Source organism: Bos grunniens, chromosome 1 (assembly GCF_055505025.1).
Source record: "Bos grunniens cultivar Pamir isolate PY7600 chromosome 1, Bosgru_T2T1.0, whole genome shotgun sequence".
Classification (NCBI taxonomy): Eukaryota; Metazoa; Chordata; class Mammalia; order Artiodactyla; family Bovidae; genus Bos; species Bos grunniens.
This window is the reverse complement of record NC_141165.1, coordinates 14,291,567-14,361,391: the sequence shown is the minus strand read 5'-3', so window position 1 is coordinate 14,361,391 and position 69,825 is coordinate 14,291,567. Positions and strand designations below refer to the sequence as shown.

The 69,825-nt window shown below is 50.7% G+C and overlaps 2 protein-coding genes and 2 long non-coding RNA genes across 8 annotated transcripts; 1 reads left to right on the top strand and 3 right to left on the bottom strand.

Annotated features, from left to right (window-relative positions):
• Positions 1-191: 191 nt before the first annotated feature.
• Positions 192-3,808, bottom strand: LOC147379022 (uncharacterized). Its single transcript, XR_015140795.1, has 2 exons — positions 2,437-3,808; positions 192-1,096 (listed from the first exon to the last, which is right to left on the bottom strand). It is a non-coding gene; the product is annotated as an uncharacterized LOC147379022 (long non-coding RNA).
• A 5,367-nt stretch (positions 3,809-9,175) lies between these two features.
• Positions 9,176-31,387, bottom strand: CBS (cystathionine beta-synthase). Of its 4 annotated transcripts, none has more exons than XM_086335839.1 (17): positions 31,273-31,387; positions 27,670-27,892; positions 23,872-23,978; positions 21,540-21,674; positions 20,979-21,058; positions 20,749-20,883; positions 20,162-20,231; positions 18,955-19,046; positions 18,086-18,211; positions 17,369-17,453; positions 16,958-17,063; positions 15,137-15,214; positions 14,835-14,969; positions 13,915-14,023; positions 11,873-11,957; positions 11,429-11,470; positions 9,176-10,015 (listed from the first exon to the last, which is right to left on the bottom strand). In XM_086335839.1, the coding sequence occupies exons 2-17, from the start codon at positions 27,882-27,884 to the stop codon at positions 9,858-9,860; spliced, it is 1,758 nt and encodes a 585-aa protein (XP_086191965.1). In that variant the 5' UTR covers positions 27,885-27,892; positions 31,273-31,387; the 3' UTR covers positions 9,176-9,857. The 4 variants fall into 4 exon arrangements, with proteins under 4 accessions (XP_086191965.1, XP_086192048.1, XP_086192132.1 ...); XM_086335922.1 differs by lacking the exon at positions 31,273-31,387 and adding an exon at positions 30,106-30,367; XM_086336006.1 differs by lacking the exon at positions 11,429-11,470.
• A 124-nt stretch (positions 31,388-31,511) lies between these two features.
• Positions 31,512-50,113, top strand: LOC147379020 (uncharacterized). Its single transcript, XR_015140433.1, has 3 exons — positions 31,512-31,869; positions 33,057-33,231; positions 49,877-50,113. It is a non-coding gene; the product is annotated as an uncharacterized LOC147379020 (long non-coding RNA).
• An 830-nt stretch (positions 50,114-50,943) lies between these two features.
• On the bottom strand, positions 50,944-63,921 carry U2AF1 (U2 small nuclear RNA auxiliary factor 1). Of its 2 annotated transcripts, none has more exons than XM_086335653.1 (8): positions 63,816-63,921; positions 59,980-60,067; positions 57,590-57,656; positions 53,435-53,484; positions 53,188-53,286; positions 52,557-52,690; positions 52,383-52,475; positions 50,944-51,221 (listed from the first exon to the last, which is right to left on the bottom strand). In XM_086335653.1, the coding sequence occupies exons 1-8, from the start codon at positions 63,857-63,859 to the stop codon at positions 51,083-51,085; spliced, it is 714 nt and encodes a 237-aa protein (XP_086191779.1). In that variant the 5' UTR covers positions 63,860-63,921; the 3' UTR covers positions 50,944-51,082. The 2 variants fall into 2 exon arrangements, with proteins under 2 accessions (XP_086191779.1, XP_086191722.1); XM_086335596.1 differs by lacking the exon at positions 57,590-57,656 and adding an exon at positions 56,705-56,771.
• Positions 63,922-69,825: the final 5,904 nt, after the last annotated feature.

Here is a 69,825-nt window from a genome sequence, read left to right as displayed (position 1 = left end):
GGAGAGCTTCTCCCACCCCAGGGCCTTTGCACCGGCTGTGCCTTCGGCCTGCTGTGCTCTTCCCTTGCCACCTGCTGGGCAGTCCCGCCTGTCTGTTGGGATATGTGGCCATTCTGCCCCTGGGGCTCTTCAACCCTTTCCTTGATTTTCCTTTCTTTGTGAAATTGTGGTAAAGTACACATATCATAACATTTACCATGAGTGCACAGTTTATTTCATTTCCCATCACCCCGACTCTGCCCCTGGCCCCCACCATTCTCACTTCCTGTCTCTGGGAAGCTGACTCCTCCAGGGGCCTCTGTGAGTGGGACCATTCAATGTTTATCCTTCTATGACCAGCTTACTTCCCTCGGCATCACGTCCTGTAGGTTCATCCACGTGTCAGGATGTTCAAGTCTGAATTCTCATCCGTGGGTACACACTGTACTTTTTATCTGTCCTCTGTTGGTCTCTAGCCCTCTCCAGGTGTTTATTTCCTATATGACTCCTCCCCCGAGCAAGGAAGCCCCAGTACCTGATCCCTGGTGGGAGCTCAGTGCTACCTGGTGAGGGAGGGAGGGAGGGAACATTTTAAGGCCCTTGCTGTCAGGCCACCTTCCCCAGGATTGTCCAAGTTTGGTTTCCCCCGGTCTGGAGCTGGCAGAGGCCCACTTCCCGGGAAGGGGGCAAGGATGCCCAGCACCCCTCACTGCTTCTTCTTCTCTTGATGCTGACCAATTTGGAGGATAAACCATGTTAGCCTGCATGCCTCTGCGTCCATGTGGAGGCGTGTGCCACACCAGTATTCTAATGAATGAAGTACGCAGACAGTTGTTCAGTTGCTCAGTCATGTCCGACTCCTTGCGACGCCATGGACAGCAGCACACCAGGCTTCCCTGTCCATCACTATGTCCCAGAGTTTGCTCAAACTCATGTCCACTGAATTGATGATGGCATCCAACCATCTCATCCTCTGTCATCCCCTTTTCTTCCTGCCTTCAATCTTTCCCATCAGGGTCTCTTCCAATGGGTTGGCTCTTTGCATCAGGTGGCCCAAGTACTGGCACTTCAGCTTCAGCATCAGTCCTTCCGATGAATATTTGCGAAGGTATTTCTGCTGAAGATAATATTTCTGTGTTAATAGGGGCAGGAGTCCTCCCAGCCCCTCCCAGACTGACATGGAGGACAGCTGCTTCCTTCTCCGACTGGCTTGGCTCCAGGAAGTGTGCGTTCTCCTGGAACTCACCCTGCACTCAGCTGTGACGCAGAACGTGGGCAGGATGGAAACCCAGCCATCCTTGGTAGTGGTGGTGGAGGGGACGCGCCACCTCAGGGCTCCTGCCGTGACCCACACAGCCCGGGCCTTGTTCAGAAGGGGGACCACCTGGGGGCCTGACTGACAGACAGGAAGCTGGAGGCAGGCTCAGACTGGCCCCCCACCCACAGCTGGTCACACCAGGGATGGGGAGGCAGCCATGCTGCTGCCACCAGCGGGTGGGGCAGCACTGCCCTCTGCCTGCCAGCCAGACCCTGTGGAGAAGCTCCACATCCCCCTCCCTCCTGGTGGCCCAGGCCCTGGTCCTGGTCTCTTCCTCCAAGTGTCTTGGGGCCTGCATCCCAGCTGCCTGGGTTGATGGGGGAGTGACTGCTGCTCTGGTCTAGAGGTTGGGAGGTGGGCTTGGATTCCCCCCAGGATGTGAGTCATGAGATGAGGCAACCACAGCCCAGGAAGACCCCTTCCTGCTGGGTACTGCCAAGCATAACCCATGTCCACCGCCCCAGCAGGGAAGGTTCATCAGCTGTGTGGAACAACCATGGATTTGGACCCAAGGTACTCCACCAGCTTGCCCTTTGGGATCCCAGTGTCCTGAGCCAGCTGTCTGTCATTTGGGGTTTCATTTTAAAGGGTTCCTTGGGTGAGGGTGTGGCAGAGACTCAAACCAGCACCCTACTTTTTTCTTCCTTAGGACTTCTTTGGAACAACACCCCTATTTTAAGCTGAGCCTGTGGCCACTGAATAAAGATTGCACTTCCCAGCCTCCCTTGCAGCTAAGATTGGCTGTGTTCCCATATTCAGGTCAGGGGGCAGGGCAGCCTCCCGTGCTGACTAATGCCAGCTGTGCCCAGTGTGAGAGTTTGGAGCAGAGATGGTGGGCCTAGAGAACATACCCTCTGCTTAACCTAGAAGGTCTCCAGCACCAGGCTGTGTCCCAGGTCTGCCTCGAGAAAGGATAGTGATGGGCTAATTCACCATTTTTCCAGTTTGCACAAAGGCAGTGTGGCCTTGTCAAGCTGTGTGTCCTTCTGTGTCTGGTAGAGGAATTGCCTTTTTCAAATTCCCCCAAAGTTGCACTGTTGTGTTGGCAGATGGATCAACCAATAGGCCCCAAGTGGAAGTGTGACAAAGGGAAGAGGGCACCCTTCTTTATCCCCTTCTCCCTGCTCACTGGAACCTACACATAATGGCTGGTGCATCAGCAGCCCTCTGGGATCACGAGGTAGAAGCCTGTGTTGAGAAGGCAAGAGCGACAAGTTAGAAAGGTGTTAGGTTTCGGCTGATGATGGAACTGCTGGCCTCTGCACTGTGATTCAGTGAGAAAGAAATAAACTCCTCTAACTTGAATGGAGCCATTGTCATCTGGGGTTTCCATCACTTGCAGGAGAACTGAATTATAGCTGATACAGAGTCTTGAACCAGCTTCCTTGTGGCTCAGACAGTAAAGAATCTGCCTACAATGTGGGAGACCTGGGTTTGATCCCTGGGTCGGGAAGATCCCCTGGAGAGGGGAATGCAACCCACTCCAGTATTCTTGCCTGGAGAATCCCATGGATTGTAGCCTGCCAGGCTCCTCTGTCCATGGATAGAGTTGGACATAAACGAGCAACTAACTTTTTCACTTTCACAGAGAGTCTTGATGCTCATTAGCATACTAAAGGCTCTGAGAAGTCCTGCAGAAAGAAACTTAACTATTTCCCCAGTGCTAGCAAACAGTCAGCCACAGAGCTCTCTCATCAGCCAGCTCTTCACCCCTGAGGAGTCCCTTCACTCAGAGGAACAGTGGTAGGAGGTGACACTCCACACAAATGATTGCTCTTAGTAATCATGTCAAAGCATGCTTTCTAAAGAACTTAATCCATGCTGATTGGTTGGAGACCTTCTGGGTTCCTGGGGTCCCATTTGTCAATAATGGGTGGAAGAGGGAAATAGATAGTCTCAGGAATAGATACAGGGAGGATCAGGCTCTCAACTGAGTTTTAAAAATCTGTTCTCAAATAACTAGGTTTTGGAACTGCTCCCAGAAGAGTCTGGATTCAGCCCCATTGCACACCAACGGGTTGATGTAAGTCTCAAGAGTGTGCAAGTCCTGGGAAATGAGTGCATGTGAGCACGGAGCCGTGTCCCATGAGGCAGAGCCCAGAGGAGGGGGAGACAGGGAAGAGGGTCAAGAGAGAGGGGTGGTGCTAATACCATGCTGAGACTTACCAGACAGTGGGGGGGCCTGATCGCATTTGACTTGATTCCATACCTGGAGTGTTGATCTCATCTCCTTCTTGTAGACTGGAAATCAGGGCAACCTGCCCAAGGACCCTGCAGTCAGAATTCCAACCCAGCCTGAATTGGGTCCTGACTCTGCTTTCTGTAGGACGCAGTGCTCGTCAGGGTGGAGCTGTCCCAACACTGGGAGGCTGTGTCAGGGGCTGACTGATTCCCCTCCAAATCCACACTGAAGTCCTAACCCAGCACCTCAGAATGTAACCTTATCTGGAATAAGGTTGTTCTGCTGCTGCTGCTAAGTCGCTTCAGTCGTGTCCAACTCTGTGTGACCCCGTAGACAGCAGCCCACCAGGCTCTGCCGTCCCTGGGATTCTCCAGGCAAGAACACTGGAGTGGGTTGCCATTTCCTTCTCCAATGCATGAAAGTGAAAAGTGAAAGTGAAGTCAATCAGTCGTGTCCGACCCTTAGCGACTCCATGGACTGCAGCCTACCAGGCTCCTCTGTCCATGGGATTTTCCAGGCAAGAGTACTGGAGTGGGGTGCCATTGCCTTCTCCGAAGGCTGTTCTAGATGCAGTTAATTAAGATGAGGTCATTAGATTAGCCCTAACACAATGACCTGGCTCCTTATAAAATACGGTGACATGGAAAGAGACACATATGGAGAGAGGACACTGTGAAGATGGAGGCAGAGGTCAAAGTGATGTTTCTACACCCCAAGAAACCTCAAGAATTGCCAGCAGACCTCCAGAAGCTAGGACAGCCTGGGACAGACCCTCCCCTCAGCCTCCAGAAGGTACCTGCTGCCCAACCCCAGCCTTGGCCCCCTTCCTCCGGAGCTGCCCCCTCCTCCTGCCTAAGTACCCCTGTGAGCAGCCCACACCCAGAGTACCAGCGGCTCACATAACAGAGGGGTGAGTTTCTTTCTAGTCACGAGACCTAAACTGAATGAATACAGATGAAATGCCGAGAACAGTGGCCAGTTCACAACAGTGATCTGTAAGGATCAGCCTCTGTGTTCAGAAATGTTCGTGTCTGGGCTTCCCTGGAGGCTCAGGTGGTAAAGAATCCGCCTGCCAACGTGGGAGACACGAATTTGATCCCGATCCGGGAAGATCCCACATGCCATGGAGCAACTCAGTCCACATGTTGCGACTACTGAGCCTGAGCCCTAGAGCCCGGGAGCCGCAACTGCTGAAGCCCGTGATCTAGAGGCCTAGAGGCTGTGCTCTGCACCAGGAGGAGCCGGCACAGTGAGAGGCCTGCACACCACAACTAGAGAGGAACCCTGACAGCAGCGAAGACCCAGCACAGCCAAAAATAAATACAATTGTTTTTTTTAAAAGTTTGTGGCAGCACCAATGGTCACAACAAAGTACTGGAGACAAAAGTCCATCAGTGCGGGCGTGCAAAGCCGCCTGATGGAAAACGACAGGGATGCGGATGAGCCGGTGCAGCCCCTGTCCACACAGCCGATCTCGGAAGTGCAGAGCTGAGCGGGGAAGGATGGCTGTATCAAGATACACGTGACGCTCTAGGGACATACACGTGTGCCATGAGAGGACACAGGCAGGCTCCAACTCCCTCTGTGAGGGTTTCTCTCTTCAGTGGGGTAGGTATTCTTTCCACCTTTTTGTATGTCTGATATATTTTATTAAAATCAGCAGAATATTGGGGACCTTCCTGGTGGTCCAGTGGCTAAGACTCCCCGCTCCCAATGCAGGGTGCCCGGGTTCAATCCCTGGTCAGGAAACTAGATCTCACATGCTGTGACTAAGGCCTGGTACAGCTAAAAAAAAATTTTTTTAACTATTTTTTAAAAAACTCAACATTCAGAAAAGGAAGATCATGGCATCTGGTCCCATCACTTCATGGCAAATAGATAGGGAAACAATGAAACAGTGAGAGACTTTATTTTGGGAGGCTCCAAAATCACTGCAGATGTGACTATAGCCATGAAATTAAAAGACGCTTACTCCTTGGAGGAAAAGTTATGACCAACCTAGACAGCATATTAAAAAGCAGAGATATTACTTTGCCAACAAAGGTCCATCTAGTTAAGGTTATGGTTTTTCCAGTAGTCATGTATGGATGTGAGAGTTGGACTATAAAGAAAGCTGAGCACCAAAGAATTGATGCTTTTGAACTGTGGTGCTGGAGAAGACTCTTGAGAGTCCCTTGGACTGCAAGAATATCAAACCAGTCAGTCCTAAAGGAAATCAGTCCTGAATATACATTGGAAGGACTGATGCTGAAGCTGAAGCTGAAGCTCCAATACTTTGGCCACCTGATGTGAAGAACTGACTTCTTGGAAAAGACCCTGATGCTGGGAAAGACTGAAGGCGGGAGGAGAAGGGGACGACAGAGGATGAGATGGATGGCATCACTGACTCGATGGACATGAGTTTGAATAAACTCTGTGAGTTGGTGACGGACAGGGAGGCCTGGCATGCTGCAGTCCATGGGGCTGCAAAGAGTCAGATACGACTGAATGACTGAACTGAACTGATTTGTTAAAAAAGGGACTTTCTTGAGGGTCCAGTGGTTAAGAACATGCCTTGCAATGAAGGGGACACAGGTTTGATCCCTGGTGGGAGAGCTAACAAGCTCTCATGCTGAGAAGCAACTAAGTCTGGGCTACTAAGTCCACAACTTAGTGGCAACTAAGCAGCTAGGTCCACAGCTGCTGAGCCTGCACGCCGCAAGTAGAAAGTCTGAGTGCGGCAATGAATAATCCTGCATGATGGAACCTAGATCCTACATGCCGTAACAAAGACTTAACGCAGCCAAATACATAAATAAATCTTAAAAATCAGCAGAATATTGTGCTGAGAGAAAGAAGTGAAACACAAGAGCATCATCTGATGATTCCACTGACAGGAACCTGCACTCGTCTTGGGACTGCTGAAACGAAGGATCACTGATGGGGACATAAAGCAACAGACTGTCATCCCCCCGAAGCCAGGAAGCCAGCAGTCAGGGTATCACAGGGCTGTGCTCCCTGGAAAGACACTGGGCGTGGGGCCTCCTGCCTCTCCCAGCTTCCCAGGTCCCTGGCGGTGTTCCTTGGCGTGTGGCCGCGTCCTCCTCCTGTCCATGTCTCAGACCTCCCCTTGCTTCTCCCGTAGCTGGACCCTTGTTTCTCCATATGTGAGGGCGTTTAGGCCTGTCTGGGTGATCTGGGATTGTCACGCACCTCGAGCCTCAATCACTTCGCATCTGCAAACACTTCCACCCGGGAACATCCTCGGGTTCCAGGATTGGGACCTTGCATCTCTGGGGCACATTATTTGTCCTACCCGTTCTGTTGAAAAACACTTTTTAAAAATATTTTGCTGTTCTCAGTCAAATCATCCATGAGCCACCCCCAAGGTTGGAATTCATTTCCAGCCAGCTCTGTGTGGTCCCAGGGCCTGGTTGGGAAAACCTCCACCTGCCGGCTTGTCTCTGGGCCCGAACAGCCTTGGGGAGAATGGTGGTGTGACCTTCTTGTGGCTCCAGGGGACCCCAGGCTGCAGGACACCTGGTCCTCTAGTCTTGGAGACGAGTAGTTGACGACCAAGGGACCAGCCATTCCCACAAGGCACACCCCGCTGTACCCGGGATCCTCCCTGAGGAGCAAAGCCATGTCCACAACAGGAAGCCTTTCCCAGAAAACATGCTGCTCCAAGAGGCAGCCCCCCAGGGATGCGGGGAGGAAGGAAGGCAGCTGGCGTGGGGCGGGGAGCGGGGCACCTGTGAGCCCCCACCACAAAATTCCTGAGGGACAATGGCATCACCCACCAGGCTGTGCCCTCAGTAAGGAAGAGTGTTTCTTCACCAAAAGAAAAGCCACACAAAAGAAGGAAGCTGGATCCCAGACTCCCTCAAGGTACAACAATTAATTCAAGGTGGACCAACGAACTAAAGGTACAAGCTACAATGGTCAACTCTTAGAAGAAAATACGACCTCAGATTTGGCAGCGGGTTCTCAGATATAATACGAAAGCCAAAAAGATAAATTGGACTTCATCACAAAACACTGTTGGAACTTCCCTGGGAGTCCAGTGGTTAAGACTCCAGGCTTCCAATGCAGGGGTCATGGGTTCAATCCCTGGTCAGGGAACTGAAATCCCTCATGCCGCAGGGGGAGGCCAAATAAACCAAAAACAAACAGAACAAGAAAATCCTGTTGTGCACCAAAGGTCACTATCAAGAAAGGGGAAAAGACACATCGTAGAATGGGAGGCAGTGTTTGCAAATCACAGGTCTGAGAAGGGCCTGGTATACAGAACAGGTGAAGAACTTCTACAACCGAACAGAAGACAACCCAACTTGGAAGTGGACAAGGGACTTGAACAGACACTCCTCCAAAGACGATACACAAATGACCAAAAAAGCATGTGAAAAGATGCTCAACATCTGTTAGTCATTGCTATGCTATTCTATGCTAAGTCACTTCAGTTGTGTCCGACTCTGCACAACCCCATAGACGGCAGCCCACCAGGCTCCCCCGTCCCTGGGGTTCTCCAGACAAGAACACTGGAGTGGGTTGCCATTTCCTTCTCCAATGCATGAAAGTAAAAAGTGAAAGTGAAGCCACTCAGTCGTGTCCGACTCTTAGCGATCGCATGGACTGCAGCCCACCAGGCTCCTCTGTCCATGGGATTTTCCAGGCAAGAGTACTGGAGTGGGTGCCATTGCCTTCTCCGCTGTTAGTCATTAAGGAAATGCAAATCAAAACCAGGGTGAGTTACCACGAGCAGGGAATGGCAACCCACTCCAGGATTCTTGCCTGGAGAATTCCACAGACCAAGGAGCCTGTAGAGTCCTCTGTAGACTATGGCTACAGTCCATAGGGTCGCAAAGAGTCGGACACGACTGGGCGACTAACATACACATCACACCCACTACCATGGCTGTAAAAACCAAAAGCCAGGGACTTCCCTGGTAATCCCGTGGCTGGAATTCCATGTTCCCCATACAGGGGGCATGGGTTTGATCCCTGGTTGGGGAACTGGATCCCACAGGCTGGAGATCGTGCATGCCACAATGAAAAGATCCCGCATGCTGCAACTGAGACCTGGTGCAGCCAAATAGATAGATATATATATAAGCCAGAAAATAAAAGTGTTGGCAAAGACATGGAGCACCTGGAGTCTTTTTGCGCTGCTGGTGGGATGTAAAACGGTGTGGCTGCGGAACACAATCTGGTGGTCCCTCAAAAAAAAAAAGCTGAAACATACAATGGTCACATGCCCAGCAATTCCAGTCCTGGGCATACAACCAAAAGAACTGAAAGGAGGTGTTCAAATAACCTATCCACGAACGTTCACCGCACTGCTAGTCACAATAGCCCGAGATTGGAAACAACTCAAATACCTACCAACTGGTCTACCCATGTAAGGAATACCACTCAGCCACACAAAAGAAATTTTCCCTGGTGGCTCAGATGGTAAAGAGTCTGCCTGCAATGCAGGAGACCCAGGTTCAATGCCAAGGTCAGGAAGATCCTCTGGAGAAGGAAATGGCAACCCACCCCAGTATTCTTGCCTGCAGAATCCCATGGACAGAGGAGGCTGGCGGGTTACAGCCCCTGGGGTCACAAAGAGTCGGATAGGACTGACCAACGCACAAAAAGGAATGAAGTACTGATTCCCGCTACAGTGTGAATGAACCCCCAAAACATAATGTAAAATAAAATAAGCCAGACATGAGAGGTCACAGTATGATTCTCTTTATATGAAATATCCAGAGCAGGTAAATCCATGGACAGAAAGCAGAGTGGTAACTGCCAGGCGAAGTGGGGAGACAGGAGTGACAGTTTGAGAGGCGGATGAAAGGTTTTGGAATTTGACAGAGGTGGTGGCTGGACAACCTCTGGTAAACACTACTGAATTACACATCTAAAAATCAATCATTTTAGGTTACGGGAATTTCACCTCAATTAAAAAACCCCAAGCACTCCAGCCACTCCAACTGGCCCAGCTCCAAGTGGACTGTTGCCCCGACCCACACTTCCTGGGACCCATTCTGCTGCTCCCCGCTCTGGACTCCTTGGCGAGGCCCTCTCGCCTCCGCCTTCAGTCTCCCTACCCTGGTCATTCAGGGGTCTATCTGCCTGGCTGGGTTCTCTTTTGATAGATTTGCTTGCTGAAACATTTTAAAAGAAAGTTAAAGAAAAACACATCTAATGGAATAAACCATAAATAGATTCATTTAGGGAGACAAGTGTTATAGACGAGGAAACGACAAGATCTCTGCCGGCCCCGGGCTAAGCTATAAGCAGTCTTGCTACTGGTCTGGACAGAGTGACACCCAGCACCAGGAGGCTAAAAATCACCCGTTTGCTTGGTATTTACAAAAGCAAAAGAGAACAACCAAGCAGGCTCGCAGTGAGAAGTCAGAGCTGGGCCTCAGCCCCCGCGCCTCCGAGCTTCAAAGCACTTTCTGGTTTCGTCCTCTGGTTCCGCTCCCGGGTGGCCACGAAGTTCAGCAAGTCGATGGCAGTGACGACCCCGAACACCATCTGCCTCTTACTGGACTCCCCGTGGCAGCGGTCTGAGGAGGGACAAGGCCAAAGGTTCAGAGGGGCCTCTGCCCATCGCAGAGCTGAGGCCACTGAGCTCATCCCCAGGCACGGGCAGGTGGGCCAGCCCTGAGGCTGCCCCATGTCCACGGGCACCTGTGTGTCTGACCACAAGTGCCCTCTTCTCCCAAGAGTATCCACACAGGTGAGGCTGCAGAGAGCAGGGCCTGACCCCTCTGAGTCACACCCATGGGGAGATGCCCGAGGGTCAAAGTCATTGGAGCAGCTGGTGCCCAAGGTCTGAGTCTTGGCCTGAAATCCCAGTCCCACTCACACCCACCACCACCAGCTCGCATCTCTGGCTTACAATTCTGTGCTCAAACCCATGCCTTTCTCTTAGGTTTAGAATGAACTCGGGCCCCCTGCCCTGCAGCCCAAGGGTAGAAAGGGTGGCTGAGATGGTTAATTCGACATTTCAACCCAACTGGGCCATGGAGTGCCCCTACGCTGGGTCAAACGTCATTCCGGGTGTCTTTGGATGTGAACAACTCTTGACTGGATGGACCTAGTAAAACAGATCGCCCTGCCCAGTGTGGGTGGGCCTTGTCCAACCAGTTGAAGGCCCCAAATAGAACAGAAGAGCTGACCCTCCACGAGCAAGAGGAAAGAGTCCTGCCTTTGGATTTGGGAACATTGGATATGGGGTCTCAGGCCTGCCCGCTCGCCCTGCAGGTCTTCTTGGGGCATGCCAGCCTGTAAGCCGATTATACCTTACAGGGAATCTCTATATGCACATGTCCTGCTAGTTCTTTCTCGGGAGAATGCTGACTGACAGCTGTGGAGAAGCCCACGGAGGGTGGGGCAGAGCTGAGCAGTGGGTGGGAAATGACCAGGGTGCATCCCATTCCACCAGCTCCCACCTCCGTCTGTCCCTGACAACCTTGAGGGCAGAGGTCGACAGGGTGGGGGTGGGGAGGCATGGAGGTGCCAGCTTGGAGCATCTCAGAAAAAAGCACAGGGACCCAGAAGAGACTGGGGGCTTTAGGCAAAGGGGCAGCTTTGGAGGAGCACTGAGCCCTCAGGGGAGGGCAGTCGGGGTGGCCTCAGGCCCCCTGGGGACACCGTCCAACACCAGGTCTTTCAAGTTCCTGTAAAGGGCTGTTGGGTGTCTGTTGCGGCCACTCAGCTCTGCCAACACAGCACAAAAGCATCTATGGCAGTGCTTCCAGGTAGGGCTGCGTCCACGGAAACTACTCACAGACCCTGAAGCTGGATCCCTGGTCAGGGTGTGCAGGTGTTCAAACATGAGAATATGGTCAACACAGAGGAGGGCCCTCCCAGCCGGGCTCAGGGTCCAGGGCTGGACGCCCTCCCCTGCACTCGGAGGCTGCGGTACTGACCGCAGCGCCACTTCCGAGGTCCAGGGGTGGGCAGGGCGTACATACCTGCCGGCCCCCCCACCTCTCCCGACAAGGCCAGGTCCCGCGCTGTGGAGCCAAGGACGGGAGAGGGGTTAGAGTTGGCGCCCAGGCTCCTGGACCAACCCTCAGCGGGAAAGTGGTTGGGGGCCTTGGAGCCCACCACCAATTCTTGGGATTTCTACAACCTTGTTGTAGCCTAGAACCTGAAGGACACCACTGGCCTCTGGAGACGCAGCAAGGAGGCCTGGATTATAAAGCGCCCTAGCTCACTGGTAGCCAGCACCCAGGCCTGGCCCACAGCGGGGTCCCTCTGGGATCTGCATCCAAGGCCGGGGGTCAGTACCTCTGGCTCCCAGATGCCCTGGAGCTCAAAGCAGGAAAGCTCAGGGGTCGGGGGCTGGGCAGCCAGCATCCCACAGAGCTCCTGCTCCGGCACCCCCCCCCCAGGCCCCAGGGGACCCAGCTTACACTGGATCTGCTCGTGGACCACCAGGGCGAAGTGGTCCATCTCCAGGATGTGCGAGAGCTTGCCCAGCGGGTCCGTCAGATAGATCTGGAAGAGAAGCTGTGGTCAGTGCTCGCTGGCCGGAGCCCAAGGAAAGGAGCGGCAGAGAGGCTGGCATCCCCAAGGGGCTTTTCTGGAGCCTCCTGCTGACCCAAGAGACTGAACGGGACTCGACACTCATAAAAGAACACCTGGGAGAACTGGAAGAATTGATGCTTTCGAACTGTGGTGCTGGAGGATACCCTTGAGAGTCCCTTGGACAACAAGGAGATCAAACCCACCAATCCAGATCAAACCAGTCAATCCTAGAGAAAATCAAGCCTGAATATTCATTGGAAGCACTGATGCTGAAACTGAAGCTCTAATACTTTGGCCACCTGATGCGAAGAACTGACTCATCAGAAAAGACCCCTGGGAAAGACTGAAGGCAGGAGGCGAAGGGGACGACAGGATGAGACAGCTGAATGGCATCAATGGTCATGAGTTTGAGCAAGCTCCGGGAGCTGGTGATGGACGGGAAGCCTGGCGTGCTGCAGTCCATGGCGTCGCAGAGTCGGACATGACTGAGCAACTGAACAACATAACTGCAGAACTCAACGACTGGACCCTCGGTGAACTAGGGCCTTCAGTTATGAACAACGCAGTATTCACGTCCATTGGAACGAATCCCACGTGAGGACAAGACATAGTACTGCAGGGCACAGGGAGGGCAAGGGAGCATGGGGCCCTCCGTTCCATCTGCTCGACAGACACATGGTGAGAGCTTCCAAGAGAAAGAAGGAGGCACACTTAGGGTCCATTTCTCAACCCCTAGGGTGATCTCCAAAGCAGTGAGCCCCGGGGAAACCCCACTGGGTATGCTTAAACTCCAGTAACGGAGGCAGGCTCCCTGGGAGAAGATGCGAGCTCCAGGGCGGGAGGAAATACATCAGCGGGCCTTCAGCTGTGTGAGGAGGGTCGGGCCCACCTGCCCGTGGGTGCGCGTGCATGCTGAGGGGTACCCAACACAGCCGTGCTGGGCTGCAGGAGCAACTTCCCCAGTGCTTGTCTTCATGAGGTCAGATGCTGGACGTAGTCAGACCATGGGAGTCAGGATTCCTCCTCCCCTCTGGGAGAGCCAGAGCTCCACGGGGACCTCTTCATGCTGCTCAGTGACAGCAGCCAGCCCGCTGAGGTGGTGGCGGTGAGAAGGGGCAGCCCTGGGCAGGGAAGGTGTGCCCAGGAGATGGAACCCGCCTGGGTTTCCACAGTGCTGCATTCTTCTTGGGACATTCTCTGGACAGGGATGGGGATGCGTGGGGCCACACTGAAGGACCTCCTGAGTCTGCCTGCACCCCCCCAGCACCTCAGTGGCAAGGCATTGAGACCCCCGAGGATCTCGGTGGCACTCAAGCCCAAGGGACCGGGACTCAGCTACCCCCTGGAGGAAGGGTGTGGCTGCAGGCCAGCCTGGGACCCTAAGGGAGGGGGACTTAGAGGCTCGGCTCTTCCCTGAGGGATGGGAGGGCCATACACACACCGAAGAATCCACAGGAAACGCCAGAGACACAACAGAACTGGACTCAGGCACGGAAGGGTGGACAGTGTGCACGCACACTTCCGAGGGACCCTGAAACACTACTGTGTCAAAGCAGCCAGACAAGGGCACACACACTGGGGCTGCGTGTGCACACGAGCCTGGGGAGGGCACACACGGTGGGGCTGTGTGCACACACGAGCCTGGGGAGCGTGCACCATCTGCGGGACAGGGTGCACACCAGCGGGCCGGGAGGGGAGGGGTGAGGAAGCCTTCGGGTGTCGGTGAAACGTGGGTGAGACCTCGCCGATGCTGGCCTCTCCCCACCCGGGGCTTCTCACTTTGTGAAGCCAGGGCAAAGCCTCCGATTTATGGATCTGATGAGCTGAGCATTAGGGACCCGGCACCCTAGAGAGAGGGACTCCCCCCCCGCCTTCCAGAACAGAGCTGGTCTCGGCACTGCCTGCTTGGGTCATGTGGGGCACGTACCTGTTTGAACTGCTTGTAGATGACTTTGCAAACCTGGTCCGATGGCTGAACCTTCCCTGCGAGCAGGGACGACAGCATGTTCCCCAGGGTCACCATCCCTAGGATCACCCTGGGGAAGTGGACACAGGGCAGTGGTCAGCGCTGGCGCCTCTCCTACCATATGGCAGAATTCAGCACAGCCGCCCTTACGGCCAAACCCAAACTCCTCTTGGAATCAACCACTATCTGGTCTGGTGGCTCAGAGGATAAAGAATCCGCCTGCAATGTGAGAGACCCAGGTTCGATCCTTGGGTCAGGAAGATCCCCTGGAGAAGGAAATGACAACCCACTCCAGTGTTCTTGCCTGGAGAATCCCATGGACAGAGAAGCCTGGCGGGCTGCAGTCCATGGGGATGCAAAGAGCTGGACACGACTGAGCGTCTAACACACTAACACTGTCTGCCCGGGGTCTCTGTGTGGCACAGCAGTGACCCGATGCCCCACCCTGGGAGCTGACTGTCCGGTGCGGGCAGAGAGCAAACCAGTGGGTGAGTCCTTTGGGCATTTCCATTCTGACAAGTGTCAAGGGTCACCAACTGGCCAGGGTCCTGGGATGTGGGCCTTTTGGTGTTAGACCTGGAATAGTCCTGATGGAGGCCCGTCACCACAGCACGTCTGCCATGGTCTTCCAGGGAGGCACATGCTCCTGTGCACACACTGGGTGCGGGGGGTGGGAAGGGTTAATACGACCAGGCCCCACCCCGGCCAGGGCTCAGGGACCAGCCGTCCAACGCTCTGAGCATCTGGATGAAAAGTGACCGAGGTCAGCCGGCCAGCTGTGGGGTCGGCTGGGCCACCCTGCCCAGCAGTGCAGGCACGGAGCAGAGGGGCACACAGGCAGGGCCGGTAGGGCAGAGCACTGGACGGAGGCTGAGACTGACCCCGACTCGTCCACCACGGGCGCCTGGTCGAAGCCCTTCTCCCGGAGGATCTCGATGGTGTGCTCACAGGTGACGGTGGGCAGCACGGTCAGTGGGGCCGAGAGGCTCAGCTCCTGAACCTGGAGGTGCCACCACCTGAGGGAAGAGGGCAGGCCAGGGAGTCCGTGAACCGAGAGACGAGTGAGAACAGGGAGCCCTCGTGGGGCGTCCAGCCAGGTGAGGGACTGCACATGTGCCGCTGGGGACCTGGCACGCGAGTCCTGAGCCCCGCACATGTGGTCTCTGCCCAGAGGTGTCCTCACCATGGCCTCTTCACCGAGATCTCCTCCTCCTTCATGAAGCCCTTTTGCAGCATCCACTTGTCGCTCAGGAACTTGGACCTACAGCATCAGAAGCCACAGGGCTGGGCGGAGGGTCTCAACACCACCCCTGCCCCCAAAGAGGGCAGAGGGCCTCAGAGTAAGCCCAGACCCCACAGTCCAGCAGAGACCCCAAGGGGCTGGCTGGAGGCTCCACGAAGAGATCTGAGGGCTGGATGCCAGAAAGACCTCCTAGGGGATGGTGGTCAGTATGGGTATCTGGCCAACCAGAACTGAATATGCCCAGAGCACAGCAGAAGGTTCTGTGATGGGCTGGGACCCTGGGACTCGGGACCCTTCGCTGCAATGCCTGCACCTGGACAAACATCTCCTCCAGCAACAGATACCAGGAAACGAGAAGGGACTAGAAGTAACCACATGCGGATGCGACAAACTGTGGACAAGATGCTAAAGGACCCAAACCCGACCACCGCTTCCGAGGTGTCAGGAGCAGAGGCAGGGTCTTGCTCATGCCCCCTGCACACACCACCACCCAGCGGTGGGCAGGCCACCCTCTGGCCCGACCCCTGGACCCACCGCATGTCAGGACCCAGCTCACCACCCCCCACACTCAGGGAACAAGCCAGGGAACCCGTTATTAATATTTGTTTTTGCTCCCATTGCTGCAGCACAAGTCCCGGTAAAGCCCTGCCTGAACTTCCCGTCTGGCCTCGGATCCATTTCTACTGATCAAAGGGTCCAAGACCCCGGTCAGTAACAGTTCTGTCCCGAATCTCGTGTAGTCACAGCCCCTCAGGGCTTCTGGCAGGGGGAGCCTGTCCCACCAGGGGTCAGAGGACACCAGGCCAGGCTTCAGGGGCTGCCAGGGACCTGCCCCAAAAGGCAGATGAGGGCCAAAAAAGTGGGGGCCGAGGCCCCCCAGCCCCTAGCCCAGACGTCCATGCTGAGGACACGATCACTCACTCACTCCACCCTCTCTCACGCACACATAGGCACACGTGCGTGCCCACACAGCAGGCCAGCCAAGCACATGGGGAGATGGCCATTCTCATGCACTGTGTAGTGTGGGTGGGTAGCCAGGCTCAGGGCAACTTGGCAGTGGACGCCCAGAGGTGACTCACCCCCAGCTGGAGTCCCGGTTACGGAATGGCCCCCCTGGGGGAAGCTGAGCTCACTCGAGGTGTGTAACTCTTGGGTCACTCTTGGGTCAGGGAGGACACCAGAGGGTACACGCATCCATGGAGGAGGGCATTAGCCCCCTGTGACCTCCGGCCCACACTCCAACCTTGGCTCTTTCGGCCAGTGACCCCAGGCAGGGCCATGAGCCCAGAGGAGCCAGAGAGCTCCAGGTGCACAGACACTCAGAACCACTGGACTCGAAGGGGCCTCGGGGGCCACTGACCCCAGCCTGGGTCCCCCCAGTTCAGGGCCAGACTGTGAGTGAGCAAAGGATCCAGTGGGCGGGGGTGGGGAGCTGCTCTCAGGGTGGCCACGTCCTTGTCCTCACCCTCCATGGCTGAACAGGAGGCCCTGAGAGCTCGAAGGAGTGAGGGGACACACGGGGTCCCTTCCCTGGGGAGTCCCGCCAGGCCCCCAAGTGCTGCCACGATGAACGTGCACAGACTTCCAAAGGCATCTGGGAGACCCAAGCTGGGGACAAGCCGGCCGAGAACGCGTGAACTCCAGGGACACGGAGCGGGGCCGCAGACCCCAGGCTCCCTGGGCCCTGCCGTAGGATCTGGGGGAATGGCCGGGAGCAGAGACAGCGCAGGCACTGGAGGCCGGGGAGGACGGAGGCCTCACATGTAGTTCCGCACCGAGTCCGGCAGGATCACCACACAGCGCTGGCCTTCCTGCAGCTCCTGGGCAGCCTTCACGGCCACGGACATGGCACTGCCAGAGCTGCCACCTGCCGAGAGGGCAGGAGGGGTCAGACACGCCAGGGGGGCGGGGGGCTGCATGTGCACCCAAGTGTGGGCACGCCCACACCTGCTCTGGAGAGATCCTTGGTGGATGAGCTGGGTGTGGGGTGCTGGGGGACCCCACTTTTCACTATCCGTCCACACCCTGCTCCGTCTCCCATCTGCTCAGCACTGCACCACCAAAGCCTCCCGCGGAACTCAGAGCCCCGGGCAGGTGGCCGGGCGGCCAGAGCGAGGGTGTCCCTCACACGCTGGACGGAAGCTGGCAGGGCAGAGTGCGGCATCCACTCACCACACAACAGCCCCTCCTGAGCGATCAGCATGCGGGCGAAGGCAAAGGCCTCCTCATCGTTGCTCTTGAACCACTTGTCCACCACCTGCGGGAAGCCAAGGACAACGGTCAGCCCGGGCAGCGCCCAGCACTCAGCAATCAGGTGGGGGGGTGGGGGTGGGCGTGGGGCCCACGGCCCAGTTTGCAATCTCGCAGACGACGGTGGTCCAGGTGGCCATGACCTCCAGGGATGCAGCCCAGCCTCTGCTGGGATCCAACACTCACTCTGCAGACCTAGATCGTCCCCCCTCCCCCTGCCCAAGGGTCCACAGTGTGCCCATGGCACCTAAACTGCCTGCCAGCCCTGCAGCGTGGCCACACTGTAGCCTAGGTCTCTCTGCCTGAAGCTTCCTTTATGGTCCTTAAAAGCAGCCTTCTCTGTGCTCCTCACATCTCCCTCCTTGGCCTGCTCACCTGCCCCAGCCGCCCAGCTCCCTCGCTCTGCAGGAAGGTTTGTACACAGACAGGACGTGCCACACCCCTACCCATGGCCTCTGTGTCCGTGGCAGGAGCTCACTGACCACAGTACCGTGAGTCACCACGTGAGACCTCTGGGACAGCACCTCGTCTACCACCATCTACACAGCTCGGAACTCATTTCTCTGCTCCTGCTGGGCCGGTCACCCGTGCCCCGCTGGACAAGGCTGAGGCTGGCCCCGCCACTGCTGCCCCGCCTACCGTGCGGTCCAGCACCGTGGGGATGAAGTCATAGCCGATCCCTTCCACCTCATAGGCCGTCTGCTCCGTCTGGTTCAGCTCCTCAGGCTCTGCGAGGATGGAGCCTTCGGGATCCACGCCAACAATCTGTGGAGTGGGCGTCCTTAGGGCTCCAGTCTCACCTGGACATGCCCGGCTGGCATCAGGGTGCAGCCCCGCTCCCAGGTCTCAAGACTCAAAACCCAGAAGCCCAGGCCCAGGTGCTGGAAGATCACATGTTAAATGTCCAGCTCGGGGCACTCGGGGTGGGGCAGTGGGAGGCTGGGGGAAGTGGATTTCCGGCAAACTCCTCCCGTGCAGGGCACCTAGGACAACCCTGGAGAGATGCCAATGGACAGTGGGAGCCTGGGGCGAGGGGCAGAGCTTGGATGACCTCTCCTGGACATCAGAGAAACAGGCAGCAAGAGAGGATATGCGGGTACCACCAGTGGGGTCTTTCTGAGCCCCTCCCCAGGCCCAAGTGCCCCCCCCAGATCTCAGAGCCCAGGGCCTGAGCGCTTACAGCTCTGGGACAATCCTGGGAGGCCCCCCAGCTGGACTCTCCCACCCCAGTCCATCTAGGCACCCGGGTCATGCACTGCTGTCCTTTATCACCTGGCAGGGCAGGTCCACACACCCTACAAGATGTAAGGCTGTCGGGGCAGAAGTGTCGGGAGCTAGAACTTTCAGCTCTAAAGCACAGGCCGCCCTGGGCGCCCAAGGCCAAGCAGACTGATGGCTAAGCCTCTGGCTGCAGTTCAGGCCACAGGTGGGAAACATACCTGCGTTCAGGCCCCCATCTCCAGGCAGGGCAGGGCGGGGTGGTGCCCATGCCCCTCGCAGTCCCTCACCTTGCACCCAGGGCACTTCTCCTTCAGCTTCCTGGCCACGCCTGTGATGGTCCCACCCGTGCCCGCCGACGCCACCAGCATGTCCAGCCTCCCTAGGGATGGAGAAGTGTGTCAGGGAGGACATCCCCAGGAAGGAGCGGCCATGCCCCACCAACTCTTCATAGGAATCAAGAATGCTCTCATACACGACAAAGGCAGGTCATCCAAAGGGCAAAAGCAGAACTGTTCTCATGCTGAAACCTTTCATCACATCCTCCACCTTGAAGAAGCATTCACCGTAATGGGGACCCAGGAAGCCCCATTTAATCTAAATGGCAGCCAGTCATAAACCCCATGAGAGTTGTGAATCTGTGAACAGGGGACCTTCCTGCAGGGGGTGGGGCACAGGGGGCTGTCTGATTTCAGATGACGTGGGTAAGTGAACTGAACTACCAAAGGAACTAGAATTAACCACTCAGCTCAGCTCTGACATTGTCTGGGCTCTCTCGGCACCTGGTGGCCAGCTCAGGCACCCAGGAGGCAAGTCAGCGCAGGCACCCATGCTGAGGCAGATGCACTGTTTTTGCCAAATGAGAGGATTCTCACATGTAAAACCTGGGTGAGCAAATGCCTGGACCATGCTGCCTGGCTCCTGGGCACAGAATGAGGGCACTTAAGCCAACACCAGGCTCCAAACAGGAAGCCAAAGGTGCCAAGCCCCTGGCAGCCACTCCCAGGACTCTCTCAGGAAACAGCCCTTAGAGAACATCGCAACCCCCGTGTGGTTTGGCACCAAATGTGCAGAGAGCTTCCAAGAAGCCAAGCTGCAAGCCACCACCCCAGGTCTGCACATGAGAAAACCCGAACGCTGAATTCAGTGCCCACACTGGCGTTTGGGGTCAGTGCCGTTCAGCAATGTGAAGCCCCCACTGTGAGCCTAGAACCAGCCTGGGACATGCTTGTTCCCTGCACTTAGGAGCGCCTACAAGTTTGGAGGAAAAGACTACTAGGTAAACAGATATGATAAGTTGGGTGTTGCAGGCGAGGCATGGGCAGAGTCCAAGAGGGCAGAACGGAGGGCGGAAAATGCTCCTGGGAAATATTCAGGGTAGCATTTCACAGAGAAGGGATATTTGAACTGGGTTTTGAAGCATGAATAGGAGTTTATCAAGGAGTGGGTAAGTGTACACTCCCAGTCAAGATGGACAGCAGAGTTAGAGGTACCCACCGTCACACTGCTGCAGGATCTCCTCGGCTGTGATGTCATAGTGAGCGAGGGGGTTGCTGGCGTTGCGGTACTGCCAGGAAAGAGCAAAGGAGCCATGATGAGGTCAACGCACAGAACTGGCAGCAGCCACAGGGTGCCAGGCAAATGACTCAGTGCAAGTCAGAGGGGCTCCTGTGGCTCAACAGACACCAAGCATCAAAACCAGCTCTCCAGAAGATGAGATTTCTGAATTAACCCAGACGTGGAATGAATGACAAAGAAGAGCATCCAGTTAAAAGGTCTGCATGCATTTTATGTCTTAGAGAGCTCCCAGGGTCCTCTGCAAGGGACATTCCAACCCAGCGTGCTGAGCTGAGCCCTTGAAGTGGGCACACGAGCAGCAGAGCCAAAGGCTTGCCGACCCCATCAGCCACACACTGGGCCGGGAGAGGGCAGCAACTGCATGCCAGCACATCGGTCACTCTGCACCCCGCCCCTCCTCCTGCAGAGGCAACACCACCCGCAAGCCCCCAACAGAGATCCCCCAGGGAAGGCCCCACTCGGTCCAAACCTCTGGGAGCGTGTTCAGCCCTCAGCCCTGACCTCACCTGGTCCAGGATGTGAGAATTGGGGATCTCATTCCTTAGCCTCCAGGCCACCCCTACGTGCGACTCGGGGGAGTCAAATCTGGCGTTGGTGGGCGTCCTCACAATCTCAGCCCCCAGTGCCCGCAAGACATCCACCTGCAGAGGCACGTGGCAGCCTTCAACTCCCTGCCAGGCCTGCAGCGCGGGGACAGAGGCCCGGGAGCCGCCCCATCCCCCGCCCACCTGCCTACCTTCTCTGTGCTCATCTTCTCCGGCATCACGATGATGCAGCGATAGCCCTTCACAGCGGCAGCCAGGGCCAGCCCAATCCCTGGGGACAGGACATGGGGTGAGAGGGGCCATGGCACCCTCCAGGCCCCACCGCCAGCCCCAGAGGCCCAGGGGAGAGGGCACTGGAAAAAGGCCCTCCGTCACCCCCTTCTGCCCTCGAATGAGGGGAGAAAAGGGGGTGCATGTCGTGAACCCCAATTCCTCCAGCTCACACTGGGAGCCGGGGAGGTGATAATAACAGTGGCTAAGCCTCCAAGCTCCCAACGCAGGGTGCCTGGGTTTGCTTTCCGTTCAGGAAACTAGATCCCACATGCCGCAAGTAAGACCCACATGCCACAATTAAGACCCAGCACAGCCAAATGAGCACGTAAATATTTCAAAAGCAACAGCAGCAGACATTGTGGGGCTCACTGTGGACCCAGGGGCTGCTGCACCGGAGGGGAGAGTGACCCTGAATGCAGCCGGGGGGGCACTGCCGCTCCCACCCCCACCGCGGGCCCGGAGGAGGAGGCAGCGCCCACCTGTGTTCCCCGACGTCGGCTCAATGATCGTGTCCCCAGGCTTTATGGTCCCCTCACGCTCGGCATCTTCAATCATCCGCAGGCTGATACGGTCCTTCACGCTCCCGCCCGCGTTGAAGAACTCGCACTTGGCCACTGGGAGCCAGAGAGGCATCACGAGAGGAAGAGGCCCTGAGCCCTAACTGATGCCTGCTGTCCCTTCCCATCACCCGATACGCCTGGGATGCAGCAGCAGGCTTCAGGGGTTCTGAAAATCATCACTTTCCACTGTGCCTCCCACACCTGACCTGGATGAAGGTGCATGCCCACTGTGGCTTCTCTCACCTGTCCATCCTACCTGCCATGCACCATGCGACGACTCCAGGTGAATGAGACAGAGGAGCCAAGGGGGCCCCCACTGGATGGACGGAGCAGAGCCACCCCCATGAGGCAGCACAGGCCCAAAGAGACATGCTGGGCATGTGCTGGGGGTGGGTGGTGACTGGAGCCCCAGGCTTAAATCGGGCCCAGTGGCCCTGCCAAATGACCTCATATCCTGAAGTAACAGCCCCCCCATCACACGGCCAGACCACAACCAGCAGACCCTCCACACCCCAATCCCCTGGGCCTCCTGGCCATCCTCCCCATCCTGCAGGCAGGATCGCCCTTGCTGTGCCCAAGCCTCTGCTTGTCTTTCCATAGGGGCACTCCCTCCCACCTCTTAAAACTATGCCATGTCAGTAAAAGGGAGCGATGTGGCTCCAAATGTGATTGGCAGGGCCCTGGCCAGCCTGGAGGGCCCATAGTTTGCGTTCCATCCTGGTCTGTGCTGGCTTCTGAAATCCCACAACCAGAGACAGGTTTTCTCTCCCGGGACTCACAGAGGCCCTGCTGGGACAGTGAAGAGGGCTCTCAAGTGTCTGACCGCTGAGGAGGCCTGCGCCCTGGACTCTTGCCGGCCACACACTTGAATTAGTTAGAAAATTCTAACGAGCCCATGGAAAGGCTGGCACGAAGGCAGGGATTCCAGCTGATCAGCCGTGGGTAAGCCACATAACCAATCTGAGCCTCGGTTTTTCCACCTGTAAAATGGACACACTAAAATGTTTCAAGGGCTCTTGCCGAGTTGAGGTGCAGCAAGCCAGTACTCTTGCCTAGAAAATCCCATGGACAGAGAAGCCTGGCAGGCTGCAATCCATGGGGTTGCGAAAAGTCGGACATGACTCAGTGACTTCACTTTCACTTATCACTTTCATGCATTGGAGAAGGAAATGGCAACCCACTCCAGTGTTCTTGCCTGGAAAATCCCAGGGACAGGGAAGCCTGGTGGGCTGCGTCTATGGGGTCGCACAGAGTCGGACACGACTGAAGTGACTTAGCAGCAGCAGCAGCAGGCCCATGCCTACAGGGTACTAGGTAATGGCTTCTATTATCTGACGTGAGAGCATGGAGCCCACTATGGCACAGCCCCGGCAGCGAACCCCTCCCCCACCCGGTGGTGTGTTCTGCTCACTGCTCTGGAGAAAACTCTTCACTGCAAGGGGAGGGGTGGGGGCAGGAAGGCTCTAATGATGATGCCTCTGGGGTGAATCGACCACAGGGCCTCAGTCCCTCTAGGAGGCACCAAGCCCCTAGACCCCCACACTCTCCCCTCCCCGGCTCTCTGCTCCAGCACTGGGCCTGGTCCCCTTTCCCCCCAACCAGGACCTCTGCACCTGCCACTTCCTCTGGGTCAAGGCTGACGTCTACCTGGGCTCCGTGCCCAGAAGAGTGGAGGTGAAGAAAGCCCCTCACCCTCCCGTGTTCCTGGAGATAGCCTCCTGCAAAGATGCCCCCTCCCCACAGGACTTGGAGGAGACTCAAGGGCGATCCCCTTGTGTAGGGGGCCCAGGCAAACACAGCCCCCAAATTCCCACTGCGTCTCATGAATGACAAGTGTCTGTCTAAGCCCCCAGGGAGTCACTTCCTGCCTGGCTGATGGCTGAGACCCTCCTCACAATAGTCGCCCCCACTGTCCCGTCAGCCCGTCCAAGCCAAGGCGTGTCTGCTCCTCCCTGGGATGGTCCAGGACAGAAGGGTCCCGCTCTGCTCCTGGGCTCCGGCCCCCTCCTCCTGCAGCTGCAAGGTTACATCACCCGCAGTCCCCGCTTGGGTACCACCCCCGACGTCTGCCTGGACACGCTGCTGTCCACACTCAGGTCTCGGCTCTCTGACACCGACGACTCCGGAGCGGCCTCGGTCACCCCACAGCGCCCCTCCCTGTCGTGTATGCTTCTGACCTTACCCAATGTGGAGGGACACCCGCCCCCCCAGGCCCACAAGACTCGCATAGGGCGAGGAAGCCGGCACTCACAGAGCTCACACTTGAGGCCAAAGTTCCTCCCGATCTTGTTGATCCTCACCATCGGGGTATCCCCGATTTTCTTCAGGATATCCGGCAAGATTTTTGGAGATTTTACCCTTAAACAGAGGAGGAGTCCGTGATTACTCAGAAAAAAACAAAACCGGCTTTGGCAGCACAGCACATTCTTTTAAATAAATCAAAGAATTGGCTTTCACAAGCATCAGGATGGCGATTATACAAATCCACGCTTGGTAAAAGGCACACACACACACACACACACACACACACACACACACACGGGCAAGTGCACCTCAAAACCCATGAAAACGAATGTGATTTAGTAACAGCTGCACCGGTGTCTCCAGGGTTTGCAAACGCACGGTGGTAACAGACGGTGTCAGTGGGCAGCTGGGTGACGTCCCCACGATCTCTCTGTGCTATTTCTGCAACTTCTTTTGAGTGTTAATCTGTCTGCCAAGTGGGAGACCCGGGTTGGATCACTGGGTCAGGAAGATCCCCTGGAGAAGGGAATGGCAACCCACTCCAGTATCCTTGCCTGGAGAATTCAATGGACAGAGGAGCCTGGCGGGCTGCAGTCCAAGGGGTCGCAGAGGGTGACACGACTGAGTAACTAACACTTTTACTTCTCAAAACAACAGCATGTCCTGGTCTATCTTTCTCGGGGTTCTGTTTGTTCATTTTTCTGGCTGCACCACATGGTATGTGGGATCTTAGTTCTTCAACCAGGGCTGGAACCTGTGCACCTGTACCGGGAGTGGGGGTCTCACACTGGGCCACTGGGGGAGCCCCAGTCTTTTTAGGGTTTTTGATATTCATCTCCTCTCATGGCCCCTGCCTCCTGGAATACCTCCTTTCCTTCTCTTTGATGAAAAAACTGGTAGGGACCTGAGGGCAGGGACCCCTCAGAGGGTCTGGCCACCAGACAAGGACAGTGGCTTCAGAGCCCACCCAGGCATCACTCGGGTGTCTGTCACAGGTGTGGGAAGCTCGACTCGCAGGCCAAAGAACAAAGGCTGGTCACCCCTGTGCTTGGGGCCAGGGTCAGACGACTCCCAGGTGGGCTTCCAGGCTCAGAGTCGGATTCGCTTCTCATGGGTCAACGGTCCCCATTCAAGTTGAGTGACCACCCCCTGCAGCAGTTCTTCCAGCTGAGAAGCTGGTGACAGTTGACAGGGGGTGTAGGACAGCCCAGCAGCTGCTCAGCTGTGTACACACCTTGAACCTGCGTCTCCCAAGTGGCCCCCACAACGCACCCTCCACCTTCACCCTCGAGGAGAGATTCAGATCCCACACTCTTGCCCCATCCACGCCAAGGAGGTGCCACCAATTCTTGCTGGAATATGCAAAACTGAGCCGAAGAAACACAAAGGCTTCCTACGCTCTGGATCTCTCCTGTACCATGGCTCCCACAGCTGAAGGCACCCCGGCCCCCACAGCAAGAGCCTGTTATAAATGTGGATTCTTCACCCACCCCCAAGGTGGTGAGCCAGCTCCCCAGGAATGCTGCCTTCCGCCCCTAGCCCAGACATGCGGCGACATGGCCCAGCTGGAACCCTTGCACCTTCCAAGGTGGTGAGGAGCTAAAACAGATGCCCTGGGCCGCCCCGGAAGCAGGCTCAGCCAATAGAGGTGTGGGCATCAGAGTGAGGGGAGAGAGCCTGGGCAGGGACAAAGGGCTCCTGACCCCAGCCTTGGAGGGAGACCAAGTCCTAGGGGCAACCCTGGGGTGGACTCATTAACTAATTAAAGCCAAGGCAGGAGAACTAAACACCTGGGGAGGGCAGGAGGGGTGGCTGAGTCATCCACCCCCAGCAGAGGCTTATGGACTAGAAGGAGAGGGAGGCCTGGCCTGCCTGTAACCCCACCCCCACCCCTGCCCCCAGCAGGGGCTAATGGGCAAGCGGAGAACTCAGGGTTCCCGACTCAGTACAAGGCCCTGGGGCCAGAAAGTCACGGGAGAAGTTGGCCTGAGGTGACCAGGGCAGGAGCCTGGGGGTAGACTTAACACCTCATCTCAGTTGCCTTTCCTTTTTCCTTTGGGAGAGCCCACAGCACCCTGGAACAAACCTGAAACCCCTCACCACGGAGGGGCCTGCTTTCCCCTTTCCTTCCGCAGCTCTTCCCCCGGCCCGGTGCTCCCGCTCTGTTCCTCTAAGTCCACCCCACCTGGGAACCATCTGGAATCCCCTTCCCCAGATACCCACATGCCTAGCATCTCCTGCCAATCCAGGTACCACCTCTGAAGTCTCCCCGAGTCACGTGGCCACGCCACCATCTCATCACCCTCTGGTCTCCCCGCTGGGACCCCCAGGCTGTCTCCTTCAGGGACCCAGGTCTAGAGTCCCACAGTAGGTGAGCCCTAGTGCCTCGGGCCTGAGCCCAGCTCCTCACAAACAGTGAACCTGAGCTGTGTCAAGCGGTTTGGGGGGGACAGCAAGCCTGCCAGGGCGCTGGAGGAGGGTCAGGCCACCGCGTGGAGCACAGGTGTGGTGCCAGGTTACAGCTTGGGTACAATGGTGTCCAGGCCCAGGTGAGACGCTCATGGAGCCGTCAGGAGTCCGGGCCTCCCCAACCCCAGCCTCACACAGGCCCTTCACCCCCTGCCCTGGTTTGCTTTGGCAGTGAGGGCTTGTGACGTCTGGCCAGTAGCCATCTTGGCCTCCTGAGCTCCCAGCATTGAGATGTGTTTAATGTCGGGAGTTTCTGGGTTTGTAAATGTCATTTCTGTCCATTGACCCCACTTTGGAGCACACCCCCTGCACATCCCCAGTTCTGAATCTAAAACCAGTAAGCATCGGCGTCGGCATAGCAGTGTATGAGAAGTAAGAATCAAGCACCTAAAAGGTACATTCTTATGACACTTATGTTCTACTGTTGGGAGGTTACACCAGGGAAATAAAGATAATCCTAAGATGTAGTGGACTTGATTTGAGTTTCACGGTAGGTCAGGGATTTTTGCCTTTTTGTCTTTCCCACTGATTATCTCCTGCACCTAGAACAGGGCACAGACACAGGAGGTGCCTGATAAAGATGCATGCACTATATGAACTCTATTTTCCACCACAGTTCTTCAAACTGAGATCACTGCAGACAGTGAATGCCTGAGAGCGCTTAAAATCATGGCTTGTTCATCCAACAGTCTCAGTCCAACCACAAAAACCCCACTATAGAAAAATATTTCATGACCTGGAGTTAAGTAGAGAAGGCAGACATGGTTCTAATTACAAGAATGCGCAGTCCTGGGCTGGCAGGGAGAGCACCCACCTAAGGGCTAGCATGTGTGCATACTCAGCCACTCAGCCATGTCCGACTCCTTGCAATCCCATGGACTGTAGCCTGCCAGGCTCCTCTGCTCATGGAATTTCCCAGGCAAGAATACTGGAGTGGGTTGCCATTTCCTCCTCCAGGGGATCTTCCTAACCCAGGGGTCGAACCCGAGTTTCCTGCACTGGCAGGCAGTTTTTTTTTTTTTTTTTTTTAACCACTGAGCCATCAGGGAAGCCCAGAGACATCCTTAGCATTGCAAGTGGATTCTTTATCACCTGAGAAGCCCCACCTAGGTGCCGGGCTACAGCACAAACAAGCCGTGGCCTCTCTGAGCCCTGGGGGACTCAGCTATGAAATACCTCCCATCTCAACTCACCATCCACCTAGAGTGATTGCAAAGGATGGAGCAGGGGGCGGGGGGTCATACCCCAGGTCCACATGACCATCTGGCTTCCAGAAAACAGACCCTCCCCTGCAGGGTAACAGATGGACCATCTTAGGATCATTAGCGGGACTCACAGGGCAGCGTGGCAATGTGGGGAGTCGGCGACCGGCCTGCCGAGTTGCCAGGAACACCTGCTTGGGGCGTCGGGACGGATCCACAGCAGCTCCTTGGCTTCCTTGTCCTCCGGAGGCTCCTTCTCCAGGCTCCCTCTCCCCAAGTGTGCCCCTGAGAGGTGGGGGCACCCTGCAGACCTGCAGAGGGTGTCTGCGGGGGATGTCTCAAAAGGCATGGTGGGACCTGCCAAAGGGAAGGGGAGGAGAAGCTGTCAATTCAGCCTATTTCCAGATTCCTGCAGAAGAGCCTGCTTTACAGCTCCCATCTGGAGACTCCTGCTCACCCGGCCTCCTCTGGGTGTGGGGCTCCTCTCACTCAAGAAGCTGGACAAGAAGAGGCATACCTATGCAGGCACAGCTGCTGTGCAAAACAACTGGGCGCTTTCCCCAAAGGTTAAACGTACAGCTACTGTGTGCCCCAGCTATCCCACTCCTACACACCTACCCCAAAACATGGAGACAGGCATCTGTCCACCACATTGATAACAGCACTATTCACAACAGCAAAAACATGGAAACAAACCAAATGTCCATCAGTGGGTGAACGGATAACAAAATGCGGCTTATCCACACAGTGGAATTGTATTTGGTCACAAAAATGGAATGAAGTTTTAATTCTCAACATATGAACACACACACACACACACACACACACACACACACAGCAGCTATGTAGAGGTAATGAATGTTATTTATCTTATAGGTTGATTGTGGTGTCTTTTCACAATGAATATGTAAATTAAAACATCAAGTTGTATACCTTAAATATACACACAACTTTTATACATCAAAGATATCTCAACAATGTTGTGTTAAAAAGACTACATTGAACGATGGAAATAATTAGAGGAAGATGAAGATAGTAATAAATATATTTTTACCCTAAAAAAAGGAAACATTCTGCTAAGTCAAGTAAATCAGGCAAAGAAGAAACATTGCATGACTCCACCTATACGAGGTACTCAGAACAGACAAAATCAGAGACAGTGAGAACAGAGGTTTCCAGGAGCTGGGGAAAGGAGTCACTGTTTAATGGGTAGAGTTACCATGAAAAAGTTTGGGGTACAGACAATAGTAATGGCTGCATAACACTGTGAATGTAAGTATTGCTACCAAATTGTAGTTATGAATGGTTAAAATAAACAACATATTACATGTATTTTATCAAATTTTTAAAATTCATGGAAACTTAAAACAGATGACAAAAAAAAAAAAAAAAGGAAAGAAAGAAACAGGAATGGACAGCCATCACTCACCAGGCTGACGACTGAAAATTTATCAGGGCTCCGACTCTATAAGGAGCAGTGAAGACTAAATGGAATGAGGTCTCCAGAAGGGAACCCCAGAACAGAAAAGGGGAAACTAAGGCACTCTGAGTAAGTACGGACTTAAATCAACAGTAATGTTCATTGATTGCAAAAAAAACCTAAGATGGTAATAAGAGGAGGAACTGTGCTCAATGCGTTTGTGTTGGGGGCGGGGCGGGGGGGGGTTGGGTTGTGAGAACTCTGTTCTATTCCCAACTTTTTTATAAATCTAAAGTTCCCCTTCCCCAACCTATCTGGAGCCCTGTGGATTTGGAAGGTCCCTGAGAGGAGCTCAAGGTAGGGATGTGGCTCCAGGTGATCTCTGAGTGCATCCCCACTCCCGCCCTCCTCCTGGAAGCTAGAGGGACCCCAGCCCCCAACCCTGTGCCTCTGCTCCCCAGGAGGCTTAGGAAAGCAGTTATGCTGTGAACAGGTGGGGTAGTCCAGGTAGAACTGGGCCCCACACTTGGAAGTACACGTGGAGGCTAACTGACCGGCTGGCTCGCTCCTCCAGAGCAGGCCCTGTGGGTACCGCTGCCATCAGCAAGAGTAGAGGCACCCCAGCAAGAGTAGAGGTAGCCCCAGCTGGTTCCGTCTCCCAGGGCGGGGTCAGGTGCAGACCAGAGCCCAGCAGGTCGCCCCAGATGCACAGGCAGAAGCCTAGGGAGGCGGAGACCCCCACCCTTCGCAATCACATCCATTTCAAATCCCCGAGGCCCTTTCAAATTCTCCCCCAGCTTTCCGGGGCAGAAATCAGCCTTCGAGCTCGTCTGCCTGAAACGTACCTGGAGCAGTGGTTCCTTCAAACCCTAGGATCAGCAAATATTTTTTCAGGGGTTTAGGTTCCCTCATGAAACGCTGCAAGGATATCCTACGTCATTCTTGCTCCTTATCAAAAAGCCCGTGCGGCAAGCGGGACACTGCTTTAGCTCCGCGGGGCGCCCGCCGGCGTGGGAATGTGGTTCTTCCATCACGCAGAAGCGCCCTCTCCCCCCATCAGAGGCCCACAGGCCGGCAGCCCCAGGCCGGGGAACTGGCCACAATACCCCATAGACGCGGGCAGCCCCGCGCCTCCTAGGTGGCGACCTACCTCGCCTCGAGCAACCTCCGGAAAAGTAAGGAGCTACTGGGAACTCAGACTGGAGCAGACAGTCTCTACAGAACCCACAGGCACTCGGTGCGACGCTCGCTGGGCGACTGGGTCCCGAACCCGCGAACTAGGTCCCGCCCAGCCTGGCTAGGCTCCAGGTGGGCTCAGTTCCACGCAGGCAAAGCGCCCTGCGCGCCGACGCATGTGCGTCCGGGGCAGGCGGGCTCACTTAGCGCCGCCCTGCCGGCTCCTGCCGCACCTCAAACCGCAAGACCCTCCTCGGGTCACGACCCTCGACAGAACCCTCACCCCACCCCCCCACCCCCCGCTCCCTGCACACGCGCCCTAGTCGGTCCAGGGGTCCAGTCAGGGCCAAGGGCGTGGAAAGTAGTAAACTCCTGTTTCCCAGTGAGACTTTCCAGGCGGAAAATCGAGCCTCTCCAGTGAACCTGGAGACCGCGGGTCACCCAGACTATCGGAGGGGCATTTGGGGATATCGTGTGGGATAAACACCCCCAAGTAACCCTTGGGAGGCTACGTTTTGCGCTCCCCCCTCCTCCTCCTCCACTTCCCCTCCGTACTGTCCAGCTCAGCCACCCACCCCGTCTAGGGCTCAAAGTATGGCACCCTCCCCCATTCCCTTGGTTCGTGCCGTGGGCGGGGCCCTGCGCTCCCTCGCCACGCTACCCCCGCCCGCGGGCAGCCAGGGCTCGTGCGGCGCGCGCAACCACATCAATATTTTACACACACACAACCCACTTAATAGAATTGACGGAAAAGAGCAATTTACGAAACGACCATTTTTCATCCAAAAAGCAGCAAAAAATCAATGATGGCACGCACCATTAGAGCGCACCTTCCGAAAGTACCCTCCCCAGGTCTCGGCCCCACGCTCCCCGGCTCGCCCCCACTGCTGACCCCTGCTCAGTCTCGGGAGCTGGAGCGGAGGCCCTACGCCACGTGGGCGCGGAAACCCCCGCTTCAGGAGAGTCTGGACTCGCGCTAGGAGTGGGTCTGGGACGCCGCAGGCGCGGCCCCGGCTCCGCCGCGAGCAGATGCAGATGATGCAACACTGGCCCGCGGTTGGGCGGCGGGGACCCCTTCCGAGAACCCAGCCAGATCCCTCCGCCTAGGGTTGAGGCGAGTCTCGGTCCTACAGGTGCTCACCTGGACCGAGACCCGAAGAGAGAGGAGGGGTGGGCGCGTCCGGGAGCGGCGAGCGGCGGCCGGGAAAGCTGCGACGAGGAGACGCAACCCCAAGGCTGTTGGCTACCCTGCACCCGGCGGCCAGAGTGGGAGGAAGGCGATTGGCCGAGAGAAGGGGGGCGGGGGCCGGCACCCGGCCAATCCCGAGTTGCGGATCGAGGGTCCCACCCACACCTCGCTCGTACCCGCCCCCTCGCCATGCCCCTAGCGCACCGCCCCCCTCCCTCCCCCACTGCCTCACCCCCACTCCCCAACACCGAACTCTGGTTAGACGCCACGAGGGGCCGGTGGCCCGTGTCTCCTCCTTTCCCCTCGCTCCCGGGACCCCCGCCCACCCCGTCTACGCCTTCCCTTCCCCTGCTTCTCTACCCCGAGACCCCAACTGGCGCGAAGGCTCTGTACCCAGTGTCCCGATTCTGTTTTACTTGGGTAACTCCTTGCTCTGCGGGAATGTAATAAATACTTTTTGTTGAGTTACAGGCCTGCTGTCTGGAGAGAGCAAGGACTTGAGGATGAGCACGTATCACGCGGGCCCCAGTCCCGCGACCACCCGACAAGGTTCTTTCTGGTTGCGGGACCCCAAGGGGCCGAAAGCTGGGGGCCCAGAGCGCAGACAGTAGGCCCTCTGCACCTGGGCTTCGGATCCATCACCGCGGGTTTGTCCTGCCCCTCATGGTCCAAGCGTCCGGCACATACAGCGCTCCGCTGTGTGCCGAGCCGGGTGACCGCTCCCATCGGGGAGGAAGCTGAGCGCTCGTGGACACGGCATAAGCCACAAAGGCGTTGTGAACCGGGCTGCTGGCAGGCTGTCCCCAGCTCCGGGAGCCAATGGCTGACCGCCAGGATCGCCCTGGCCGTTGGGAAGGCCACCTCCAACAATAGTATTCCAAACTGGTTGCTCTCGATTTTTGAAGAGCCTGTGTTTCTCTTGAGGTTCCTGAGCTGAGTGGAGAAACACTGACCCTTGAGTTTCTCCTGCACCGTAGTGACTGAGTCAGGGGCGGGGCCGCCAGGCTTGGGCAGAGGATGGAGTTACTGCGCCCAGTATCCGACTGTTTAGTGTCCGGCCATGTGCGCGCACTGCACCCAGGCCTGTGTGGGGCGCAGACAGGGCCTCTGCGCCTGAGCGGCTGCTGTTCTAGGGGAGCAGGCTCGACAGACATCATTTTGTAAGAAACTTCCACTAATGAGACTGATAGGAAGAATGACAAAGTGAGAGAGATAAATGGAGAGAGACAGGAATGGGAGCCCTAGATCAGGTGGTCAGCAGGTTCTCTGGACAGGTGACCCTTGAGCAGGGAGCTTAAGAACCACACCTTGTTCCAGGGAAGGATGTCCCTGGCTGAAGTAGGTCAGTGCAAAGGCCAGAAGCAGGGGATCCAGAGAAGGTCAGTGCGGCCAGAGAAGGAACAGGAGCACCCAGAGGGTGGGAGGGGTGGCTGGGTCTGGACCTGGGTTCTGACTTCAGCCTCGATGACCTGGGGCACTTGAGAGGGTTTCTGGTGGGGAGTTTTTTTGTTATGCTCAAATTATTTTCTCTTGGCATAATTTCAGATCACCACAAAAGTGGCAAGAATAGTGTGAGAATTCCCAGATTCTCACGGATTCCCAGATGTTAAACTTTTACTAAGAGAGTGTGAGGCATCTGGAAATGGGGTCTTTGAGGGTGTGATCAACTCAAGATGAGGTTGTACTCGACAAAGAAGGGAGTTCTAAATCCAATAAAACTGATGTCCTCATAACAGGGAATTGTGGCCACAGAGCCAAGGAGGGGAGACAGCCACGTGAAGACAGAGGCACAGGCTGGAGTCATCTGGGCACAAGACAAGAACACGGGCAACTAGCAGGAGCTGAAAGAGACGGGGGGACCCTCTGCCAGAGCCCTCAGAAGGAGTGAGGCCCCCAGGATTGTGAGAGACAGTAAGTTTGTGTTGTTTTAAAATGCAAGCGGTAAAATTAAAAAAAAATTTTTGGATATCATTTTATTTTGTTTGGTCACACCGCACGGCTTGTAGGATCTTAGTTCCCAACCCAGAGATTGAACCTGAGTCCTCAACAGGGTAAGTGCCGAGTCCTAACAACTTGACCGTCAGGGAAGTCCTCAACATAATTTTAGAGTCTCAGAAAAGTGGCAAAATAGTGCAAAGAATTTCCAGACACCCTTCATTCAGATTTCCCAAATGTTGAATTTGTATTACATTTGCTTTACATTTCTCTCTGTATGTATATCTCTTAGAGTCTTACACATTTTCAAATGGTATTCATCGCCATTATATAGACAACATCCTGTATTTCTTTTCTTGATTTATGAACTTTAGACCATACCTATTTTAACAATAAAAATAAATGCTCTTTCCCACTGCAATGAGAAGCCTGCACATTGCAACTAGAGAAAGCCTGCACGTAGCAATGAAGACCCAGCACAGCTTAAAAAAAAAAATGCTCTTTCTTATGCCGACAACTTTTTATATTTGCAACAGTTTTATTTTTTAAATTTATTGATTCGGCTGTGCCAGATCTTAGTTGCAGCATGTGGGATCTAATTCCCTGGCCAGGGTTGAACCCAGGGCCCCTGCAATGGGAGCCTGGAGTCTTCACCACTGGACCACCAGGGAATCCCAACAGTTTTATTGATACAATTCACATACTCTACAATTCACCTATTTAAAGTGTACAATTCAATGACTTTTAGTATATTCACAGAAAAGTTCAGCCATCACCACAGTCAATTTAGAATGTTCTAATCACCATAGAAACCCTAGCCCCTTAGCTATCACTCCCACACCAAGCTTCCCATACCCTTTCCATACCCCCCAGCCCCTGGCAAACTCTAATCTACTTTCTGTCTCTCTAGATTTGCCTATTCTGGATGTTTCATATAAATGGAATCATCTAGCATGTGGTCTCTTGTGACTGGCTTCCTTCACTTAGCGTTTTTTCACGGTACATCCATGTTGTTGTACGTATCAGTACTTTTCTTTTTATTGTCCAATGAAATGCTGTTGTATGGCTGTCTCATATTTTATTTATTCCTTTGTCAGTTGATGGACATTTGTATTGTTTCCACTTTTTGGTTAGTATGGTTAATGTTGCTATGAATACTCATGGACACTTTTTCATGTGGACATATGTTTTCATTTCTCTTGGACAGACAGCTAAAAATACAGTTGCTTGGTCATATGGTAACTCTACGTTTAACCTTTGAGAAACTGCCTGTTTTCCACACAACTGCACCTTACATTAGACTCCCATTACACAACATTACATTCCCATCAGCCATGTAGGAGGGTTCCAATTTGTTTATGCACTTACCAACACCTATCATCATTCCTTGTTTTGATCACAGCCATCCTAGGGGGTGTGAAGGGGTATCTGGTTGTGGTTTTGATTTGCATTTGCCTGATGACAAGTGATGTGAAGCATTTTTCATGTGCTTCTTGGTCATTTGTATATCTTCTTTGGGAAAATGTCTATTCAGATCGTTTGCCCATTTTTAATTGGGTTGCTTGATGTTTTGTGGTTGAGTTATAATAGTTCTTTTTATATTCTGGATACGGACCCTTTATCAGATATGTAATTTGCAAATATTTTATCCCATTCTGTGAGGCGTCTTTTCATTTTATCGGTAGTGTTTTTTGATGCGCGAAAGGGTTCAGTTTTGATGAACTCCAGTTTACCTACTTTTTCTTCTTTTGTGCCTTGTGTTTCTGTTGTCATATCTAAGAAACCACTGCCTAATCCAAGGTCATGAAGATCTACTGTGTTGTCTTTGATGACTTTCATGGGTTTAATTACGGTATTCAGATTTTTATCTACCTTGAGTTAATTTTTAAATTATTTATTTATTTATAAATATGCTGGTTCTTTGTTGCTGCGCAGGCTTTTCTCTAGTTGCCACAAGCAGGGGCTTCTCTCTAGTGGCACTGTGCGGGCTTCTCACTGAGGCGGCTTCTCTTGTGGAGCACGGGCTCTAGAGCACAGTCAACCGGGCTTGGTTGCTCTGCGGCCTGTGGGATCTTCCTGATCAGTGATCAAACCCGTGTCTCCTGCATTGGCAGGCAGATTCTTTACCACTGAGCCATCAGGGAAGTCCTACTTTGGGTTAATTTTTTTGTTTATGGTGTGAGGTGAAAATCCAGCTTCATTCTTTTGCATGTGTATAACCAGTTGTCCCAGTACCATTTGTTAAAGAGACCATTTTATCCCCATGGACTGGTCTTGATAAAGCAATTGACCATAGATGTTAGGGTTTTCTTATGGACCTGTAATTTCGTTTTGAAGAACTGACTCATTGGAAAAGACCCTGATGCTGGGAAAGATTGAAGACAGGGGGAGAAGGGGACGGCAGAGGATGAAATGGTTGGATGGCATCACCAACTTGATGGACATGAGTTTGAGCAAGCTCTGGGAGTTAATGATGGACAGGAAAGCCTGATGTGCTGCAGTCCATGGGCTTGCAAAGAGTCAGACACGACTGAGCGACTGAACTGAACTGAACTGAATTCTATTTCATTGATCTGTACATCTATCCTGGTGAGGATATGGTGAGGAACAGGGAGGCCTGGTGTGCTTCAGTCCACGTGGTTGCAGAGTTATACACAACTTAGTGACTGAACAACAACCACATACATCTGTCCTTATGCCAAAACCACATCATTTTTATTACTGTAACTTTGTACTAGATTTTTAAATCCGGAAGTGCAAGTCTTCCAACTTTGTTCTTTTTTGAGATTGTCTTGGCTATTTGGGGTTCCTTTTGTGTGCTTAGTCTCTCAGTCATGTCCAACTCTTTTTGACTCCATGGACTATAGCCTGCCAGGCTCCTCTGTCCATGGGGCTTCTCCAGGAAATAATACTGGAGTGGTTTGCCATGCCCTCCTCCAGGGGATCTTCCCAACCTAGGGATCCAACCCAGGTCTCCTGCATGTCAGATGGATTCTTTACCATCTGAGCCACCAGGAAAGCCCAGGCTTCCTTGAAATTCCATAGAATTTTAGGATCAGCTTTTCCATTCGTGCAAAGAGGTTATTAGGATGATGAGAGGGACTGATTGGGACCTGTGGATTGGTTTGGGGGAGTACTGCCATCTTAACAATGTTAAACCTTCTAGATCTGTGAACAAAGGGTACCTTTCCACTTATTTAGTTGTTTGGTTTGGTTTTGTTTTTTTTTTTTTTGTTTCTTTGCAATTTTTTGGTAATTTTCAATGTACAAGTCTTACATTTCCTTGATTGATTTGATTCCTAATTCTTTTATTCTTCTGGACTTAGGGAGTCAACATCAAGTCTTCTGAAACATGCTGCCAATGGAGGAGAGAAGGAGTGGCAGAGTGGGTTTAACTGTTGACATTAATAGCTGCATGTGGGCTTGGGGGCAGGTATCTCCCTCTCCTCTCATGTAAGCATGTGGAGGAGTTTCCCCAGCCCGTCTCCACTGCTTCCTCTGTCCTAGGTAAGGAGAAGCGATGTATCTGATTGGTCAGTTTGGAAGAATAAGTGGGAAAGTTTGGCCCAGCCAGGGGTAAAAATTAAGTCTTGGGGTCCATGAACATGGGATGTCTATTTATTTAAGTCTACTTTACTTTTCCCCATGATTTTTGTCAATTTCAGAATGTAAGTTTTATACTCAGTACGTTCTTTAAAATTTTTTTTATTTAAAAAAGTTTTATTGGATTACAGTTGATCTACAATGTTGTGTTAGTTTCGGGTGTACAGCAAAGTGAGTCAGTTATACATACACATATGTCCACTCTTCTAGATTCCTTGCCCGTATCGGCCTGTACTCAGTAACTTCCTACGGCACCTGTCAAGTCCTCACTTTGTAAAGCAGGCCTATTAGGGTTCCTGGTTATTCCTCTGCTCACCCTTCCCCACACCACCATGTCCTACCTTCAATGACTAATACCGTTTCCACTAATAACAACAGCTTCACCCAGCTTAAGCACATGCCCGGCACTCTTCTAGGAACTTGGTCTACAGTAACTAATGGAATCTTCATAAGTATCCTAGGAGAGGAGGCCAGTGACTTGCCCAAGGTCTGCAACTAATGGGGAGCAGAGCCAGAATTCCACCCAGGCTGTCAGACGCCTGCATCTCTGCTTTTCTTCATCGACTTCCTTGCCTGTTTTGCAATGGCAGTTGGGATGTGTGAGGTTGAACCCCATGAAGCAGCTGGTGTTTGACCCCTTGTGGTCCAGTGGCTAAGACTCCATGCTCCCACTGCAGGGGGCCCCGGGGTCCAACCGTGGTCAGGGAACCGGATCCCACATGCTGTAACTAAGAGTTCATATGCTGCAAGTAGAGATCTGGTGTGCCCCAGTGAAGACCCAGTGAAGCCAAATAGTATATCAATGAAAGTTTACCTATAATTAATTTATCTATTTTTGGCTGCACTGGTCTTCATTGCTGCACTTGGGCTTTCTCTAAATGCAGTGAGCGGGGGCTCCTCTTCATTGCGGCTTGCCAGCTTCTCATCGCGGTGGCTTCTCTTGTTTCAGAGCATGGGCTCTAGAGCACAGGCTCAGTAGTTGTGGCTCATGGGCTTAGTTTCTCCGCGGCCTTTGGAATCTTCCCCGACCCAGGGATTGAACCTGTGTCCCCTGCATTGGCAGGCAGATTCTTAACCACTGGACCACCAGGGAATCCACCATTTTTAGCCTAACAAAAAACAGCAATTTCATTTGATTCAACTTGTTTTTTTTTTTTTTTTTAAAGAAGACCTGGGATTTGAGGCAGGTGCTGGAATGTTTGTTCAGTAGTACAGGTGGGGATTTTCTGAGCTTAAAGCTCTGCTATATAAGGTTTGAACATGCTCCCCAGAGGAAGCAGCAGCTTTGAGAAAGGCAGGCTCACCTGGAGGAACCTTCTGAGCAAAAGACTGAAGTCTGCCTTCAGATGGGGGTGCCGTTTTGGGGGTGAGCTCACTCTAAGTCCAAAGGTGTGTTGAGGTAGGTAGGTCCCCCTGAGAGCCAGGCTCTACATCTGCATGAGTCATTCGGCCTCCGGGAGCCTGCCACCAGGGCCAGGTGCAGCTCTGACGTCCCTGGGCAGGGCCTGCCACGTGGACTCGCAGGGCTGTGTTTCCAGGCCTGTCCTGCAGCTCCTGGGACCGGTGACAGGAGCAGGGAGGGCAGCCACCTCGTGGCCTCGGGACTGTTTGGTTGATAAGCCTCCAGTATGTAAGAGGCCATGGGAGGAAGAGACCTGTAGCTTCAATGTCTTTGAAGAAGACAACTTTAAAGGAGAAGGAGAATTCAGCTTTGGACATGCCCTGTCGTAGGGCTTTGATGTGGGAGGAGGGTTACATTTCTCTGTTCCAGCAGTTTCAGACTGCTGAAACTCATTTGGTCTCCTGCCCAGCTGCTGGGGAGCCTCCCTGGACAGTAGCACTAAGCTGCAGGGGAGACCGATGGATGGGGAGTGAGGTTTCAGCCTTGACCTCAGGGCAGCCCTTGAGTTGATTACCACACGGTTCTTACCTGTTCAGACTTTCTTGGGACAGAGTCAGCCATCCAACAGGAAGGTTGGGGAGGGAGTATTGGGAACATGGCCTGTGCGTGAGGGAGGGTAGTCTTGAGGGACATTCCCCCTCCAGCCCACTCTGGACCCCCCGGCCTCTGTGCAGTGGGCCGGGAGAGAGCACTGAGGATCCAGGGGTGGGCAGTGACAACCCTTTAGCTCAGCAGCAGCACCCACTGCCCCTCCCCTCTCCTCCCAAATCCCCTCTTTCTCAGGAAAGGAGAGTGGCGTGTCTGCTCGGAGGACGACCGTAACTTGTCTGTATCTCCTGACTGCAGGATACTGGTCAGTTTAAGAGGGGCAAACCCTGGGGACTGGCTCTCCTGTCCCCCTCCCCTGGCTGGACAGGAGACCCTGGAAATGCACCCGTCCATGTGTGTGATCACCTCATCTACAGAGGCCCCCTCAGTGTGGCAGGGGAGGGTTGTGGCTATTTCCACACTGAAAGATGCTGGAGCCATGGGCTCTCCATGTAGAAAAACACCCAACCTTACACCCTACACACAAAGCGATCAGAAAAGAATTCTAGCCCTAAATGCCCAGGGAAGATAATAAGCTTATGGCAAAGCCAGAGTATCAGTGGGGGCTCAGGAGCAAAGATGTCTTAAACAGAACTCAGAAAGCATTGTCCTTAGAAGAAATACTGCTGAACAGGACTAGTTACGTTTGAGGACGTTGCGTTCATCAAAACATGCCATTGGGAGGGAAAAGGAAACCCTAGACTGCGATAGATGTTTGCAACACATGTCAGGACTCACACTGGGTAAAGGACTACTAGAAATACACAGGAAAGAGATAAACTACCGGATTTTAAGCTGGGCAGAGAATTGGGCAGGTGCTTCACAGAGATATGCAAATGGCCAGTGTGAAAAGGCACCAGCTTCATCCATCCTTCGGGACATGCCGGGGACCTGTCACTGCAGTCCCAGTGGAAGAGCTGGAAGACAAAGGGCCTGAGACTGTCGTCCAGCCTGCCCCCACCCACTATGTCTGGACCACAGCAGCAGCGTCCATGTTGATCCCCACCGTCCACCCTTTAGTCTCTTCTCCAGCCTGCAGTGAGACATCACTTTAAAAATATAAGTCAGAACGTTTTGTCCTCCCCACGACTCAGAGGAGCTCCAGTGCTACCTACCCAAGCTCAAGAGGCCCTGTGTGATGTCGCCCTCTTTCCCGCCTGCTGTGCCTTGAATGCACTCTGGAGGGCGCTGCTGTCCACCCAGCATCCCAGGACCCCCTGCCCTCCCTCTGGCGCCCCCTGACCACAGTCCTGAGAAGCCATGTGACTTGCTTTGACCCATGAAATGTGGAAGTTCATCCATTGCCTTGATTAGAGTTGAAGAACCAGCAAGGGCTTCCCCTCTCTCTGCACTGGTGACTGGCAGGGCTCCATCCAGGCAAGGGCTGCCCCACCAGCTGTCCCGAGGGAAGACAGCGGTGGGAGTCATGGCGGCCAGCTCTCAGCGGACACATAGGGTGAGAGGGGAATGGGCCACGTGTTTCCAAGTATGGGCTGGTGCCAGCCTGTCCTGATCCATGCATGTGCAAGCTCATACCTGCTTCGGGGAACTTGCCCCCACTGACCTCTCCTCCTCCTCCTGTTCCTCCAGGTGGTCAGTTGTGCCAGAAACACATGTGAACTACTCAGTTCCTTTCTTACCACATTTAAAAAAATTTTTATTTAATTGGAGGCTAATTGCTTTACAATATTGTGGTGGTTTTTGCCACCCAACACAGCCATCCTGAACACAGTGTTCCCCATCCTGAACCCCCCTCCCACCTCCTTTCCCATTCCATCTCTCAGGGTCATCCCAGGGCACCAGCCCTGAGCACCCTGTCTCATGCATCAAACCTGGACTGGCGATCTATTTCACATATGGTAATATACGTGTTTCAATGCTATTCACTCAAGCTGCAAATTTCAAGTTCACTGAGTCCAAAAACACATCGAATGCCTCAGACAAGCTGAGCCAAAGCAAGGCAAGGGGATACAGAATGATTCCATTTATATAGCATTTAAGAACAGGCAAAACGGTAATGTTTGGTGAAGCCTATGTAGATTGTTTTTTAGTTCTGTTTTTATTATTATTATAAATTTCATTTATTTTTGGCTGCACTGGGTCTTCGTTGCTGCGTGGGCTTTCTCTGAGTTGTGACACACGAGGGCTACCCTATGGTTGCGCTGCACAGGCTTCTCATTGCAGTGGCTTCTCTTGTTGAGGCTCTCCGGCTCTAGAGTTGGAGAGTCTAGGGCTCAGCGGTTGTGGCACACAGGCTAAGCTGCTCTGCCATGTGTGGGATCTTCCAGGACCAGGGATCAAATCCACGCTCCCTGCATTGGCAGGAGGATTCTTAACCACTGGACCACCAGGAAAGTTCCTAGTTACACAGCAAAGCACTTCAGTTATTTAGATAAATAGATGCATATATATATGTTGTTCTTCAGTTGCCCAGTCACGTCTGACGCTTTGCTACTCCATGGACTGCAGCACGCCAGGCCTCCTTGGCCTTCACCATCTCCTGAAGTTTGCCCAAGTTCATGTCCATTGCATCAGTAATGCCATCCGGCAATCTCATCCTCTGACGCCCTCTTCTCCTTCTGCCATCAATCTTTCTCAGCATTAGGGACTTTACCAATGAGTTTGCATCAGGTGACCAGAATACTGGAGCTTTGGCTTCAGCATCAGTCCTTGCAATGAGTATTCAGGGTTGATTTCCCTTAAGATTGAATGGTTTGATCTCCTTGCTGTCCAAGGGACTCTCAGGAGTCTTCTCCAGCACCCCACTTCAAAGGCATCAATTCTTTGGTGCTCTGCCTTCTTAATAATCCAGCTCTCACAAGTGTACATGACTACTGGGAAGACTGTCGGTTCAGTTCAGTTCAGTTGCTCAGTCGTGTCCGACTCTTTGCGACCCCATGGACTGCAGAATGCCAGGTTTCCCTATCCATCACCAATCCCGGGGACTGCTTGAACTCATGTTCATCGAGTCACTGATGCCATCCAACCATCTCATCCTCTGTTGTCCCCTTCTCCTTTTGCCTTCAATCTTTCCCAGCATCAGGGTCTTTCCCAGTGAATCAGTTCTTTCCATCAGGTGGCCAAAGGATTGGAGTTTCAGCTTCAGCATCAGTCCTTCCAATGAATATTCAGGTCTGATTTCCTTTAGGATGGACTGGTTTGATCTCCTTGCAGGCCAAGGGACTCTCAAGAGTCTTCTCCAACACCACAGTTCAAAAGCATCAATTCTTCGGTGCTCAGCTTTCTTTATAGTCCCAACTCTTACATGCATATGTGACTACTGGAAAAACATAGCTTTGACTAGATGGACCTTTGTTGGTAAAGTAATGGGTCTGCTTTTTAATATGCTGTCTAGGTTGGTCATAGCTTTTCTTCCAAGGAGCAAGCATCTTTTAATTTCATGGCTGCAGTCACCATCTGCAGTGGTTTTCGAGCCCAAGAAAATAAAGTCTCTCACTGTTTCCATTGTTTCCCCATCTATTTGCCATGAAGTGATGGGACCAGATGCCATGATCTTCAATGTTTCAATGTTGAGTTTTAAGCCAATTTTTTCACTCTCCTCTTTCACTTTCATCAAGAGGCTCTTTATTTCCTCTTTGCTTTCTGCCACAAGGGTGGTGTCGTCTCCCTGTCTGAGGTTATTGCTATTTCTCCCGGCAATCTTGATTCCAGCTTGTGCTTCATCCAGCTGGGCATTTTGCATGATGTACTATGCATAGAAGTTAAACAAGCAGGATGACAATATACAGCCTTGACGTACTCCTTTTCCAGATTTGGAATCAGTCTGTTGTTCCATGTCCAGATTTCCAGAAACCTGCAAACAGATTTCTCAGGAGGCAGGTCAGGTGGTCTGGTATTCCCATCTCTTGAAGAATTTTCCACAGTTTATTGTGATCCACACAGTCAAGGACTTTGACATAGTCAATGAAACAGAAGTAGATGTTTTTCTGGAATTCTCTTGCTTTTTCAATGATCCAATGGATGTTGGCAATTTGATCTCTGGTTTCTCTGCCTTTTCTAAATCCAGCTTGAACATCTGGAAGTTCTCAGTTCGTGTACTGTAGAAGCCTTGCTTGGAGAATTTTGAGCATTACTTTGCTAGCAAGTGAGACGAGTGAAATTGTGTGGTAGTTTGAACATTCTTCGGATTACTTTTCCTGGAATTGAAATGAAAACTGATTTTTTTCCAGTCCTTTGGCCACTGCTGAGTTTTCCAAATTTGCAGGCATATTGAGTGCAGCACTTTAACAGCATCATCTTTTAGGATTTGAAATAACTCAGCTGAAATTCCATCACCTCCATTAGCTTCGTTTGTAGTAATGCTTCCTTAGGTCCACTTGACTTCGGACTCAAGGGTGTCTGGCTCTAGGTGAGTGATCACACAATCGTGGTTATTTGGGTCATGAAGATATTTTTTGTATAGTTCTGTGTATTCTTGCCACCCTTTCTTAGTATCTTCTGCTTCTGTTAGGTCCACACCGTTTCTGTCCTTTATTGTGCCCATCTTTGCATGAAATATTCTCTTGGTATCTCTAATTTTCTTAAAGATTTCTAGTCTTTCCCATTTTATTTTCTTCTATCTGTGCATTGATCACTGAGGAAGGCTTTCTTATCTCTCCTTGCTATTCTTTGGAACTCTGCATTCAGATGGGTACACCTTTCCTTTTCTCCTTTGCCTTTAGCTTCTCTTCTTTTCTCAATTATTTGTAAAGCCTCCTCAGACAACCATTTTGGCTTTTCACATTTCTTTTTCTTGGGGATGGTCTTGATCACTGCCTCTTGTACAGCGTCATGAACCCCCATCCATAGTTCTTCAGGCACTCTGTCTATCAGATCTAATTCCTTGAATCCATTTCTCACTTCCACTGTATAATCGTAAGGGATTTGATTTAGGTCACACCTGAATCATCTAGTGGTTTTCCCTACTTTCTTCAATTTAAGTCTGAATTTGGCAATAAGGTGTTCATGATCTGAACCACAGTCAGCTCCAGGTCTTGTTTCTGCTGAGTGTATAGAGCTTCTTCATCATTGACTGCAAAGAATATAATTAATCTGATTTTGGTATTGACCATTTGGTGATGTCCACGTGTAGAATCATCTCTTGTGTTGTTGGAAAAGGATGTTTGCTATGACCAGTGTGTTCCTTTGGCAAAACTCTGTTAGCCTTTGCCCTGCTTCATTTTTTCCTCAAAGGCCAAATTTGCCTGTTAGTCCAGATATCTCTTGACTTCCTGCTTTTGCATTCCAGTCCCCTGTGATGAAAAGGATATCTTTTTTGGGTGTTGGTTCTAGAAGTTCTTGCAGGCCCTCATAGAACCGTTTAACTTCAGCTTCTTTGCATTAGTGGTTGAGGCATAGACTCAGATTTCTGTGATATTGAATGCTTTGCCTTGGAAACGAACAGAGATCATTCTGTTGTTAAGACTGCAGCCAAGTACTGCATTTCGGACTCTCTTGTTGACTATGAGGGCTACTCCATTTCTTCTAAGGGATTCTTGCCCACAGTAGTAGATATAATGGTCATCTGAATTAAATTTGCCCATTCCAGTCCAGTTTAGTTCTCTGATTCCTAAAATGTTGATGTTCACTCTTACCATCTCCTGTTTGACCACTTCCAATTTACCTTGATTGATGGACCTAACATTCCGGGTTCCTATGGAATATTCTTCTTTATAGCATCAAACTTTACTTCCATCACCAGTCACATCTATACCTGGGTGTTGTTTTCGCTTTGGCTCCATCTCTTCATTCTTTCTGGAGTTATTTCTTCACTCTTCTCCAGTAGCATATTGGGCACCTACTGACCCGGGGAGTTCATCTTTCAGTGTCATATGAGAGGACCATAGGCTTGACTATATGGACCTTTGCCATCAGAGTAATATCTCTGCTTTTCAACACACTGTCTAGGTTTGTCATAGCTTTCCTGCCAAGAGCAATTGTCTTCAGATTTCATGGCTGCAGTCACTGTCCACAGTGGTTTTACAGCCCAAGAAGAGGAATCTGTCACTACTTCCACCTATATGTGTGTGTATATGTATATACTTTTCCAGATTCTTTTCCATCATAGGTTATTACTGATATTGAATATAGTTCCCTGTGCTGTACAGTAGGTCCTTGTTGGTTATCTTTTTTTTTCATGATTGTTCTTGTTGTTGCTGCTGCTGCTAAGTCACTTCAGTCGTATCCGACTCTGTGCAACCCCATAGATGGCAGCCCACCAGGCTCCCCCATCCGTGGGATTCTCCAGGCAAGAATACTGGAGTGGGTTGCCATTTCCTTCTCCAATGCATGAAAGTGAAAAGTCAAAGTGAAGTTGCTCAGTCGTGTCCGACTCATAGCGACCTCATGGACTGCAGCCTACCAGGCTCCTCTGTCCATGGGATTTTCCAGGCAAGAGTACTGGAGTGGGGTGCCATTGCCTTCTCCTGATTGTTCTTAGCAGCATTTAAAAACTTTCAATATATTTTAATTGGAAGATAATTGCTTTACAATACTGTTTTGGTTTCTGCCATATGGTTATCTATTTTATATGTAGTATTTTATATCTAAACTCCAAACTCTCAATTTATCCCTCCTTCAACCTTTTTCCATTTTGGTAACCAGAAGTTTGTTTTCTGTCTGAGTCTATTTGTTTTGTAAATACATTCATTTGTACCATTTTTTTAGACTCCACATATAAGTGATGTCATCTATTTGTGTTTCTCTGTCTGAATTACTTCATATCTACGTAGAGTTTTTAAGATAATAAAACAAGACCAGGACCACATGTTGAGCTGGCCATCTCCTCCAGGAGGGAGGAGGAACTCCGTGGCCAGGAGGCTGGGCTGGGCTTTGGCCCATGCAGCTTCTTCTTGACTGGGCAGGACCTACTGGGGGCTCATAACCTCATAACTCTTTCCAAAATATTGTGCTGTAGGCATCACGCAGCTCATGAAAAATACAATGTTTGAGCTGGCTAAGGGATACAACTCAAATGTGAATGGGAGTCTCCTAAGAAAACTTCTCTTGGAACAAATTAAATATTTGTTATCATTCATCCTAATTCCTAGACTAAATCCCACTTAATTTAGCATGTTTAATTTGCTGCTAGATTGTTTGCCAGTATTTTATTTAGGACTTTTATATCTATATTTAGAACTGAGACTCCCCTATTGTTTTCTGTGTGTGTTCCATCTGTGAGGTTTTATCAGTATCATACTCATTTCATGTGAAGAACTTGGAAACTGTTCATTTTCTGATTAGAAAAATAAGCAGCACCAGTTTGGGTCAATGAGCTTTGAAATGCTGGGGGTCTTGGGGGAAGGTGTCCTTCCTCTGTCAGCATGAAGCCTGGAGAAGCTGCAGCCCGCTTGTTATTGGCCTGAAGTGACACAAACCCTTTAGGGTTGGGACTGGAGCTGGTGGCGAAATACAGCTGGAGCCTGGCTTTCGTCATCTTGTTGGCCGTGTGGGGACTTGCAGGTGCTCCTCAAGGCTGCCTTCTCTGGAGAACCCGAATAAGCCCATCTTTGCTGGAGAAATAACCAGCACCTGTCTGTTGTGGGTCAGCACAGCCATTACATCAACCTTTATTGTCGTGGGTGGAAGGCCGTATCTGCTACTTGCCTGGGAGCGAGCACCTTATCAATTTACTTATGTTTCCGAGCAGTTTCCTCTTATTTCTTAAAAGGTTATGTGGATTACCTGGGATAAGAAGCTGATGCCCTCTCTTCCGGACATGCTCTGCGTTGCCTGTGTTTGGCTTAGCAGGGACAGGAATCCAGCCCCCAGAGCTAGTTCATGCTGCCCAAAGCCCTTAGAAAGTCTAAATCCTTGGGCACCTGGACAGAGCCGTCTCTTCCCAACTTGATTGTCTGGATCTACCAGTTCTCAGAGTGCCTGGTCTTCTGAACCACCTCTTCTGGTTGACCATACTTTTCTCCAGGATAAAGCCTATTCTATGCTGAAATGCCAGGTGCCAACAACGCATTTATTCCACCTTGCTCACTTCTGGCACACATGCAGGGGTGCACACGCATGCACGTACACACACACACACTGAGATACCCTGATGGATGCAGCTGCCACACCCTGGCCCAGGGAGGTGGAAGGCAAGGCAGGTAGGGCACCTCTGCGGGTGCTTCATGGAGCCAAGCTTCCTGGAGGGCTGTGCTTTGCTGAGAAGGTAACATGGAAAAGTCAGGGATGTGGACATTACATACATAAGTTTTAAGTGTATCAGGCTTCGCCACAATTTCTCTACTTTTGAGTATGTTTAAAAACCTTTATGATAAAAACTTGAAATGTTCTTTCATGAAATGATGGGTGGACTTTAATGAGAGTAATCTAAAAAGTCCCACTTAGAAAATCAGAAATTGAGAATCCTATGTTGATCACAATCCTGCTTTCTTTAGGAAAATCTACATGGTCTGTGAAAAACCCCAAGTTTGGGAACTGTTGGACACAGAGTTAACCTCACCAGGGTCAGCCACACTGAGTCCCACGTGACGCTGACTGCCAAGACCCCGCTGACTTTGCATCACAAAGGCTTCAGAAGCACATTTCTAATACCGGTCTTCTGCGTTTTGCATAGACTTTTTTAAAAAGAGAAAGCATTTGCTGTTTCACCCCCTTTTGGTAAGAACAGCTGAACTAAGAAAGAAGGAAGTGGTACTGCAGGGACCCCACCAGCAACCCTTTCTCCAGTGCTGTCTCATTCAAAGGAAGCGAGTTTTCTCTCATCAACAGAGCAGTTCAGTTCAGTCGCTCAGTCATGTCCAACTCTTTGTGACCCCATGGACTGCAGCACACCAGGCTTCCCTGTCCATCACCAACTCCCGGAGCTTGCTCAAATTCACATCCATCCAACCATCTCATCCTCTGTCGTCCCCTTCTCCTTCTGCCTTCAATCTTTTCCAGCATCAGGGTCTTTTCCAATGACTCAGTTCTTCCCATTAGATGGCCAACGTATTCAAGCTTCAGCTTCAGCATCAGTCCTTCCAATGTATATTCAGGACTGATTTCCTTATCAGTTTCATCTCCTTGCAGTCCAAGGGACTCTCAAGAGTCTTCTCCAGCACCACAGTTCAAAAGCATCAATTCTTCGGTGCTCAGCTTTCTTTATGGTCCAACTCTCACATCCATACATGACTACTGGAAAAACCATTGCTTTGACTAGATGGACCTTTGTTGGCAAAGTAATGTCTCTGCTTTTTAATATGCTGTCTAGGTTGGTCATAGCTTTTCTTCCAAGGAGCGTCTTTTAATTTCATGGCTACAGTCACCACGTGCAGTGATTTTCAAGCCCAAGAAAATAAAGTCTCTCACTGTTTCCATTGTTTCCCCATCTATTTGCCATCAAGTGATGGGACCGGATGCCATGATCTTAGTTTTCTGAATGTTGAGTTTTAAGCCAATTTTTTCACTCTCTTTCACTTTCATCAAGAGGCTCTTCAGTTCATCTTCACTTTCTGCCATAAGGGTGGTGTCATCTGCCTGTCTGAGGTTATTGATATTTCTCCCGGCAATCTTGATTCCAGCTTGTGCTTCATCCAGCCTGGCATTTCGCATGATGTACTATGCATAGAAGTTAAATAAGCAGAGTGACAATATACAGCCTTGACGTACTCCTTTCCCAATCTGGAACCAGTCTGTTGTTCCATGCCCCATTCTAACTGCTGCTTCTTGACCTGCATACAGATTTCCCAGGAGGCAGGTAAGATGGTCTGGTATTCCCATCTCTTGAAGAATTTTCCACAATTTGTTGTGATCCACAGTCAAAGGTTTTGGCTGAGTCAATAAAGCAGATGTTTTCCTGGAACTCTCTTGCTTTTTCTATGATCCATTGGATGTTGGCAATTTGATCTCTGGTTCCTCTGCCTTTTCTAAATCCAGCTTGAACATCTAGAAGTTCATGGTTTACATACTATTGAAACCTAGCTTGGAGAATTTTGAGCATTACTTTGCTAGCGTGAGATGAGTACAACTGTATGGTAGTTTGAACATTCTTTGGCATTGCCTTTAGGATTGGCATGAAAACTGACCTTTTCCAGTCCTGTGGCCACTGCTAAGTTTCCCAAATTTTCAGGCATACTGAGTGCAGCACTTTAACACCTTCATCTTTTAGGACTGAAATAGCTCAACTGGAATTCCATCACCCCCACTAGCTTTTTTCGCAGTGATGGTTCCTAAGGCCCACTTGACTTCGCATTCCAGGATGTCTGGCTCTAGCTGAGTGATCATACCACCGTGGTTATCTGGGTCATAAAGATCTTTTTTGCATAGTTCTTCTGTGTATTCTTGCCACCTCTTCTTAGTATCTTCTGCTTCTGTTAGGTCCATACCATTTCTGTCTTATTGTGCCCATCTTTGCATGAAATATTTCCTTGGTATCTCTAATTTTCTTGAAGAGATCTCTACTCTTTTCTATTCTGTTTTCCTCTATTTCTTTGCATTGATCACTGAGGAAGGCTTTCTTCTCTCTCCTTGCTATTCTTTGGAACTCTGCATTCAGATGGGTGTATCTTTCCTTTTCTTGTTTGCCTTTAGCTTCTCTTCTTTTCTCAGCTATTTGTAAAGCCTCCTCAGACCACCATTGTGCCTCTTCACATTTTTTCTTCTTGGAGATGGTCTGGATCACTGCCTTCTATACAATGTCACAAACCTCCGTCCATTCTTCAGGCACTCTATCAGATCTAATGTGCTATTAATAAATCAGTTATTTCAAATGGCTGTTTTCTTTAAATTTGGAGCTGGGACCCATCCTCCTTTTGGGCTTCTCTACAGAGCGTCTCTTTCGACTGGGTCCTGAACACGCCCAAACCAGCAGCAACACATGGGGGCAGCTTCAGGCCCAGACTGCCCCTCATGTGACCTGCACTAGGGTGTGGAGGGCGGGCAGCAGGCCTCTTTCCTTTACTTGGTAAGGTCCTTTCTCACTTCAGTAACATTTAAGACACGGTGGATGGAATTTTCGGTTACATTTCCTTTCACAAGAAAAGGAGACTTAAAGTTAATACAAGTTAAACTCTACCACATTCCCTCTTTCAGATGGAGTGGCAGTATTTCTACAACTCTGACCAAACTCAGGAAGAAGATCTAAAGTACTGTTTACTTTTTTAGAAGAAAATTACGATGATTTACCTAGTCAAAGTGCCACTAATTTATCCAAAATCCTCTACTGTTGTGAAAAAAATACAGTAATTTCAAGACAACAAACGAACAAAACTATCACCCACAGAATTGCTTTTTTATAATCAAATAAAAATTGGATGTCCGTGAAGCAAACTGATTGAAGTAGTGTATCTCCTGGCAGACCTTCCATGAACAGGGTTTAAGGGGATCAGATGGGACACCCCTGAACTCCTGTCACCGAGGGGCATGCGGGTGGGTGTCTGGAGGACTGCTATGGGCAAGCACAGGGACGCAGTGTGCTGCCTTGAGATGACCACCCAGAGCCATGTTTTGGTTGGTCTTTGGGTTAGGACTTTCTCTTAAAAGCTCTGTGCCCCTAGCCAAGGTGTGGCCATGGCAGGAACTTGGAACGAGTCCATGGTTGCAGCAAGTTACGCTGCCTCGCGTCATCAATGACGAAGGTGTGGGGAGGGGACACCAGACACGAAGGCTCTGCAGAGGCGGATGTGACGGCAGGGCTGCGCTCCTGTTACCCTGGTGGTCTTGCTACTGTCAGGGTGAAACAGGAAAGCAAGGGCCTGGGCAGGCACCTGTGTCACAGGCCCCCAAGTCTCAGGGACACAAGGTGGCTCTGGGAGCAACACTAGAAGTTCACGATATGAGAGCCGACCCCTGCAAGGGCCACAGACTGCATCTTCTCCAAGGACTGGCTCTCTTCTAAGAGCCAGCACTGTTCGCAGCTTCTACCCCAGCCTACTAACAGCTTCAGAAGAGCTGGGCCACTTGTTAACATGAAGGTAATAAGAAACAGGTCTGACTTTTTCTCCCAAGAATTTCCCCGTAACTGGGAGGTGTTTTATTTCATTCCCTGAGTTTAAAAATCTGTCATTTATACCCAGAGTGACTGGTGTAGTCCCCTCAAGGACTCATGACGTGAAGGAAAAGACTTAAAGACTGTGCACAAAAAATAAGTCACACAAGAACACTGTATCACTACAAATTTTATTCAGAAACCCATCTTTGTTTTTTTTTGTTGTTTTTTAAAAAAAATTCCCATTATGAACTGGTTTGGTCAATCAACTACAACACTTTCTAGCAGACATACGGTAAAAATGGCATGGCTCAGAATCGCCCAGACCGTTCCCGGTCTCTCGACCGCCTCCTGTCGCGCTCCCGTCCTCCGCCACCACCACCTCCACCGCCGCGACCGCGGTCTCGAGACCGAGAGCGACGCTCCCGGGAGCGGGACCGCGATCTATGCCTGCAACAGAGGACAAGAAACAAACCATGGCACCCAAACCACAGCACGCAACCTAGCAGGGCAGTGACACCTAAACCCGGCAGCTCGGCGCACTGGGGACACCGATAAAGGGACAAACGCGGCCGACTGGGCCTCAGGTGATACTGCACCACGTGCCCTGATTTCAGACATTACAGCACCTGGGGGTAAAAATGCGCAACTGGAGACCAAAGAGGAATGACACCCTCTCCCCTTCTGTGGAGCCAACTTGCGTGGCCAGGGGAGCCATAACCCAGAATGGAAGGGGCACACACACCATCCCACCTGAGCCAAGCCTCTCAGATGTTCTCAGCTCAGCAATGGGCCCACCAGCCCACTGGGGGGAAGGGAGAACAAGGTTCTTTCTCTCCTATACTTTTCTGCTGACAATAAAGTGATCATCAGTGATGGATTTCCAAACACATGTTTAACAGGAGAGGGATGAAAACCCCTCTGGGGGCCAGAACACAATCTGAGCTGGAAGAGTGACTGTTACACTGACACCCTGGCCTTTTCTCCGCTTATGAGAAAAGCACCCACCTGCAATTAAGCACCAGGACCGGTCATGTGGCTGTGCCTGACTGTCTCTGGTTCACAGGACAGTGCCCCCTCCCCGCCGCCCCCAACCAAAGACCTGCCCAAACCAAGAAAACACAAGAAACCCCAATGGAAAAAGAAGTTCAGACATGGAGGGGACAGAATAAGATCCTGGGCAAACAAATCTACTTTTAAGTGGTCACCCGGCCAATGGGTCCCTGTTAACAAGGTCTGATCTCTACCTGACAAGCAGGAAGACATGTGTGGAATGTCCCTCAGAGTGCCTTTTATATCCTACAGTGTGCACTACATTCCCAGCAGAGCCTTCTGAAGAGGAGGCCCCAGAGTAGTCACTATGTTCCCAGCAGAGCTTTTTGAAGAGCAGGCCCCGGGGCTGAACCTGCCCAGGAGTACTCACTACGTTCCCACAGAGCTTTTTGAAGAGGAGGCCCCGGGGCTAAGCCTGCCCAGGAGTATTCCCTACGTTCCCAGAGGAGCCTTCTGAAGAGGAGGCCCTGGGGCCGAGCCTGCCCAGGAGTAGTCACTACGTTCCCAGCAGAGCTTTTTGAAGAGGAGGCCCCAGGGCTGAGCCTGCCCAGTACTCACTTCTTGCGCCGGCGCCCATACAGCTCCCGTCGCAGCTCCCGGGAGATGGGCTTCAGGTGCATGAAGTTGCAGAAGCCGCCCCGCGTGCACTCCCTACAGGAGAACAGAACGGTCACGCTGGGCACACAACCCCTCCTCCCCTGCTCGCTCCCCCTCAGGCCGGCCTGCACCTACCCCATCTCGTACTGGCGGCAGCAGGCTTCTCTGAAGTCGGTCACGGGGGAGAGCTCGGCGTGGATTGGCTGGCCGTTAAACCAGCGGTTGTTCAAGTCAATCACAGCCTTTTCCGCATCTTCTTCACGGCGAAACTGAAAAAACAAAGCAGAACTGCTCACCACCCACACTTCAGTAACAAGTATCTTCAATGATTGATTCAAATATGTATCATGTGCTCACACAGGTGGCATAATGCGAGAGAGCAATTTAAAAACTGGACCATCCTTTATTAACGATGACTTATTTTTACAACAGTCCAAGATCATGCCATGCATGCTGCCTTGGTTTTCAAATTCAACTGGTTAAAAGCACAAATGTCGTGATTTACGCAGGCAAGAGAAGTTTAAAAAAAAAAAGGAAAAAGAAACCCAACATATAATTCAGTTTCTTTTCCACAGTCCCACAACCACTAACCAACAGCCTAAGACACCCATCCTCCCAGGACCCACATGCCAGCTGCTGGACTGGAGCCGCAGCCAACGAGGGCTGGCCAGGGCATTAAGGCTCCAGCCTGGTCTGAGCAGGGCTGCTCGCTAAGGTGAGGCAGGCACGCCTCACTCCTCGGCCCCAACTGCTGCCTCAGTCCTACCTTGACATACACGTTCCCCACGAGGTGGTCTCCTAGGTTGTCACAGACGTTCATCTCCTCCACCTCCCCATACTTCTCCTCCATTTCTGTGAAAACCTCCTAAGGGGAGAACAGGGGTTAGAGGATCACAATAGAGATGAAAAAGGAACAGAACAGAACTCATGAGTATGTATTCTTATTAATGGAGTCAAGTCCCAATCCCCATACAGGGGGTGAACGGGTCTACAGGGTTCAGTCACTAGCTCACCTCAAAGAACTCATCATAATGTTCCTGCATCTCGACATCGCTCACAGCGCCTGTGAACAACAGAGAGCTTGCTGGTTAGAGCCGGGAACTGTGACCACCAGAGCTCTGCGCTTAAACTCACAACTGCTATGTAACACATCAGCTTATCTAGAGAGAAAACAGAGCTGCACTCTGCTGCAGACTGAAGACAGTGCATCACACAGCCACTTGCTAAAGTTTGAAGTGTGGTGAGATTTTAAAAGCCCCTTATGACCACCTCAGTTCTGGCTATTAAAATATTAAAATCAAGACAAGTTTTCATCAGCATCAAAGGGCCAACATTTTCAGAAAGCATGAGGAAAAGGTTGACTCTCGAAAGAAATTTTCAAATTGAAAATTCTCTTCCTTTTTAGATTTAAGATACAGGCCAAGTAATCACACTGACTTTCCCCCTTTCCTTTCTTGGGTTAAAATGAAAGGTGGCAATCAGGCAGGGGAGATGATTAAAATCTATGCTCCCTACTAGCTTCTTTTACCAATTATCAGCTACACAGAATGTTATTAATTCTTTCTGATGCGATTAAAACCCAAATGATGGAAAGTGAAGACCGAGAAGGACAATGACCAAGTTCAATCGCAGTAATCTGAGTGCCCTCTTTTGCATAAAGGGAAAGTTACAGGTTTTTGTTGAAGAAAGCTTTTCATCTTTATTCTTCGTAATTCACATGCACTAAGTGAACTCTTGTCCATTCTGTGGACAGATTTAGCAGATTCACATCCCATCCTCATTACATTCTACCATTCAAACTCTGACACTCTCTGAATCTAAATTTGAGGAAGCAGAAAGCTGGAGTGTCAGTAAGCTGATATTCCCAACAGCCAGACCAGCAGCAGCTTCGAGGCAGGGACAGCCTGTTGCTAACAGCCACCTTCCAAAGGAATCCTCCAGGACTGGCGGCCTCCTCTGGGCCCCACCAAGGGCCCCAGGCTGTGGCCATGGGCTCTGTCCACAATGCCCTAGCTCTCTGAAAACTTTCCCTCTAAGGATAAAAACTGGCTTCCATCTTGATTCTGGCAGTGATTTAAGTTCCCTTTCCAGTCATTTGGGGGCGGGGGGGGTGTCCCTGCATCGTGGTTGTTTCTGAACTTCCAGGAACCCCGCTCGCTTTACAACAGAGCGCTCAGTGAACACGTGCGGTGACGCCACTCCGGACAGCTTGTCTTGATTTAAAAGTTACAGTGAGTGTATCCCCTTCCCTGAGTAGAAACCAAAGTCTGAACAACAGAAAAGCCAGTCAAGAGAAGCTCATTCCAAAGGGCAGATTTTAATGTTTAAAATTAATATCCTTCTCCACATTAGGAAAATGAGAAGACAGAAAATATTCACACACTCAAAGTCTTAGCAATACCGAGAATCACATTTTGGTGGCCATTAAACTATTGGCTGTATTCGTGGGATTGGTATCTCTGTTACTACATAAACAGAATACTGTATTTTAATAACTTATATAAAGTTCACGTTTTAAAATGCTTCCTAGTGGGCGTATTTTATCTCCTATACTCTGGTTAAAAATTTTTGAGTCAATCAAAATGACCTGAAAGGCAGAGGTGAGTGATTAAAAAAGCTACTCAACTAAAGTATTAACACGACTCAGTATATTTTAAATACAACTTGCAAGTACCCAGTTTTCTTAAAGAAACATTCTTAAACTGGGATTCATATTTAAGTTTAATCCAAGCATAAAAAGTTTATTTTTCTGCAGATACAAGGTTATATTAAAAAAGAGCCAGTAGTGATGAACCTAGTAGCTAAACTGTAGAAGCAGAATTGCATTTAATTTGTATTCTTACAATCTGGACTCCAGAACTATAGCATTTAGTACAGCTAAACTTTTATTTTGTAGCATGTGCAAAACAAGAGTCCTGTGAATCACAAATATACACACAGAGAACTAATACAACATCCTTCTGTCAATAAAGCATGCACATCCCCCTGAAAACAAACAGGGCAAAGAGCGATCCACTGTCGTTACTCAGTCCCCTACTTCTCATTCACTTCTACCCCAGGGTAGAGCTGTCACAAAATGACTTAACCATCCAAACAGGAACACTTTCTTTCACCCATTGATCTTGTTTCTTTAAAAAAACAATACACCAAGGGCTACCAAGTCCTGCTACCATCAGATTCAAGGAAAGAAATTCTCTTTTCAGGTCAGTATTAGCATCGAAAAACATTTAGTGTCTTGGCAGGAAAAGCGCACCAGCCCGGTCCCCCTGGACGCAGGTGCCACGCGCCACGGCACAGAACCGGGAGGCTCCCAGTCTGGCCCAGCTCAGGGAGATGGCGGCTGCCAGCACTGCTGCGCCCACCGCAGGTCACCCTACAAACTGAGGGGCTCTGGGCCAAGGGTGTGTCTGATCCAGGCATGTGGCCACCAAAGGTACTTTGTGGTGGTATTCTGTGATCTGTTCTTTTTTTTAAACAGCTTTAAAACGAACTGGTGAATGCGAAGCACCTACGCTTTGGTCTGGACCCTCTGATTTTAACACAAGTCCAGGATGTTCGTTTCAGCTTATCCTCAAATGACTACATTTACTCTGGAGTTCAACACTTATTATTTCTACTGTTCCCTAAAAACTACCCATCAATACCACAACCGTGACTTGACTTTAGCACTCCCCGGTACATAAAGGAGTGATGTCCACTGAATGCCCACTCCAGAGCTATTCCCTGCCACGTATCCTTTATTTCCCCAATGCAAGAGACACCTATGTAAAATATCTGATGAAAAGAGTCCACACAGGACTGATGTTGAAGGTTTAGTGCAACCGGGAGGGCCCTACTGGGGTCATGTTCAGAACAATGCTCTCACAGTGAAAAGCATGATCTCCAAATGGAGTTTAAGGGAAAAAAACTCTAGTAAGAAATAATATCTGAAAAAATTATTTCAGAACTATTTTTTTTAAAGTTAGAGCGACTTTCACTTTAAGCGGGAAAAACGTGAGCCCACATTTAAGCTGACACACATCCTCCCGGATGACGGCCACGGTCCCAGAGGAGCAGCAGCTCCGTGCTCTTGGGAAAGGCCCCCTCTCTAAGGCTCTCGCTCCTCCCTAAGTGGGCAGAAGTTAAACCTCCAGCAGAGGTTTCCACGGGCTCAGGGGGACACAGGCTCTGACACCTCCAGTGGAAGGCGGTCCTCGACACTACAGCGGCAGACCAGGTGCAGTCGACACTGAGCTCTGACACGCAAGCCCAGGGAACCAGGGAAGGAACTTGTATGAACTTACAGCGCAAACCGTCAGCAGACTGGGAAGAGTTTTGAGGGTTACGGTAAATGTTCAAGAGGGCAATGGTCTGAAATACAAAACGCAACAACTTTATATTATGGAAAATTAAATGTAAACACTTAACCGGTTTCCTGTGGCGATCGCTTCAGTCAAGACTCAGTGCTGAAAAAAGAGCAAGTTATTTTCTTTTGAAGCAGTGATGTTTTCTCTCAGCTGATGGCTGTCCTGGAGCGCCCTAACACTTCAGTGTAACAGAGATCCCATGATATGCTAGTATTGTATTTCTGTCACAGACTAGAAGAATTCACCATTTCAAAGTTCCAATCCAGTTAAGAATGCAGACAAGTCGGCAGGCTACCACCAAAACCATTCTTGTAACAGGAAACTTAATGAACAACTGAGAAAGAAGCGTGCCTGTATAAACGGACTAGAGAAATACAATAATTACATATCATGAAATCTCCACTCCCTAGAGGAAAAATTGTAATGGTGAAATAAAACCCACACTTACTGGGCAACTTACCTTATTGATTCCTACATATTCCTAAGGTTTTTGATTTCACAGAAAGAACTTAATAATTGCCAGGGGTTCAGCCACTGGGAAGACCAATAACTGGCTGGTGATGTTCGGCTGTCACAGGGCCAGACCCCTCTCGCTAACAAACATCCAGGGCGGGAGAGGCCTGGCCAGCGACCTCCCCAGCCAGCCTGCTGACCTCAGCCAAGTATCAAGTTCTTACTGTGAATGCCAAGGACCTCCGGCACCGTGTCCTGTTTGCAACAGCTCTATGTCAGCAGCTCAGAAGCCAACATGGTTTGTCTCAATTAAGAGTGGGCTCTTTAACACCATTGTCTTAAAAAAACTTCTCCAACTGTGGGACTTACAGTGTGAGCCGTCAGCCGTCTGTGCACTGTTTTGGGGATTACGATAGATGTTTTGAATCAAGATGGTCTGCGGGGAAAAAAAAATAAAAAGGGGAATTCTACTGGCTGCTGTGCATATATTAGACAATTGCAAAGAGACAACTTGTTTGCAAATGGCTCAACGCCTGCTGTTTTGTTTGCTTCCTGCAAATCAGACACTTGTCTTCTGAAGAGTACACCCAAACCATCATATTATGAAAACAGAGTTTGAGCGGTGACTTAGATCAAGTGACTTAGGTCAAGTCAGCCAGCAACCAAGAAGAAATTGTTATTTTGAGTAGGCCCATGTTATTGAAGTGTTTTAATGCAATAGAACACTAACATTTTTAATGCTTCAAGCTAGCAGACACTATGATGTCAAAAAATTCATGTTATAATCATATTCCCCATATGAAATTGTTTTTAAAACCAAATGTGTAACTCAAGCACATGCAGTCCATCAAGCTCTCTTGATCTCGTAGGAAACAGGCACACGAATGGGTTTCCTAACTCTCAGAGGCGTCTAGCACATTTACGTTTTCTTGGTGGGATCTCTGTTTACATAATACAATAGCTTAAAACATTTGCTCTTTTCCGATCCTTCTTTTAAGGGAAAAAAAATCCTTTTAGCCCTTGTGCTTTAAACTGGATCAGGTAGACTTGAAACCTTACATTGTACCGTTCTTCTTAAAATCAAGTTGTCTGAAAAAACAAACCATGTTTAAGTTAGTAGGCTAGCACATTACATGAATCTTAATGTCCACATCACTGTAAGAAGCTTAAAAAGAAACCCACACTGACATTATGTTAGAGATTTACAAGCTGAACCAATAAATTGCGTAATTTACAAAAATAAATATTCAGTCTCAACATGTATCCAAAGCAGTTTTTTAACTGGTTTTATAAAACTGGCCTGTTCCACTTGTAGCTGAGTGTTCAAGGGGAGTGGTTGTGAGAGAGCCCCCCAGTCAAAGGTCTGCTCTGGGAAACCCACTGGGGAGAATGACCACCAGCCACACAGCACAGCCTCGTCCTCTGGCCTGGCCTCTCCCTCACGTCACTGATAGCCCACCTCAGGCCTCGGCTGTTCCCCAAAGCCAACCACATTAGGTTTTTAACTAAAACCACCTGAGCGTGACAAGTCTGATGGACAGCTATACAGAGCCCAACTCTCCAACAGGAAATTCCTGTCAGATCTCAGCCAGGTCATCTGGCAGTGACCACTTAATAAAACGACACTTAAAGGGAGTAATGCAGTTCCATTAAAATCAGAGGAGGTCAGGATTACCTGAAACCAACCAAATGAATCCAAACAAGATGTTCAAGTGAACACATACAGCTGACCCCCACCACACTTGATGGAATCATGGCCACTGGCCTAGTGGGGGAGACTTAGTTCACAAATGGAAGCACTTAAAGAAAAAATGTTACAGACAATGTAAAGCAAATCCTCCAATATCCTGAATTTCAAAAGAGACATGCTCAAAGCAATTAAATGAGAAAATACTGTCTTTTTCTTACACCACCTGGCTGGCTTTCGGTACCAAGGCTGCACATTTAGACTTCATGGGCCACCTGAAGGAGCTCAAGAAAGACCCAAGTCTAGATCTTTTTCAAATTCCAAATGTTCAGGTGAACATGGGCAGAAGGCTTCTGTTCCTCTCAGAGGTGCCATCTCCCTTAAATTCACCGGATCACTTGAAGGGTGTAAACCCCTGCCTTTTCTTCAATTAGCCGAAAAGAAACTATCAAAAATCACAATTTTTGACTAAACTTCCAACAGAGCTAAGCCCAATCTCTCAAATACCCGGCATCTCTCAATTAACTGAACAGACTGGCCATTAACCTGAAGGGAAGCGCCCACATTCTAAGGTTAAATTTCGTTTTTCATGTTTCTATAACATGATACAACTGGCTGTGTCCTTGGCTGGGGTCTTCAGGGGACATGCCCAGTAGAACTGGAGAGCCCCTGGGGGCAGAGCACGGCAGGCTCCTTCAAGGGGGTCCCACCCACCTCTACATCTACCAGCCTGGAGAAGAGGCGAGGTCAGCGCTGGCCTGGCTGCGCCTCCCGACCCATGTCAATTAGAGGCAGGGAGGGTGGTAAGGCAGTGAAACCCAGTCACAGCCAGCAAGTTTCTCTAATGGTAAAAACAGGGAATGGTGCTCTCAGGCCTTCTGCTGGGGTGGTTCACCTGCCTCACTCTCATTTAAACAAAACACATTTATGAACACAAATAGAAAAATAAAACTAGAGGGAAAAAACCCCCTGCTTATTATTAACACATGGAAATTACTAACTGCTTCTGTAAAGTACATGAAGTCTTGATAATTTACATGAAAACAGAAAAAAAAAGGAAAAACAAACAAACCTGGCTAAAGGTCGGTTTATTGTGCAACCGAGAGCATCTGTCTCCATGACGACATGCTCCAATTTTGAAATAAAATGAACAGTTGACTCTGTAAGGGAAAACGAGAACTGATTATTGTGCTGGAAAGACATCAAATAGATGGAAATACGTCATCAACACGACAAATGCCACCACACTACTTTTCTTTTACTTCGCAAAGACCTAGGCACATTGTTTTTCTTGGTAATAGGTACTTTGAAGGCAATGGCACCCCACTCCAGTACTCTTGCCTGGAAAATCCCATGGACGGAGGAGCCTGGTGGGCTGCAGTCCATGGAGGGTCACTAAGAGTCGGGCCCGACAGAGCGACTTCACTTTCACTTTTCACTTTCATGCATTGGAGAAGGAACTGGCAACCCACTCCAGTGTTCTTGCCTGGAGAATCCCAGGGATGGGGGAGCCTGGTGGGCTGCTATCTATGGGGTCGCACAGAGTTAGACACGACTGAGGCGACTTAGCAGCAGCCCATCTGATCAGTTGTGTCCACCTTTTTGTGATCTCATGGATGGTAGCCCACCACACTCCTGTCCATGGGATTCTCCAGGCAAGAATGCTGGAGAGGGCTGCCATGCCCTCCTCCAGAAGAGCTTCCTGACCCAGGGAACAAACCTCGCGTCTCCTGCATGCAGGCAGATTCTTTACCACTGCCGTACCCTGGCAAGCTCTGGTTGATTTAGCTTCAATTTGCCCCTCTTCAAACATGGCACTCTATTCTAACCTGATTTCCTCCTCATTCAAATTCCCTTCAAGTACGGTTGATCCTTGAGCAACTTCTATTCAGATTTTTCAGGTATTAAATCCTGCAGGACTACAGGACCCATGGTTGGATGAATCACAGGATTCAGAACAGCAGACATGAAGGGCTGACTGGAGGTTAAATAAACTGGGATTGGATTACTGACTGTGCAGAGGGCTGGCACCCCAACCTCCATGTGGTTCAAAGGTTCAATTATATTCAATACTTCTCTGCTCCACTGTTCTCTCTCAAACTGAATGTAAGTCAGTCTAAAACTATATTTAACTCAAAACCTAGCTGCTCCTTTTCCTTCCATGATGAACTCCTCTCTTGAGGACATCAGCAGTCTGGTGAGGGGTCAGGATCTTGACTCTGCTACTAGTTGCTTGGGTTTGGGCCAGTCACCCGCACCTGGCCGGGTCTCTGTAAACTGAGGAAAATGCCAACCTTGGCACTGTTCCAAGAACCAGGATCAAGTATACTACGTGCTCATCACACGCAGTCACTATTATCCAAATAAATACAAAGTCCAGGTTCCCCTACCCAAGACACCAGACCAAGAGAATACTTCCAAAAAGAGGTCTGAAGTAAACAATCCTCCCCAGTTACAATACAGAGAATAAGCTATTGGGGCGCCCACTCTGCCTGTAAGAACTACACAAGGTCGTCTCTCAATATGCTCCAATACTTGGATGATGCAGATAAAATCAAAACTAGCAATCAAGCCAGCATGACAGCAGTGCACTGTGGCTGAGCAGATCTGTGATGAGTTACGCAACCTTACTAGATGTGTCCCATTAACATTCAGACTTGCAGAGGTGGGACAGTTACCCTGTAGATTCAATTATTTTAGCAAGGGCCATTCACAGTTGCCAACGCAGAAGACCTGGGTTCGATCCCTGGGCTGGGAAGATCACCTGGAGAAGGGAAAGGCTACCCACTCTTGGACACGACTGAGCGACTTTCACAGTCACAGTTAAGATTAAAGGGCCTCAGTAAAATTTGATGGCCCATGAAATCAACCAGCCATTTATTTATTATCAGGTAGCAATAAAAATGGAAAAGTCTAAATTTATGAGGAGAGAAAAATGATCACTACATACACGAGTATGTCATGTTACATCTTCAGAAAGTCACTTGAAAATAGTTTAAGACTGTCTGAGAACGGACAAAACCTCTGTTTCAACCATCAACACCCAACTATTCCATATAATTAAAACAATCCTTGCTGCTGTACCATCAGAAATGACTCCCATTTCACAATGGCCAGTTAATCACTGAATTTAATCTATTAGTCTAAACTTGTCTAGTAGGCTCATTGGACTACGGCAATAAAATGAAAAGATGTTAAAGAAAAGATGCGGTGTACTATTTGAGAGAAGGTATTAGAAAGGCTAATCCATTCTCACATTTAGAAAATGTCTAAAACCTCAAATGTGTAATTAGCTAGATATTTTTAATTGCTAGGTGTACATTTTACGCTCAGTTCAAATTAAATAATAAAAAAAAAGTTAGCAGGAATCATTTTTCAGCTGAAAATTTTGAGCTGTTTCCTGGAAATTAAAACTCCACAAATCTCCCTGAAACGAGAAGCCTAGATTAAATAATCAAGTTTCCTAAATTACAGCTGTGACTTTGATAATCTAACTCTAACAGAGGACATGGGGTTGTTCATGGCAGGAATGTAAGAGCGTCAGAGTAACAGTGAGGACACCACCTTCTGCAGCTTTTTACAGGAATGAGGGAAAGAAAAACTCCAGGAGACATAAGTCATGGCCCACACTGATATAAGCTCATGAGTAAAATCGACGCTGCATGCTCTTCAGCAAACTTGAGAAGCCTCTTTGTCCAGCAGAGCTGGCCGATCCATTCAAGATCTTGTTTCCCAAGCTGCTGCCTCTGGGGCCACAGCATTCAGGGCACACCTCTTTTCCTCAGCACTTAATGCGTTTCAGTTCATTTTAATTCAGTTATCCTTTGCACGACAAGCACCCCCTTGCTCCTTGAGAACAAGATCCAAATTTTACCCATCTTTCAGTCCCCAGACACTGGCCTTGAGCTGACACCCAGTAAGTGTTTCTGGACTGAATATGACTGATGACTGTCTTGTGAGTTTTGCTAGGAAAAAATATAACCCTCTCTTCCAAACAACACAGGAGATTCTAGAATGTGTAAAAGAAGACATTTTACAAGATACACTGCATCCTGGAAAACAGAAACAATTTAAAGTTTTTCATAAAGTTTTTGATAAAGTCAAAACATTAGCTATGGCAAACTTATGAGTTTACTGTTAAAAACATATTCACATAAACCGTGTACAGCTCTGAAGAACACCAAGATGCTAACCATTTATTTGAAGAATACATCCAGCTCAATCTTAAGGTTTTCAAAGAACTGTCCTCCCAAATTAACACCTGGCAAAGCCAAAATTATGTTTTTACTCTCAACCTAACAACTGACTACGGAAGGTATGCAACCTAAAAAAATCACCCATCTTATTCTTACATGGGAATTGCACCTGAAAGTATTTTAAAAGCAGACTGTCTTTCACGGTTAGTTAACTCGTAGTCTCCAAAATACTGTTTCACAACAAATGTCTTTATGATCAGTTCCATGATCGCTTAACTCACACAAGAGGCTTGTTAAGCATCTAAAACCCTAACAGGAACCTCAGTTATCTAACGATTTAACGCGAGCGAGTCTATACTACAGCTTGCCCGACTCGACATTAAAAGATCAAACTTGGGAGAATCGTTAACGTTGACAACTTTAGCACAACTCGAGTCGGCTTCCTAGAGCCGGGGGCACGGGTCGCCTGTAGGTGGGCCGCCGAGGAACCCCCGGCAAGAGAGGCCGCTCTGCCCAAGCGGAAGCCCGGCGTCTGCCCGGCCCATCGCCCGCCTGCCCGGGCGCACGCGGCGGCGCGCGGCTTCCGAGGCCGGAAGGGCAGCCCGCCCCTCCCCCCGCCGGGCCTCCCGCCGCCGCCCGGGCCCGCCGCCGAGCTCCTCCGCGCGCCACCCGCCTCTCCAGCCCGGAACCCCTGCGGCCGGTTCTCACTTACTTGTCTTTCTCGGTGCCGAAGATGGAGGCCAAATACTCCGCCATTTCCCACCCGCCGCCGCCGCCGCCGACACTGCTGCCGACGCCGACGACCCCGCCCGACGCCCGCCGGAGACGTCACCCGGACGCGACGACGCTCGTTCCGCCTCACCGGCGTGGCGGCACTGCCCAATCAGGAGAGGCGCTGTCTGCGCATGGGCGGGGCTTGGCGCGCGCGGGAGATGCTGCCCTGGCGGTCGCGGAGCCCGCGCGCCGCTCGCCAGCGCCACCTCCCGGCTCTCGTTAGGTTCTCCGGGCCAGCTCCCGCGCTTCTCGCGCCCCGGGCTGGGGCCCGGCGCCCTCCACCGGCTTTTCCCAGTGCCCAGAGAAGCCAGGCACTCAAAGTGCGGCTGCAGAAGAGGCAGCGGCCGACGGGCTTTTCCACGCAGTCCCTGGGGCCGGGCCCTGAGCGCGTCAGTCCCGCGTTGGGGGTTCCGCGGGCTCTAAGCGGGGCGAGACCCCCACCTCCACGCACTTTCCCTGGGGGATCCCCACCGAACCGTTCTTCCGGGAAGACGCGTTCTTCAGCTTCCTCGTATTCGGGGAGCAGAGTCGGAGCTCCCCGGCTCCCCGGTCCGGAGGTGTGCCGCCTGGGCCTGGCCCCGGGAAAGCCCGGCGGGTTTGGAGAGGCTCCGACGCTGGGAAGGCGGAGCGCAGGTCTTCGGGCCGGGCTTACTGGCCCGCAACACCGAGGGGGGTGAGGAGTGTCGGGCTTGGGACAGGTTTAGGGACGTCCAGCAATGCCCGGCACAGAAATCCTGAAGACCACGAAGAAGCCAAAGTGCAGGGGCCGCTGCGAGGAGTGGGGCCACCTGAGGGCCGAGCAGAGTCACAGATCTGCGTGGACGCCGGGTCCTTTTCCCCAGATCTACCCACCTCCGGTGTTCCTAGTTCATTCTGTTTTTTTGTTTTTTTTTTTTTGAGGCATCTCCTTTTTACCCACTGTTTCCTCCTCGTTCCCTTTTTCACCTAACGGTCCATCCCACAGATGGCTCCATAGGACTGTGGTCGCAGTCCTGACTACTTTCATGGCTCCCCAGAGCTCCGTTGTGTGGCTAACCAGTCCCCTGTTGATCGGCCCATAGGATGAACCAGTCTCGCCTCTACTGACAGTCCTGCAGTGAGTGTCCTGCAGGTATCGTTTTGCATTTGGGGCAAACGCACATCTGGTTTATTTGTCCACCCAGGTCTGCAGTCTCAGAAGTTCGTAAACAGAGAACGCAACAAAAAGTTTTATCCTGGGAAGAAGCCTGCACAAAAATGAGTTTTACCCTGGCAGAAATGCTTTGGCAGTGTCTACTGTGGTAAAATTTGGTGTGGAGCACATTTGAGAGTGAAGGTTAAAATGATAATCAGGTGCTTGTGTAGCCCTCAAAGCAAGTGCGAGGAGGACTCGGCTCCCTCTGAATACAGTTTGAGAACTGCTTTTTTGGTTGGTGGGTGTCATAGCAGGGGCTCTGATCCTATTTGTACTTTAGGGGAGGTGAAATAACCCCTCAACCCTCTTGGGTTCTGGTGGCTGGACTAATAGTAAAACTGACTCAAGGTAGATTACCAGGAAAAGAAGAAACTTAACTCTAATTCATGCACATGGAGGCCCCATGGAAATGGGACCTAAGAAGTGGGCAAGGACTTCCCTGGTGACTCAGAAGATAAAGAATCTGCTTGCAATGCAGGAGATTGGAGTTTGATCCCTGGGATGGGAAGATCCCCTGGAGAAAGGAATGGCAACCTACTCCAGTATTCTTGCCTGAAGAATTCCATGGACAGAGGAGCCTGGCAGGCTGCAGTCCATGGGGTCGCAAAAGAGTCAGACATGACTGAGCAAGTAACCACAGCAAGAAGTGGGCAAAGCAGGCAGCTTTTATTCTTTTTAGACAAGCCGTGACTTTGTGAGGAATTAACAGACTTAAGTTTGGGGTGCCCAGTTAAAGAAGTAGAAAGGTTTGCTTATATAAGTTTCATGTGCCCAAATTCCTCATCTTTGGTGATAAGAATCCTTCTTCCTCCAGGTGCAGGGTTGCACCTTTTACAGGGGAGACTTATTTCCTACTCTCAGGGAGACTGTGTGTCTCTTGTATTGGTTGTTTCTTAAGTAACCTTGAGTGAGTGAAAGTGTTAGTTGCTTAGTCCTGTCTGATTCTGCAACCACATGAACTGTAGCCTACCAGGCTTCTCTCTCCGTGGAATTCTCCAGACAAGAATACTGGAGTGGGTTGCCATTCCCTTCTCCAGGGGATCTTCCCAACCCAGGGATCAAACCCTGGTCACCTGCATTGTAGGCAGATTCTTTACCAACTGAGTTATGAGGGAAGCCCCTTAGATCCAGGGAAGAGCAGTAATTAACTTCTGTATGTTGGAGGGAAAAATAACGTGGTGATCACTAATCTTAAGTCCATACATCTCGTCCATTGTAAAGTGGCCAGGGGACATGAAAAAGGCTGTTGACATAATCTAAGGATCAAGAGGAGCTACCCCACATCTGAAGTCAGGGGTGATGGCCAAGAGGAGCAGCCCATGTCCAGAGAGTGGCGGCTGCGCGGGCACAGAAGAGCTAAGAGGAGCTATTCCATGTTCAAGGTCAGGAGGGGCAACTTCGTCCAAGGTAAGGAGCAGTGGGTGCGCTTTGCTGGAGTAGCTGTGAAGAGATACCCCAAGTCCAAGTAAGATGGTAGGTGTTGTGAGAGGGCATCAGAGGGCAGACACACTGAAACCATAATCACAGAAAACTAGCCAGTCTGATCACATGGACCACAGCCTTGTCTAACTCAATGAAACTAAGCCATGCCGTGTGGGGCCACCCAAGATGGATGGGTCATGGTGGAGAGGTCTGACAGAATGTGGTCCACTGGAGAAGGGAATGGCAAACAACTTCAGTATTCTTGCTTTGAGAACCCCACAAACAGTACGAAAAGGCAAAATGATAGGATACTGAAAGAGGAACTCCCCAGGTTGGTAGGTGCCCAATATGCTACAGGAGATCAGTGGAGAAGTCACTCCAGAAAGAATGAAGGGATGGAGCCAAAGCAAAAACAATACCCAGTGGATTGTATCACTAGTGAATGTGACTTGTGATAGAAGCAAGGTCCAATGCTGTAAAGAGCAATATTGCATAGGAACCTGGAAAGTTAGGTCCATGAACCAAGGCAAATTGGAAGTGGTCAAATAGGAGATGGCAAGCGTGAACGTTGACATTCTAGGAATCAGCGAACTAAAATGGACTGGAATGGGTGAATTTAACTCAGATTACCATTATATCTACTACTGTGGGCAGAAATCCCTTAGAAGAAATGGAGTAGCCATCTTGGTCAACAAAAGAGTCCGAAATGCAGTACTTGGATGCAATCTCAAAAACGACAGAATGGTCTCTCTTCATTTCCAAGGCAAATCATTCAATATCATGGTGATCCAAGCCTATGCCCCAACCAGTAACGCTGAAGAAGCTGAAGTTGAATGGTTCTATGAAGACCTACATGACCTTTTAGAACTAACACCCAAAAAAGATGTCCTTTTCACTATAGGGCACTGGAATGCAAAAGTAGGAAGTCAAGAAACACCTGGAGTAATGGGCAAATTTGGCCTTGGAATACGGAATGAAGCAGGGCAAAGGCTAATAGAGTTTTGCCAAGAGAACACACTGGTCATAGCAAACACCCTCTTCCGACAACACAAGAGAGAACTCTACACATGGACATCACTAGATGGTCAACACCGAAATCAGACTGATTATATTCTTTGCAGCCAAAGATGGAGAAGCTCTATATAGTCACCGGAGCTGACTGTGGCTCAGATCATGAACTCCTTATTGCCAAATTCAGACTTAAATTGAAGAAAGTAGGGAAAACCACTAGACCATTCAGGTATGACCTAAATCAAGTTACTTATGATTACAGAGTGGAAGTGAGAAATAGATTTAAAGGACTAGATCTGATTGATATATCTATCTATCTATATATCTATATCTATCTATATATAGATATAGATATCTGATAGATAGAGTGCCTGATGAACTATGGACAGAGGTTCGTGACATTGTACAGGAGACAGGGATCAAGACCATCCCCATGGAAAAGAAATAAAAAAAAGCAAAATGGGTGTCTGAGGAGCTGTGAAAAGAAGAGAAGCGAAAAGCAAAGAAGAAAAGGAAAGATATTCCCATTTGAATGCAAGTTCCAGAGAATAGCAAGGAGAGATAAGAAAGCCTTCCTCAGTGATCAGTGCAAAGAAATAAAGGAAAACAACAGAATGGGAAAGACTAGAGATCTCTTCAAGAAAATTAGAGATACCAAGGGAACATTTCATGCAAAGATGGGTTCGATAAAGGACAGAAAGGGTATGGACCTAACAGAAGTAGAAGATATTAAGTAGAGGTGGCAAGAATACACAGGAGAACTGTACAAAAAGATCTTCACAACCCAGATAATCACGATGGTGTGATCACTCACCTAGAGCCAGACATCCTCAAATGTGAAGTCAAGTGGGCCTTAGAAAGCATCACTATGAACGAAGCTAGTGGAGGTGATGGAATTCCAGTTGAGCTATTTCAAATCCTGAAAGATGATGCTGTGGAAGTGCTGCACTCAATATGCCGGCAAATGTGGAAAACTCAGCAGTGGACACAGGACTGGAAAACATCAGTTTTCATTCCAATCCCAAAGAAAGGCAATGCCAAAGAATGCTTAAACTACCGCACAATTGCACTCATCTCACATGCTAGTAAAGTAATGCTCAAAATTCTCCAAGCCAGGCTTCAGCAATACGTGAACCATGAACTTCCAGATGTTCAAGCTGGTTTTAGAAAAGGCAGAGGAACCAGAGATCAAATTGCCAACATCTGCTGAATCATCGAAAAAGCAAGAGAGTTCCAGAAAAATGTCTATTTCTGCTTTATTGACTATGCCAAAGCCTTTGACTGTGTGGATCACAATAAACTGTGGAAAATTCTGAAGGAGATGGGAATACTAGACCAACTGATCTGCCTCTTGAGAAGTTTGTATGCAGGTCAGGAAGCAACAGTTAGAACTGGGCATGGAACAAGAGACTGGTTCCAAATAGGAAAAGGAGTTCGTCAAGGCTGTATATTGTCACCCTGTTTATTTAACTTACATGCAGAGTACATCATGAGAAACACTGGGCTGGAAGAAGCACAAGCTGGAATCAAGATTGCTGGGGGAAATATCAATAACCTCAGATATGCAGATGACACCACCCTTATGGCAGAAAGTGAAAAGGAACTAAAAAAACTCTTGATTAAAGTGAAAGAGGAGAATGAAAAAGTTGGCTTAAAGCTCAACATTCAGAAAACGAAGATCATGGCATCTGATCCCATCACTTCATGGGAAATAGACGGGGAAACAGTGGAAACAGTGTCAGATTATTTTTTTGGGCTCCAAAATCACTTCTGATGGTGACTGAAGCCATGAAATTAAAAAACGCTTATTCCTTGGAAGGAAAGTTATGATCAACCTAGATAGCATATTCAAAAGCAGAGACATTACTTTGCCAACAAAGGTCCGTCTAGTCAAGGCTGTGGTTTTTCCAGTGGTCATGTATGGATGTGAGAGTTAGACTGTGAAGAAAGCTGAGCACCGAAGAATTGATGGTTTTGAATTGTGGTGCTGGAGAAGACTCTTGCAAATCCCTTGGACTGCAATGAGATCCAACCAGTCCATCCTAAAGGAGACTAGTCCTGGGTGTTCATTGGAAGGACTGATGCTGGGACTGAAACTCCAATACTTTGGCCACCTCATGTGAAGAGTTGACTCATTGGGAAAGACCTTGATGCTGGGAGGGATTGGGGGCAAGAGGAGAAGGGGACGACAGAGGATGAGATGGCTGGATGGCATCACTAACTCGATGCACATGAGTTTGGGTGAACTCCAGGAGTTGGTGATGGACAGGGAGGCCTGGCATGCTGTAATTCATGGGGTTGCAAAGAGTCGGACACAACTGAGTGACTGAACTGAACTGAA

Coding starts and splice junctions, on each gene's coding strand:
- CBS (XM_086335839.1), bottom strand. CDS start 27,884: ATGCCTTTTGAGACATCCCCCGCAGACACCCTCTGCAGGTCTGCAGGG. Junction 19,047..20,161: donor GATCCTGCAGCAGTGTGACG/GTGGGTACCTCT, acceptor CTCCATCCCTAG/GGAGGCTGGACATGCTGGTG. Junction 10,016..11,428: donor AGAGGTGGGGGGGCCGGCAG/GTATGTACGCCC, acceptor GTCCCTCCTCAG/ACCGCTGCCACGGGGAGTCC.
- U2AF1 (XM_086335653.1), bottom strand. CDS start 63,859: ATGGCGGAGTATTTGGCCTCCATCTTCGGCACCGAGAAAGACAA. Junction 53,485..57,589: donor GACGGCTGACGGCTCACACT/GTAAGTCCCACA, acceptor TGTTGTTCACAG/GCGCTGTGAGCGATGTCGAG. Junction 53,287..53,434: donor ATTATGATGAGTTCTTTGAG/GTGAGCTAGTGA, acceptor TTCTCCCCTTAG/GAGGTTTTCACAGAAATGGA.